Source organism: Aegilops tauschii, chromosome 4, assembly GCF_002575655.3.
Source record: "Aegilops tauschii subsp. strangulata cultivar AL8/78 chromosome 4, Aet v6.0, whole genome shotgun sequence".
Taxonomy (NCBI): domain Eukaryota; kingdom Viridiplantae; phylum Streptophyta; class Magnoliopsida; order Poales; family Poaceae; genus Aegilops; species Aegilops tauschii.
In genome coordinates, this window is record NC_053038.3 from 112,228,224 (window position 1) to 112,300,312 (window position 72,089).

The window sequence follows — 72,089 nt, forward strand, 5'->3', positions numbered from 1 at the left end:
GAATTATTCTAAAATGCTCAAGAGAAGGAACCCGCCTTGCGACGCCGAAGACAATCTGCGTGCCGAACACATCGTCATCGAAGACTGGTTCAGGGGCTACTGAGGGATTCCTGGATTAGGGGTCCTTGGGTGTCCGGACTATTGGATATGGGCCGGACTGATGGGCCGTGAAGATAAAAGCAGAGGAATTTTCCCCCGTGTCTGGGTAGGACTCCCATATGCGTGGAAGGCAAGCTTGGTGTCCGGATATGTTATTTCCTTCCTTTACAAACCGACTCTGTACAAACCTAGGCCTCTCCGGTGTGTATATAAACCGGAGAGGTTGATCCGTAGAGATCATCAGAATTCTCATAGGCTAGACAGCTAGGGTTTAGCCATTACGATCTCGAGGTAGATCAACTCTTGTAACCCCTATACTCATCGAATATAATCAAGCAGGAAGTAGGGTTTTACCTCCTTTAAGAGGGCCCGAACCTGGGTAAACATCGTGTCCCCTTTGTTCCCTGTTACCATTGATCCTCAGATGCACAGTTCGGGACCCCCTACCCGAGATCTGCCGGTTTTGACACCGACAGTGGCGTCTTGGTCAAAACCTACCGACAAGAAGCCTGGCGGGTTTTGATCTTGGTGGCCACGGCAACCCTGCTGGGGCAATCCGGACTTGTCCTCAGATGCGGCCTCGACCTGGCCATGCTCTCCTGCCCGACAAGGGAGGCCTTCCCAAGGTGATCTTCCGATAGCTGATCTTCTTGGGTCTCTGATGCGCCTGGCAAAGACAGCTTGCCCGCAAGTCTGTGCACTGGTTAGGGGGAAACAAATACCCCTGTTTATGTACACCGACATGGACGATGTCGAAGATTAACTCCTCACTTATGAATTCTTGGGCGAGCCAAAGACTACCTCCAGGGTGACCTTTCGATGCAGCGGGCTTTGATGCTTGGGATGACACCTTTAAAGGTGGTGGTGCTCGGCTTGATCCGGGATGATTCGATGCCCATCTTCCTAACTGTGTCCTCGTAAATGAGGTTGAGGCTGCTTCCTCCGTCCATAATGACGCGTGTCAGGTGGTAACCATGGACAATTGGGTCCAGGACGAGCGTCGCCGATCCATCATGCCCGATTCTAGTTTGGCCTCAATATTTGGGCCGCCGAGGTTCATCCTCGTCTTTGGTGCGGTTTTGGATTTTACTTGGACCCTCTGTCGCGACCTTGCCAGCTTGTTTAAAGACCAAGCAGTTCCTGTTAGTGTGGGTTGCGGGTTTGTCCTAGGTGCCATGGATTTGGCATGGCGGTCCAGGATCATGTCGAGCTGGCTAGGTTCGTCTTTGTTCCCTTTAAAGGGCTTATTTTTATGTCCAAATTTACGTCCGGTGAACCCCGCGTTGACCGCAAGGTCTTCGGTATCGCTTTCGTCGTTTTTATACATGCGCTTATTTTTTTTGCGCTTGGGTTTTCCGTTGGTGTCGCGTGTTTCCGAGGTGCCTGTCTCGCTGTTGTGAGAACCGCGGGCGAGCCAACTATCCTCTCCCCCACAGAAGCGATTCATCAGTGAGGTGAGGGCAGCCATAGTCCTCGGCTTATCCTGGCCGAGTTGACGGGCCAACTATTCATCTAAGATATTATCCTTGAATGCGGCGATGGCATCGGCTTCGGAGCAGTCTATGATTTTGTTCTTCTTGGTGAGGAACCTGTTCCAGAAATTCCGGGCTGATTGGCCTAGCTGTTGGGTAACACGGATGAGGTCATCGGCATCTGAAGGTCGGACGTACATGCCCTGGAAGTTTGCTCGAAAAGTGTCCTCCAAGGCCTCCCGGCTGCCAATAGAGTGAGGAGGCAGGCTGTTAAGCCAATGCCTCGCTGGCCCCTTTAGCCTGAGCGGTAGATATTTAATGGTGTGGAGATCATCTCAGTGGCCATGTGTATGTGGAGAAGGAAGTCCTCGATCCATACTGCCGGGTCGGTGGTGCCATCATATGATTCTATATTGATGGGCTTAAATCCTTCGGGGAATTGATGTTCCATCACCGTGTCTGTAAAGCAGATCGGGTGGGCCGGACCTCAGAACCGAGCAGCATCTCGTCGGAGGTCGAGAGAGAGCCTTGAATAGGCCTAGTCTCGGGCATGGCCATTCCTGTCCATCTAGGCATCGTAGCCGTCAAGCCCGGCGGGCGCGTGTCCTCTTGATCTGTAGATGGACCGAGGAGGTGCCCTGTTTACCTCAATGCAACATCGAACGTCGTGAGGATCTAGGTAGTCCACGGGGTCCTTGCCATAATGACATGTAGGTGGACGGTTGTTGAGGTTTTCCCGCATTGGCCTATCCCGGCCTTTAGAGGGACAGTCATGGTCGTCGGCGTGCTCCTCATCAAACTCCGGCAGGAGACGCCTGCATGGGTATGATTTTGACGTGCTACGGCGCCGATCTTCCATGTCTTGCTCAGTGAAGAGCACCTCGACCTACTTTTCATTCAGTGTGTCGGTGTTGGCCTGTAGCTGCCGCTGCTTACGTTTCATGGTCCGAGCCATCGCAATGAGGCACCATCGAAAGCGCTCTTGTTTGAAAGGGTCTTCGGGGACGACAAAGTCCTCGGTACTGAGGCTTTCTTCCTTCTCGGATTTCGGCATGTAGTTGTCATCGGCCCCTTCAAAGAGGTCGTCGGGATCTAAATCCTTGAGATGTCCTTCGGGTGTGCCGTTCCCCCTCGGGGAAGCTTGATGATCTCCCTCAGGGTTGTCATCATCACCGGCTTTGGCCTCGCCGCTATCGGCAGTTGCATTATTGCCGCTAGGTTCCCCATTGTTGTCTCTTTGCGTCTTTGCCGACGACTTGGAGGGGTATTGTGGGTGTCCACTATGTAGACATCATAAGTAGATGTAGCAGTCCACCTGCCGGTGTTTACCAAAGGCAAGGTGTCTTCTGCGGGGCCATCGACATCTTCATCCATGTCCGTGGCCTCACCATAGTCTAGTACGTTAGTTAAAGCATTGACAATGTTGGCTAGGTGGGTGGTGGGTGGGATAAATTTCCCGATCGTCGGCCTTAAGTCCGATCTGGTTGTAAGTTGAAGTCTTGCCGTCCTAGATGGACATACCTTGGATACGGTCAAGCAACTCATTGAGGGGAGACAGCCCTTTAGGATTCATCACTGGGTTGTAAGCGGGGCTGACTTGAAGTATGTCCGGCGTATAACTTGACATGTCTTCGGCGAGAAGGGGATCTGGGAGTGACTCCAGGTTCTACGCCGAGGTCAGTTCTAGTCCGGACATAATTCCTGAAGTGGGAGCCGGATCTACGTCCGGAGTAGAGATCAGAAGAGGACCAACCAGAGTAGTTACGTCGGGGGTCTCCGGTGATGCTGCGACGGAGATTGGTTTCGGAGTCGAGCCTCCGGAGCCATATGAGTTCTTGATTCGGCCTGGGACCCATCCCGACAGGACGAGCTCACCACGGGAATCCGACGTGTACTCGAGGCCGCCAAAGGTCACGATCTGACCTGGGGCATAGTTCTCGCCAAAGGCCATATGACCTATCGAGTCAACGCAAAATACCATGCTGCCGAACACAAAAGACTGGTCGGGGCGAAAATGCTCCCGAGGCCGTAGGAGCAGTTGATCTGTAGATGAGCCATCGATCCTTCTAGTGATCGCACAACGGAACTCTCAATAAACAGAGGATCAGTGTCAGTGTGAAAATCAACAGACCTTGGGGTAGGGGGTCCCGAGCTGTGGATCTCGGATCGAGGGTAACAGGAACAGAGGAGATGATGTTTACCCAAGTTCGGGCCCTCTTGATGGAGATAAAACCCTATGTTCTGCTCTTGTTTATATTGATGAAGATGTATCAAGTATAGAGTTGATCTACCTCGAGATCATAATGTGTGGTCTAACTCTAGGGCTAGGTGAATGATTTTGCGTTGATCTCCCCTCTATGGGCTAAGTCCTATGGCTTATATACACGCCAGGGAGGGTATCTAGGGTTACAAGGTTGGTAGCTAGGAGCTAGGCGGCTGCAGAGATCTTGGAGTATACGTCAAGTCTTCGGGGGAGACAGTCATGATCACGCCTCCTACGTACGGCCTCTGAAGTCCATCTTGACCATGAATGAGGGCCATTGGCCCAACCCGAGGAGAATGGGACGGTTACGTTAGGACCCCCCCCCCAATCCAGGACACCGTCACATGGGTTCGAGGAGGTCCAGCGGTGTTGATGGTGTGCATGGAGGTAGCCACCTCGAGGAGGAGGAATTGCCGCTTCCCGTGTATGATCCTAGCTTGCAGCCCGCCTATATGTTGGCTAGGATACACGAGAGTATGTGTTGAACAAGGTGGAGAGGCACATATCACTCATGGAGACTAACCTTGGCCGGAGAATCAACTCCCTTACCAAGGAACTCTATCGAGATAGGCTCACTGGATGGGGTTGATGCTGACAACTACCTGAACAGCAGGGCCAACGCCACCTTGAGGAGGGGCATGGAGAGCTTATCCACGTCTACTCCGGCGATGCCATAGCTACTACGCCGCACCACCTCGGTGTGCTCGCCACAACCAACAAGGTGCTACTTCGGCACCACCGTCTCCTCCACGAGATGGGCTTGCTGCACGGGGTCGACATCGACAACTCCCCATATAGTAGGACCACCACGGAGAGCATTGGAGTGACCACTCCAATGATGCTCGAAACTACTACGAGCCTCGACCATGACGTACTCATCACAATCATTGTGGAGAAGGCCATGAAGGCTTTGTCATGGAAAGAAGAGGTCATGGGTGCGCTCATCTTGACCATGAAGATGATGGGATTGTTAAATTCAAACTTACCATATATACCATCGTTCAATGGGAAAACTGAGCCCGATGGAGTGGGAGATGCGTATGGGTCGGATCTTTGATAGCCACCACTATGTTGAGGAGAAGAAGGTACGATATGCATCCATTGAGTTTACCGGATATGCTTTGATTTGGTGGTACCAATTGTGTCGTGCTGGAGGTCATCTTGAGACTTGGGTGCAAATGAAAAATCTGTTACGGAGGCATTTTTGTTCCTGAACATTTCACAAGAACCTTGTACAATCGGCTCCAATGGTTGTGCCAAGATAACTCTAATGTTGATGAGTACTATAAAGAGATGGAGATTTTGATGATTAGGACAGTGGTGAATGAGCTAGAGGAGGCCGCAATGTCAAAATTCTTTCATGGGATGAATGAAGATGTGCAAGAATAGAGATGGTTACATATCAATATGTGCAAGAACGTGTGCATCAAACTATCCGTGTAGAGCAGCAGCTGAAGCTCGCCAAAATCGCATCCAAACCTACACATCAAGCACTTGGAGAGGTTTAGTTCAGATAGAAGCAGATGGAAGCATTGCTGCCGATTTTCGCTCACACAACAAGATGACTCTAAAGGAAGCTAATGCATCAAAAGTTGTATCTTTTAATACTCATGTCACCCGCATTGGTAATATTCAGTGCCATACATGCAAGGGTAGAGGTCACTTCAAAAATTATTGTCCTAGTTTGAAGAAGTTGCTGCTCACAAATGATGGATATGTCACCGATGACTCAAGTAACAAATCTGAATCTGAGAAGACAGTTGTAAGATATTGTACTTTTCATACCGGAGCACCTCTGAGATCAGATGGAGGAGATGGTGTTAATCTCATGGTTCACAAAGTGGCTCATGATGATGCCCCTATTGTTGAGAAGGTGATGCGGAGCATCCTACGGTCATCTCCTTGTACACCTTCATAGCACCTCAAGCCCCAAGTGGACCAACCGGACTTAAGGTGAACCCGCTCCTCTTCGAGATTTACATGAATATCCATTGGACTTGGGTGCTACCTCACCATGGAACGTTGTGCATCATTAGGTACAAGGGCAACCACCACCAAGCAGCTAGGAAGCTTCCCGGAGGCCAAGGAGAAGGACCCCAAGACCCAAGAGCTGACCAGAGGTGTCAAGATGAAGAAAACGAAGCGTGCAGAAATTGCACTATCGGACAGTCCAGTCCCCACAGCGGACAGCCCGGTCGCACAGAAATTGCACTACCGGACAGTCCGGTCCCCACAGCGGACAGTCCAGTGGCACCCAAAAATGGATTTGTACTCACCGGACTGTCCGGTAGGCCCAGTTTCACTACGAATTGGGCTAAAAAAACCATGTAACCTCCGAGGCCCGTACCCCTTCGCCCCTAGACTATATATTCCGTGCTCCTCTCAGTTTTTAGGGTTAGCTAAGATTAGAACTAGACATTAGAGCTTAGCTCATGTATCTCCCCTTGTGGGTTTCCTCTTGAGGGAGAAGACTCCATTGGAGTTCAAGGCCTCCATTGGAGAAGATCCCTAGGGATTCAAGACCCCTTCTAGGGAAGGATCTATCTAGATCATCGAGACCTCATCTCCTTTGGATTTGGGATGAACTTTACCTTGTGTCTTTCTATTTGTTGTCCTTGTACCTTTGTGGATCTTGTGTGATTGTGAGTCTAGTGGATGTGTGATTGGACTTGTTCTAGAGTGTTTTCCTCTTGTGATTTCCCCTCTTGTTCTTCGTGTTCTTTGCGTTCTTCGTGGATTCCCCTCCAATTCGTGAAAGATCTCCACTTAGGGTCTCCACCCTACAACATCTTGGTATCATGAGCCACGGTGATCACGAATTTGGAGTCTCCCCCACCATTTTCTAGCCTTGATTTGCTTGATTTCGTCCTAAAATCCAAAAATCCCCACCAAAAATAGCCCCAATTTTTTTTGTGATTTGTTGGTTTAATGATGTTTTGTTGATTTTGATCCATGGATTCGTTGTGTTTAGAGTGGATCTAGCTTCCCCACAAGTTTCCCCACCTTCCATCCACGAAATCCCCTCAATTTTGACCCCAAAATCATCCATTTCCGCCCAAAAAATTCAATTTCGTGCCTTCCCGACCCGCACCGGACTGTCCGCACCCCCGTACCGGACTGTCCGCTCGCATCAGGAGCAAATCGCTCACAGACCGGACTGTCCGCTCGGCCATACCGGACTTTCCGCTCGAGTCAGAAGGTTTTCGGATGAAGACCGGACTGTCCGCTACACCGGGCCAGACTGTCCGCTAGTTCAAAAACTGCTTCAGCTAATTTCTTGTTTTGGCCATATCTTCCACATCCGGAGTCCGATTTTGACGTTCTTTAGCTCGTTGAGTAGCTATTGACATCCCCCATCCATCTAGATATGTTCCAACATCATTTGACTCCATAAAAATTTTGACATTTTGACACCTTTGCCTAGGCCCTCCACCATATCATCCGCAAAACCAACATAGCTTTCCGCATCCTAACCCACTTTGATCCATATAGCATTTGTGGTTGCTTGAGTGGTGACTTGAGTATCCTAAGGTATTTCGGCTACTTAGGGACGGTTGCTTCTTCGTCAACCACTACCACCACTTCCGCATTGTCAACTCCGGAACCACCATCGCATTCCGCTACCACCATTTGACATTTGACATTTGAGATTTTGAGTTTGCGGTTTTTCCGTTTCCTAAGGTGTTTCGGCTAATTAGGAACGGTTCTACATCGAGAACACTGCCACTCATCATTGCCATGAGGTCTTCATCGACATTGACCACTTCACCATTTTGACAACCTAACCGTAAGCAAGAACGGTAACCTCTTTATCATCTAGGTATCGTGGTATCCCATCATTGTACATTCATTCTTGCCATTGCTTTGTTAACCCCTAGCCATTTTGCGTCACTTGCCTATCGAGACTAGCCATTTGAGTATTGCCGGCAACATTACTTGTGCACATTAGTGATCATCGATCTACACGTTCCATTGCATACATACCATATCATATTGGTATCGTATCATCCCTTGTGTCACACGTTTGTTCCCGCATATACACAATTGCTATCTTGGTTTGTGCATTGTGGCCATATCAAAAAAAAGAGAATAAGCTTTTAAGCAAAGAGAAAACAAAGAGCTTGTAAGCAATAGCCATAGCATCGCCACATTGCATATCATACTACCATATTGATCATCTTGGATCATCGTGTGCGAAACACCGGGAACCATACATAATAGCATACTTGGGATAGAAAGTTTATCCATTTTGCATCTTATAGGTTGTGCACAAGTGTCGTATCCGCCTATTGAGCAATCGTGCTAGCGTCTCTCTTGAGTTGTGCAACACGAGCGTTTTCCGTGGATTCCACATTTTGTGCTCACTCCTTGGTTGCACGACCTCATTTATCTATTCGTGCGTGCGTTTCCGTGTGCCATTCATTGCTATTGGTCTACTTGTTTCACTTGCGCATTTGTGAATCTCTTTCAACATTATTGACTCTTGCTAACATTTTGCATCAAATTTTTGTGCCACTATCCTCACCGAGCTCCACCATAAGCTTTACTTGATAGGTGTGAGTGAACAAGTACGGTACCAATTCCACTATTCTTTCATTTCACATTGAGTGAAACGGGATACATCCTCAACTTTGGGAAAAGGTAACTTGGTATTGTTTATCTCATTTCCTACTCGCCTCTACTTGAGTCTTGTGATGGATAGGCAAGGCATTTCACTTTCGGTCTACAACAGCGACGAGTTCGATGCCACGAACAACAACTTGAACGCCAAGATGCAAGCTCAAATGGAGGAGATCAAAGCCCTCATCAAGTCCTACAAGAGATCTTCCTCATATTCGAGAAGACGCTCAAGAGCACATCCTTCCGAGCTACCATCTCCGGCAAGATCACATCGGCATCGACACCATCACCACCAAGAACGTGAAGGTCAAGAGCTCAACACCAACTACCGCTCAATGACTTCACCATCTCCCTTGGCATCTTCGCCAAGCAACTTCAAGGCATCTTTGCCTACGGACATACGGCATCTTCGCCAACAAGCACCCCAAGACTACGCTCAAGAGAAGCTCCCCAAGCTCAAGTCCGCGACTTCCACGAGCTACTACGACCTCGACACCGACCACAGGATTCCTTTCTATGGAACTCAAGAACCCAAGGAGTATCTCGAATGGGAGCGCCTAATGGACGACTACCTCAAGCTACATCAAGTTCCTCCCGAAGATCAAGTGAAGTTCACAACAAGAAACTTCCACGACTACGCATCAACATGGTGGCTTCACACACCTACAGAGAGCTACAACATGAGTTGGCCCAAGACGAAGAGAGCTTTGAGGCGAGAGTTCGTGCCTCCAACCTACATGGAACAACTTCAACGCCAATTGGAGAACACCACCCAAGGATCCAAGTCCATCGACGCGTACTTCAAGGAGATGAAGATTGCCTTGCGACGAGCCGACATGGCCGACCCCATTTGATGAAGTTCCACTTCATGATGGGATTGCACAACGACATCTCCAAGACTATCTTCCTCGAGAACTACAAGTCCCTCGACGACAACTACATTGGTGCTCTCAAGGCGGAACAAGAACTCATGAAGGCCAAGGCTTCTCCACCCCAAGGACACTTCGCGGCGACCAAGCTCTACGACAGGCATGAGGCTAGTACCACCATGATGTCCAAGCTCGACGAGCTCCAAGACGATGCTCCCAAGTTCGACTTCACCGCCATCCCTCTTTGTGGCATTGATGATGCCGAGTCTACCTCGACTCTTTTTCAAGATGGTGCGACGACAAGTACGACCACGGAGACCTTCAAGGACCAAGCTTTGGAGGCGAGCGACAAGGTGGCGAGCAAGGATGATGCTTCCATCTTAGGAGGCGAGAGTGATGATGTGCCATCTTCAGCCTTCATCCACGGCGACGGCGACGAGATGATCGCGCATGGGATTTTCCCTTCGGTCATGGAGGAGAGTGATGATGTGCCATCTTCGGCCTTCATCCACGGCGACGATGACGAGATGGTTGAGCATGGGATTTTCCCTTCAACCAAGAAGACGTATGATGACTTGAGTGACTTTTTCCACCATATTGAGAGTGAGAGTGACTTCACCACTAGCCCCATATACGAAGAGTTGCCACAATTCCCATGTGAGGAGAGCCACAATCCCCACCACTTGAGTGAGATGAGTGACTCCACCATATGTGAGATTGAGTGCACCTACTTTGATGGAGTCAGTGAACCACTACATAGAGAGAGTGAGATAGTTCATAGGTCTTGTGAGGCCAATTTCAACACTAACGACTTGACCTCTACCTCTATTATGTCTTCTCATTTGGTGCTATGTCCCATTTATGATGACACGCCGATCCTCGACGACTTCGTCCACCCTTTGGACAAGACAATGGTTTTGGGGAACGTAGTAATTTCAAAAAAAATCCTACGCACACGCAAGATCATGGTGATGCATAGCAACGAGAGGGGAGAGTGTTGTCCACGTACCCTCGTAGACCGACAGCGGAAGCGTTATCACAACGCGGTTGATGTAGTCGTACGTCTTCACGATCCGACCGATCAAATACCGAACGCACGGCACCTCCGAAGTTCTACACACGTTCAGCTCGATGATGTCCCTCGAACTCCGATCCAGCCGAGTGTTGAGGGAGAGTTTCGTCAGCACGACGGCGTGGTGACGATGATGATGTTCCACCGACGCAGGGCTTCGCCTAAGCTCCGCGACGGTATTATCGAGGTGTAATCTGGTGGAGGGGGGCACCGCACACGGCTAAAATATCGTATATCAAGTGTGTTCTTAGGTGCCCCCCTGCCCCCGTATATAAAGGAGCAAGGGGGAGGCCGGCTGCCCTAGGCGCGCCAAGGAGAGAGGGGGAGTCCTCCTCCTAGTAGGAGTAGGACTCCCCTTTCCTAGTCCTACTAGGAAAGAAGGGGGGAAGGAAAGAGAGGGAGAGGGAAAGGGGGCTGCACCCCCCTCTCCTAGTCCAACTAGGATTCCCCTTGGGAGGGGACGCGCCACCTCATGGCTGCTGCCCTCTCTCTCCCCTCAAGGCCCACCAAGGCCCAATACTTCCTCGGGGGGTTCCGGTAACCCTCCGGCACTCCGGTTTAATCTGAAACTTCTCCGGAACACTTCCGGTGTCCGAATATAGTCGTCCAATATATCAATCTTTACGTCTCGACCATTTCGAGACTCCTCGTCATGTCCGTGATCACATCCGGGACTCCGAACAACCTTCGGTACATCAAATCACATAAACTCATAATATAACTGTCATCGTAACTTTAAGCGTGCGGACCCTTTGGGTTCGAGAACTATGTAGACATGACCGAGACACCTCTCCGGTCAATAACCAATAGCGGGACCTGGATGCCCATATTGGCTCCCACATATTCTACGAAGATCTTTATCGGTCAGACCGCATAACAACATACGTTGTTCCCTTTGTCTTCGGTATGTTACTTTTCCGAGATTCGGTCGTCGGTATCTCGATACCTAGTTCAATCTCGTTACCGGCAAGTCTCTTTACTCGTTCCGTAATACATCATCCCGCAACTAACTCATTAGTCACAATGCTTGCAAGGCTTATAGTGATGTGCATTACCGAGTGGGCCCAGAGATACCTCTCCGACAATCGGAGTGACAAATCCTAATCTCGAAATACGCCAACCCAACAAGTACCTTTGGAGACACCTGTAGAGCACCTTTATAATCACCCAGTTACGTTGTGACGTTTGGTAGCACACAAAGTGTTCCTCCGGTAAACGGGAGTTGCATAATCTCATAGTCATAGGAACATGTATAAGTCATGAAGAAAGCAATAGCAACATACTAAACGATCGGGTGCTAAGCTAACGTAATGGGTCATGTCAATCACGTCATTCTCCTAATGAGGTGATCCCGTTTAATCAAATGACAACTCATGTCTATGGCTAGGAAACATAACCATCTTTGATTAACGAGCTAGTCTAGTAGAGGCATACTAGTGACACTCTGTTTGTCTATGTATTCACACATGTATTATGTTTCCGGTTAATACAATTCTAGCATGAATAATAAACATTTATCATGATATAAGGAAATATATAATACTTTATTATTGCCTCTAGGGCATATTTCCTTCAGTCTCCCAGTTGCACTAGAGTCAATAATCTAGATTACATAGTAATGATTCATACACCCATGGAGTTTTGGTGCTGATCATGTTTTGCTCGTGGAAGAGGCTTAGTCAATGGGTCTGCAACATTCAGATCCGTATGTATCTTGCAAACTTCTATGTCTCCCACCTGGACTAAATCCCGGATGGAATTGAAGCGTCTTCTGATGTGCATGGTTCTCTTGTGATATCTGGATTCCTTTGCTAAGGCAATTGCACCAGTATTATCACAAAAGATTTTCATTGGTCCCGATGTACTAGGTATGACACCTAGATCGGATATGAACTCCTTCATCCAGACTCCTTCATTCGCTGCTTCCGAAGCAGCTATGTATTCCGCTTCACACGTAGATCCCGCCACGACACTTTGCTTGGAACTGCACCAACTGACAGCTCCACCGTTCAATGTAAATACGTATCCGGTTTGCGATTTCGAATTGTCCGGATCAGTGTCAAAGTTTGCATCAACGTAACCCCTTACGATGAGCTCTTTGTCACCTCCATAAACAAGAAATATATCTTTAATCCTTTTTAGGTATTTCAGGATGTTCTTGACCGTTGTCCGGTGATCCACTCCTGGATTACTTTGGTACCTCCCTGCTAAACTTATAGCAAGGGACACATCAGGTCTGGTACACAGCATTGCATACATGATAGAGCCTATGGCTGAAGCATAGGGAACATCTTTCATTTTCTCTCTATCTTCTGCAGTGGTCGGGCATTGAGTCTTACTCAATCTCACACCTTGTAGTACAGGCAAGAACCCTTTCTTTGCTTGATCCATTTTGAACTTCTTCAAAACTTTGTCAAGGTATGTGCTTTGTGAAAGTCCAATTAAGCGTCTTGATCTATCTCTATAGATCTTAATGCCTAATATATATGCAGCTTCACCGAGGTCTTTCATTGAAAAACTCTTATTTAAGTATCCCTTTATGCTATCCAGAAATTCTATATCATTTCCGATCAGTAATATGTCATCCACATATAATATCAGAAATGCAATCGAGCTCCCACTCACTTTCTTGTAAATACAGGCTTCTCCAAAAGTCTGTATAAAACCAAATGCTTTGATCACACTATCAAAGCGTTTATTCCAACTCCGAGAGGCTTGCACCAGTCCATAAATGGATCGCTGGAGCTTGCACACTTTGTTAGCTCCCTTTGGATCGACAAAACCTTCCGGTTGCATCATATACAACTCTTCTTCCAGAAATCCATTCAGGAATGCAGTTTTGACATCCATTTGCCAAATTTCATAATCATAAAATGCGGCAACTGCTAACATAATTCGGACAGACTTAAGCATCGCTACGGGTGAGAAGGTCTCATCGTAGTCAATCCCTTGAACTTGTCGAAAACCTTTCGCAACAAGTCGAGCTTTATAGACAGTAATATTACCATCAGCGTCAGTCTTCTTCTTGAAGATCCATTTGTTTTCAATGGCTTGCTGACCATCGGGCAAGTCAACCAAAGTCCATACTTTGTTTTCATACATGGATCCCATCTCGGATTTCATGGCTTCAAGCCATTTTGCGGAATCTGGGCTCACCATCGCTTCTTCATAGTTCATAGGTTCGCCATGGTCTAGTAACATGACCTCCAGAACAGGATTACCGTACCACTCTGGTGCGGATCTTGATCTAGTTGACCTACGAAGTTCAGTAATAATTTGATCTGAAGTTTCATGATCATTATCATTAACTTCCTCACTATTTGGTGTAGGTGTCGCAGAAACTGATTTCTGTGATGATCTACTTTCCAATAAGGGAGCAGGTACAGTTACCTCATCAAGTTCTACTTTCCTCCCACTCACATCTTTCGAGAGAAACTCCTTCTCTAGAAAGGATCCATTCTTAGCAACGAATATCTTGCCTTCGGATCTGTGATAGAAGGTGTACCCTACAGTCTCCTTTGGGTATCCTATGAAGACACATTTCTCCGATTTAGGTTCGAGCTTATCAGGTTGAAGTTTCTTCACATAAGCATCGCAACCCCAAACTTTAAGATACGACAACTTTGGTTTCTTGCCAAACCATAGTTCAAAAGGCGTCGTCTCAACGGATTTCGATGGTGTCCTATTTAGAGTGAATGCAGCCGTCTCTAAAGCATAACCCCAAAACGATAGCGGTAAATCAGTAAGAGACATCATAGATCACACCATATCTAATAAAGTACGATTACGACGTTCGGACACACCATTACGCTGTGGTGTTCCGGGTGGCGTGAGTTGCGAAACTATTCCTCATTGTTTCAAATGTAGACCAAACTCGTAACTCAAATATTCTCCTCCACGATCAGATCGTAGGAATTTAATTTTCTTGTTACGATGATTTTCAACTTCACTCTGAAATTCTTTGAACTTTTCAAATGTTTCAGACTTATGTTTCATTAAGTAGATATACCCATATCTGCTTAAATCATCTGTGAAGGTGAGAAAATAACGATATCCACCACGAGCCTCAATATTCATCGGACCACATACATCTGTATGTATGATTTCCAACAAGTCTGTTGCTCTCTCCATAGTACCGGAGAACGGTGTTTTGGTCATCTTGCCCATAAGGCACGGTTCGTAAGTACCAAGTGATTCAAAATCAAGTAATTCCAAAATTCCATCAGTATGGAGTTTCTTCATGCGCTTTACACCGATATGACCCAAACGGCAGTGCCACAAATAAGTTGCACTGTCATTATTAACTCTGCATCTTTTGGCTTCAACATTATGAATATGTGTATCACTACTATCGAGATTCATTAAAAATAGACCACTCTTCAAGGGTGCATGACCATAAAAGATATTATTCATATAAATAGAACAACCATTATTCTCTGATTTAAATGAATAACCGTCTCGCATTAAACAAGATCCAGATATAATGTTCATGCTCAACGCTGTCACCAAATAACAATTATTTAGGTCTAATATTAATCCCAAAGGTAGATGTAGAGGTAGCGTGCCGACGGCGATCACATCGACTTTGGAACCATTTCCCACGCGCATCGTCACCTCGTCCTTAGCCAATCTTCGCTCAATCCGTAGCCCCTGTTTCGAGTTGCAAATATTAGCACCAGAACCAGTATCAAATACCCAGGTGCTACTACGAGCATTGGTAAGGTACACATCAATAACATGTATATCACATATACCTTTGTTAACCTTGCCATCCTTCTTTTCCGCCAAATACTTGGGGCAGTTCCGCTTCCAGTGACCAGTTTGCTTGCAGTAGAAGCACTCAGTTTCAGGCTTAGGTCCAGACTTGGGTTTCTTCTCCTGAACAACAACTTGCTTGCTATTCTTCTTGAAGTTCCGTTTCTTCTTCCCTTTGCCCTTTTTCTTGAAACTAGTGGTTTTACTGACCATCAACACTTGATGCTCCTTTTTGATTTCTACCTCCGCTGCCTTTAGCATTGCGAAGAGCTCGGGAATAGTCTTATTCATCCCTTGCATGTTATAGTTCATCACGAAGCTCTTGTAGCTTGGTGGCAGTGATTGAAGAATTCTGTCAATGACGCAATCATCCGGAAGTTGAACTCCCAGTTGAATCAAGTGATTATTATACCCAGACATTCTGAGTATATGCTCACTGACAGAACTATTCTCTTCCATCTTGCAGCTATAGAACTTATTAGAGACTTCATATCTCTCAATCCGGGCATTTGCTTGAAATATTAACTTCAACTCCTGGAACATCTCATATGCTCCATGACGTTCAAAACGTCGTTGAAGTCCCGGTTCTAAGCCGTAAAGCATGGCACACTGAACTATTGAGTAGTCATCAGCTTTGCTTTGCCAGACGTTCATAACTTCTGGCGTAGCTCTTGCAGGAGGCCTGGCACCTAGCGGTGCTTCCAGGATGTAATTCTTCTGTGCAGCAATGAGGATAATCCTCAAGTTACGGACCCAGTCCGTGTAATTGCTACCATCATCTTTCAACTTAGCTTTCTCAAGGAACGTATTAAAATTCAACGGAACAACAGCACAGGCCATTTATCTACAATTAACATAGACAAGCAAGATACTATCAGGTACTAAGTTCATGATAAATTTAAGTTCAATTAATCATATTACTTAAGAACTCCCACTTAGATAGACATCTCTCTAATCATCTAAGTGATTACGTGATCCAAAGCAACTAAACCATGTCCGATCATCACGTGAGATGGAGTAGTTTCAATGGTGAACATCACTATGTTGATCATATCTACTATATGATTCACGCTCGACCTTTCGGTCTCTGTGTTCCGAGGCCATATCTGTACATATGCTAGGCTCGTCAAGTTTAACCTGAGTATTCCGCGTGTGCAACTGTTTTGCACCCGTTGTATTTGAACGTAGAGCTTATCACACCCGATCATCACGTGGTGTCTCAGCACGAAGAACTTTTGCAACGGTGCATACTCAGGGAGAACACTTTTATCTTGAAATTTTAGTGAGAGATCATCTTATAATGCTACCGTCAATCAAAGCAAGATAAGATGCATAAAGGATTAACATCACATGCAATCAATATAAGTGATATGATATGGCCATCATCATCTTGTGCTTGTGATCTCCATCCCCGAAGCACCGTGCTCGTGATCTCCATCTCCGAAGCACCGTCATGATCACCATCGTCACCGGCGCGACACCTTGATCTCCATCGTAGTATCGTTGTCGTCTCGCCAAATAATTGCTTTTACGACTATCGCTACCGCTTAGTGATAAAGTAAAACTATTACATGGTGATAGCATCTCATACAATAAAGCGACAACCATATGGCTCCTGCCAGTTGCCGATAACTCGGTTACAAAACATGATCATCTCATACAACAAATTATATCACATCATGTCTTGACCATATCACATCACAACATGCCCTGCAAAAACAAGTTAGACGTCCTCTACTTTGTTGTTGCAAGTTTTACGTGGCTGCTACGGGCTTAGCAAGAACCGTTCTTACCTATGCATCAAAACCACAACGATAGTTTGTCAAGTTGGTGTTGTTTTAACCTTCGCAAGGACCGGGCGTAGCCACACTCGGTTCAACTAAAGTGAGAGAGACAGACACCCGCCGGTCACTTTTAAGCAACGAGTGCTCGCAACGGTGAAACCAGTCTCGCGTAAGCGTACGCGTAATGTCGGTCCGGGCCGCTTCATCTCACAATACCGCTGAACCAAAGTATGACATGCTGGTAAGCAGTATGACTTATATCGCCCACAACTCACTTGTGTTCTACTCGTGCATAGCATCAACGCATAAAACCAGGCTCGGATGCCACTGTTGGGGAACGTAGTAATTTCAAAAAAATTCCTACGCACACGCAAGATCATGGTGATGCATAGCAACGAGAGGGGAGAGTGTTGTCCACGTACCCTCGTAGACCGACAGCGGAAGCGTTATCACAACGCGGTTGATGTAGTCGTACGTCTTCACGATCCGACCGATCAAGTACCGAACGCACGGCACCTCCGAAGTTCTACACACGTTCAGCTCGATGACGTCCCTCGAACTCCGATCCAGCCGAGTGTTGAGGGAGAGTTTTGTCAGCACGACGGCGTGGTGACGATGATGATGTTCCACCGACGCAGGGCTTCTCTTAAGCTCCGCGACGGTATTATCGAGGTGTAATCTGGTGGAGGGGGCCACCGCACACGGCTAAAATATCGTATATCAAGTGTGTTCTTAGGTGCCCCCTGCCCCCGTATATAAAGGAGCGAGGGGGAGGCCGGCTGCCCTAGGCGCGCCAAGGAGAGAGGGGGAGTCCTCCTCCTAGTAGGAGTAGGACTCCCCTTTCCTAGTCCTACTAGGCAAGAAGGGGGGGAAGGAAAGAGAGGGAGAGGGAGAGGGAAAGGGAAAGGGGGCTGCGCCCCCCTCTCCTAGTCCAACTAGGATTCCCCTTGGGAGGGGGCGCGCCACCTCATGGCTGCTGCCCTCTCTCTCCCCTCAAGGCCCACCAAGGCCCAATACTTCCCCGGGGGGTTCCGGTAACCCTCCAGCACTCCGGTTTAATCCGAAACTTCTCCGGAACACTTCCGGTGTCCGAATATAGTCGTCCAATATATCAATCTTTACGTCTCGACCATTTCGAGACTCCTCGTCATGTCCGTGATCACATCCGGGACTCCGAACAACCTTCGGTACATCAAATCACATAAACTCATAATATAACTGTCATCGTAACTTTAAGCGTGCGGACCCTTTGGGTTCGAGAACTATGTAGACATGACCGAGACACCTCTCCGGTCAATAACCAATAGCGGGACCTGGATGCCCATATTGGCTCCCACATATTCTACGAAGATCTTTATTGGTCAGACCGCATAACAACATACGTTGTTCCCTTTGTCATCGGTATGTTACTTGCCCGAGATTCGATCGTCGGTATCTTGATACCTAGTTCAATCTCGTTACCGGCAAGTCTCTTTACTCATTCCGTAATACATCATCTCGCAACTAACTCATTAGTCACAATGCTTGCAAGGCTTATAGTGATGTGCATTACCGAGTGGGCCCAGAGATACCTCTCCGACAATCGAAGTGACAAATCCTAATCTCGAAATACGCCAACCCAACAAGTACCTTTGGAGACACCTGTAGAGCACCTTTATAATCACCCAGTTACGTTGTGACGTTTGGTAGCACACAAAGTGTTCCTCCGGTAAACGGGAGTTGCATAATCTCATAGTCATAGGAACATGTATAAGTCATGAAGAAAGCAATAGCAACATACTAAACGATCGGGTGCTAAGCTAACGTAATGGGTCATGTCAATCACGTCATTCTCCTAATGAGGTGATCCCGTTTAATCAAATGACAACTCATGTCTATGGCTAGGAAACATAACCATCTTTGATTAACGAGCTAGTCTAGTAGAGGCATACTAGTGACACTCTGTTTTTCTATGTATTCACACATGTATTATGTTTCCGGTTAATACAATTCTAGCTTGAATAATAAATATTTATCATGATATAAGGAAATATATAATACTTTATTATTGCCTCTAGGGCATATTTCCTTCAAATGGCCATGGTGGAATATGATGCACCCCCCACATGGTTCCATCAAGATGAACCAACATTTGGTCTTTCCCACCTCACCTACACCACTTGAGTGGAATGAGAATGGTAACATAGGTGAAGGTGATGCTCTAGTCCCACTAGTGGACATTCTTGACATTGATTGCTTGCATGATGTTGATCAACCTATTTCCATGCTTCATGCTAGTGCGACTTCCTCGTGTCTTGACTTACCAATTTATGATGACTATGATGATGAGCATGTTGAGTTGCCTAGTTGTGATGCCATGTTACATAGGATTTCTTGTGACAATTCCCTTGGTCACATCATGTTTGATAAGCCGCTTGACTTGTCATATGCTATGCATGAGATCAACCATATGTCTTATTTGCAATCTCTTCATAGTGACTATGCATATGCCATTAAAATAAACCCAATTTGTACATATGGCATAGATGACAAGCCCATGGTTATTGGCATTTGTTTTTCTTGTGATGATATTGATATGCTCCCTTTGCATCATTTATCTCATATGCCATGCCATGCCCACCTAGCTTCGGATATGCATTGTTTTGGATGTTGTCCATTTTCTCCATATGATGTTTCCAATGTTGTTCATGAGGAGACCCCCATAGTTTCCTCATACATGTTAGGAGATTTTGATCCATCCCATCCATTGCATGATCCCAATAATTATGTGCACCATATGTTTCCCATGAATGAAAATGCTATTGATGTGCCATATAATTGTATGCTCAATTTGCATCCCCATCGTGTTATACATAACAACTATTCTTTCATGATGGATGACATGTTCTTATACCATGCATAAAATTTCTTTGAGTGATGCTTATCTTGTGCTAATTCACACATGCACATACACATCATGATGGATGATCTGTACATTTACCACGCGCACAATTTCTTTGGTTTGTGTTTCTTTTGTGTAGGTACCCATGAATACTTGTCAACCTCGCAATCCCACGAGTTGACAAAACGAGCTTTAGAGAGCAATGATGACTTGGGATCACACGGATTGTTTTTCCAACCGCTCTCTTCGCGCCAAGACTTCGCGCATTTATTCTACATGGCTCACACATGGTTATGGCTTATTGTCCATTGTGTCTCATTTGCCCAAATTGCCATGTTTACTTTGCATGATATGATCATTCCCATTCCTTTTCCATGCACTTGTGACCCATGCTTTGCATTACACATGATGATTGATTCTAGTACTTGTGTGTGTATTTGAAAGCTTGGTGGAGATATTGCTTGTTATTGCCATGTTCCATTTGTGACCCATTCCTATGATGATACTATGATCTTGCTTTGTGTTCGTGCTTGTGACATGTCATGTGCATTGTCTATGCCTATTATTTGCTCACATGACATGATTGCCATGATTTACTCTAGTGTGTTGCATCTTCGCTCCACTAGTTTGCACGACTTGATTGAGATGCTTGCTTATGTTGCATCACCCATGATTCATACTTGCTCATTTCATGCGGTTGATGACAACCATCTATATGCTTTGCACATGATTCATATTGCTTCTTGTCATATATCTCCATGTGTTGCCTCTCTCATGCTAGATGACTTGCCATGTATTGAGTGAAACAATGCTTATAGTCTTGCTCATGAGATTGCCCCCATAGCATTCTCACATATGTTTCGAGATTTTGACATATTACTTGTGAAGCATGCTTGGCTTACTTCTTTGCACCATATACCTAGTGCCATGAATATCGCCATTGTTGCATCATATTATTCATGCACTTTTGCTTGTAATGGTTATGTGCAAGAGAAGAGAACCATCATGACGGATGATGTGTTTATCTACCATGCGCATACGTTCTTTGTTTTGTTGTGTGCATGTGTAGGATACTTGGACTTTGTGTCGGCTTCCACTTCACGTGAGTTGACCATTCGAGCTCTTGAGAGCGAGCCTCATACATTCTACCACGACTCGCTTCTACACCGCATTTGCTTCCACTTTGACGTTGTGAAGAATGCACAAGGACACGCCTTCAAGGTGACATCCTTCTTGAGCTTGGATATTGTGGATCATACTTCATGTGTTGCTTGCACCATTTGCACGCATGTTCGAGATATTGCTTTCACCCATGATTACCACATTTCCATGCTTCATGATATATATACCTTGTGTGTTGCATCCAATTCTTGGACTACTTGCTCCTATTATATGGTTGGTTGCACCAATATCATTTCTTCACATATGCCATGTCCCATTGCTTGTCACATGCTTGACTTGATTTCCTCACACATGATGAACAATTGCTCTTTCTATTGTGTTGAGTGCCACACTATATTCACTACACCCTATGCACGTTATGCTAGGATTGTCTTGCACTTGACCCATGTGTTTAGACATCCCATCTTCTTTGGTGTTGTGAATGATTCTTATGCCTACCGTAGACCTTTCGTCGAGCACTTTGTGAATGCTTGCTATGACCTTGAGGTAGATGCTTATTATCTTGTCACACATATTTGCATCACAACCTCACATTTACATGCTTGTCCCCATGATATCTTTGCTTATGCTCGATTGATAGGCTTACATGCCATGTCACAATCCTTTGTCACACCATATGCTTTGCATGATGACGACACTTGTTTGGTGAATCACCTCTTGAATGCTTGGTTTTGCCCTAACGCTAACCACATTTGTTTTCCAAGTGTTTGTTGTCTTTGTTCCTTTTGAAGGAATCACTAGACGGTGCGACATTGGAGGGTGCCCTTTCCGAGATTGAAGATGATAAGTACTTGGTGATCGTCCACTCCTACACGGCGAAGCCATCTCTTTCCCATGGTGATTTCGTTTTCGATCCGAGGTCGGATTTTTTCCAAGGGGGAGGGGATGATGCGGAGCATCCTACGGTCATCTCCTTGTACACCTTCATAGCACCTCAAGCCCCAAGTGGATCTACCGGACTTAAGGTGAACCCGCTCCTCTTCGAGATTTACATGAATATCCATTGGACTTGGGTGCTACCTCACCATGGAACGTTGTGCATCATTAGGTACAAGGGCAACCACCACCAAGCAGCTAGGAAGCTTCCCGGAGGCCAAGGAGAAGGACCCCAAGACCCAAAAGCTGACCAGAGGTGTCAAGATGAAGAAAACGAAGCGTGCAGAAATTGCACTACCGGACAGTCCAGTCCCCACAGCGGACAGTCCGGTCGCACAGAAATTGCACTACCGGACAGTCCGGTCCCCACAACGGACAGACCGGTGGCACCCGAAAATGGATCTGTACTCACCGGACTGTCCGGTCCTTACCACCGGACTGTCCGGTAGGCCCAGTTTCGCTAGGAATTGGGCTGAAAAGCCCATGTAACCTCCGAGGCCCATACCCCTTTGCCCCTAGACTATATATTCCGTGCTCCTCTCAGTTTTTAGGGTTAGCTAAGATTAGAACTAGACATTAGAGCTTAGCTCATGTATCTCCCCTTGTGGGTTTCCTCTTGAGGAAGAAGACTCCATTGGAGTTCAAGGCCTCCATTGGAGAAGATCCCTAGGGATTCAAGACCCCTTCTAGGGAAGGATCTATCTAGATCATCAAGACCTCATCTCCTTTGGATTTGGGATGAACTTACCTTGTGTCTTTCCCTTTGTTGTCCTTGTACCTTTGTGGATCTTGTGTGATTGTGAGTCTAGTGGATGTGTGATTGGACTTGTTCTAGAGTGTTTTCCTCTTGTGATTTCCCCTCTTGTTCTTCGTGTTCTTCGCGTTCTTCGTGGATTCCCCTCCAATTCATGAAAGATCTCCACTTAGGGTCTCCACCCTACAACAGAAGGGCCAATGACAAAATGTGTTCCTTTCCATTTGCAAGATCAAGGACAAAAACTACAAGGCAGTCAACGATGGAGGTAACTACAATAACATCATCAATAGTGATCTTGTGGATGCTCTTGGGATATCAACATGGAGGCAGCCCTAGCGATATTATGTTAAGTGGTTGAATTGTGTTGGTAAACTAAAGATTACACATTATGCTAGGGTGCAATTTTCAGTGGGAAGTTATGTGGACAAAATGGTATGTGATGTGGTGCCAATGCAAGCTTGTCATCTTCTTTTGGGAAGGCCGTGGCAGTTTGACCATGATGCTACTCACCATGGGAGGTCTAACAAGTATTCTATCATGCATCAAGGAGTGAACCATGTCTTGGAACCTATGGTGGATCAAACATTCAAGGCCATGAGACACACCATATAGCCATTGGTGTTAACGATAAACAGTAAAATAAGATTTCGAGTCTCACCTCTAAGACTGGCTCAAGTGTTGTTAGTGATCATGTTTTCCGGATCTTAGGATATCGTTAAGTTAACGATAGTCCTAAAACAACAATGAGAATATGATGTTAGAAGAACAATCATATTGAACCGACCCAAACTTGTTTGTTATACTTTGAGATGATATCGTCACAAGTCAATTGTTATAACACGGAGTGTTAGCATGTTTTTTAGTTCCTTAGACCATGAGAGTATCGTCTTCACTTATTACCGTACGATGAGCTTTGGGGTGGCTCAAACGTCATCCATAACACGGTGATCATAATGACAATTTACAGGTTCATCGGAAAGTTTGACAAGGGACTCAATAGCTCGAGAGTGGAATTTGCTCCTCCAAGGATGGAGATATATTCTTAGGGCCCTCTTGGTGTGACAACATCCATCATTGTCTGGCCAGACATAGGTGACTACGTCACGGGGATGCCGAACATGTCAATGAGAAAAGAAGAACAAAACCGATAACGAGGAGACCGGTATAGTGAGCATGTGTATGACTCAAGAGGATACCGACACATCTCACCTCGGGTTTCGTAAATTATCATGAAGCAAAGGGAACATCACATGATAACCAAAGGTTCACTCAAATGTCATTCATATAATCATAAGGATCGATATGAATGTCCACTTTTTCGCTATCAATCATTGAATGAAGGGATTTCGTTCATGTCTATGTTTTACGAACCTACAGGGTCCCAAATCTTAAGGCAATCATGACCTTCTAATTGTTAGTAGGACTAGAGCATCGAGAATTTATTTGTGGAATTGTTTCATTAATATTCGTAATAGTTTCAAGAGGAATTGGAAGCGTTTCGGGGTCACTGGAAGGGTTTCGGAGTTTATCAATACCGGGTATTACCGATAAATAATATGTAGGTGGAAAATGTTTTTGGCGATGTTAAATTAATAATAAAAGGCTCTAGTAATTGTGAGGAGGGTTTATATTTAATTTAATATCAACGGGCCTAAAAAGGCCAAGTGGTGGAAGGAGAATTGCGCCACAAGGGCCCATGTAAGGAAGGCGCCCCCTTTCCATGGAGGGGAGGCCAAATTAGACTAGGGGAGACCCCTTAAAAATTTGGACTAGGGGAGGGATTCCTCCCTCCCCCAGGTCGGCGCACCAAGGTGAGGCTCCTTCCCTTCCTGTGTAGCACCCCTCCCTGTCTCTCCAACCTATATATACTAGAGGCTTTTGCACTATTTGGACACACAAGTTTTGGAGCCTCCTCTAGTTCTCTAGTTCTAGTTCTAGATGGTCCTAATTGATCAATTAGAGATTGACCTAGATCCTCTAATCCTCATAATTAGAAGCCCAATGTGGTTCTAATCTCCTCCCTCTAATTCTCAGGCGAGGATTAGCTCTGGATGGCGAAGCACTACCGGATCGTGAAGACTGTACGCTTTCAACCAAGTAGAGAGGTTGTGATTTCGGTCTTCCGTTCGAGAGATCATTCATGGGTGGTTCGCGAGATCATTCATCTACGGTTCGAGGGACTCCAAGTACGATCTACGCCGACTCGCCTACTTCCGCTGCTACTCGGAGTCGGTAACGACCATTATCCTAAACGTTAATGCATCTTCATATTGTTTCTGGGTAATCGTAGGGCGATTTTTTTGTTTTCTACTACGTCCCCCAATAATCTTAAAGATCTGTTCAACCAAAAAGAACCGGCCCGGAGCTTAGTGGGGAAGGGGGAGGTGGTCATGCAAGTTTGCCGAGTGCAAAAAGGATGGTTGCAAGTGTGTTGTTTCAAATCAGACTACAAATGATAAAGAGCCAGACGAATCTACATTGGCTACAAGAGGCAAGGGGTTAAAGCATGTAACTTTCAAAGATCCAGTTACCGAGTTTGAACAAGCCCAGGGCCGGTCCTGAGAATTCAGGGGCCCGGGGCGAAACAATAATCTGGGGCCCTTCGGGGCCCTTAGTATAAATGTTTGATAGTAATTAACATATGTAGATATAAAACTGTATCAAAGAAAACAGTCAAGTCCATCCAAAATCAGTGTGCATATCGAATAAAATATTACATAATACCTTCAAAATTCTTTGTAATGTTCAAAGATGCAAATCGCTAATGATAGTGTCAATATCAATTTCATCAACCAATTCTTTCTGGATAGTTTCTGCCTAAGCCTGACATGATGGCACTGAAACTAAAAGGAACAGTTAGCTTTTAAAATTAGTGCAAAGCTATGTTAGATACAAGATCAATTATAGAAATCTAGGGCATAGTATAGTACCTTCTCTCTAATTTAATGTGGCTACAATTTTATTCTGTGCGATGTGCGCAATGATTCGAGTGCGAGCGCCGACAATGCGACTATGCGACAATTCCCAGTTCAATCAATCAAGATTCGAGAATTTATGATTATAAAAGAAACGGGAAGAATAGCAAAACAGTACAGGCGAAGGCATAGCGCGCTGGGCGCGACTGCGCAAGGAGACGTGCTCATACCTATCATAGCCGCGTAGCACTGCGTGCCCGCGTCGCCGCCGTTCTCAGGAGGAGAAGACCAGCAGAGTCGAACCAAGGCTCGAGCCGTCGAAGAAGACGAACACTCCAACAGGGAAACAAAAAGAAGGAAGGGACGGAACGATCGAATCAAGGTCGGGGTCTGATCGATCCCGTTATCCGAACAAACAGGGAAACAAGCGATTTGGTTTCCACGTTCGTCCCTGCCTTCATGCGAACATGGGCCAGGCCTTTTTCTTTTTTCCTTGCATGTATGCAGTACGTAAGGCTGGGTTTCAAAAAAATTGTTCTAAACATGGCCCCTAATACTACATATGCATACCTGGGAGGGGCCTGACATTTGGAGCCTGAGGCGGCCACCCCGTCCGCCCTGCCCCAAGGCCGGCCCTGAACAAGCCAAATCAAAAGTGCCCAAGGTCAAGGACGATTTGCCGATGTCTAAAACAAAATCACAGTCGGGATGCCCACTCGGCTTGCCACATTGGCAAAAGAGAAAGCTGAAGCAACTTAGTGGTGAAGAACTTGAAAAGAGGAACATGGCATGGATTCCCAAAGGAAGTACTCCAAATAAAAATAATGTGCAAGCTTCCTTTCCAAGAAGTGTAGCAAAGGTGAAGAAGGAAAACAGTGGAAACTATGAACAACCAAGTCGAAGGTGTGCACATCGAAATCTTCGGTCCACACATTATCCATATTCTTCAACTATGCCATTGATGCCTATGCTATGGGATCCATCCTCGGGTATGATTGATTACCCTCCATGGGCTTATTTTGATCCATAGATGCATTATAATTTCTTACATCATGAAAGGGTTTTACCAAATCACTAGTCATTCGAATAGCTGCAATTTTGTTGCTCTTCCAAATGACCGATATAGAATTATCGCCCTAAGCATAAACATGGCCGATATATAATTATCACCATAAGCATAAACATGGCCGATATATACTTATCGCCCTTAGCACATACAAACTGACCGATGGGGCGTTGACATCGTCCTTAGATCAAACTCGATACATGTTAATTTTTCGGCGCACAAGCTTAGCCGAAAACATGGGCCATGTGTTGACACCAGTTTTTGGCACGAATGAAAACTGGAACACCCATGATGCGGCTATATCTCCCACGTGTCGAGGCACGACTTAGAGGCATAACCGCATTGTGGTTTTGTCGCAAGAAGGGTCATCTTCACACAATCCCATGTAATGAACAAGAATGGGATAAAGAGTTGGCTTACAATCGCCACTTCACACAATACATTACTTAAACAGACATCAACCAGAGTACACACATAGGTCCGACTACGGAACCAAAAGAAAAGAAGACAACCCCAAATGCTAGATCCCCGATCGTCCCAACTGGGCTCCACTACTGATCATCAGGAAACGAAACATAGTAACGATCAAGGTCCTCATCGAACTCCCACTTGAGCTCGATTGCACCATCTGCATTGGTATCATCGGCACCTGCAACTGTTTTGGTAGAATCTGTGAGTCACGAGGACTCAGCAATCTCAAACCCGCGAGATCAAGACTATTTAAGCTTATGGGTAGGAGAAGGTAGGGAGGTGGAGCTGCAGCAAACACTAAGCATATATGGTGGCTAACATACGCAAATAAGAGCGAGAAGAGAAGCAACGGAACGGTCGTCAACTAGTAATGATCAAGAAGTGATCCTGAACTCCTACTTACGTCAAACATAACCCAAAAACCGTGTTCACTTCCCGGACTCCGCCGAAAAGAGACCATCACGGTTACACACGCGGTTGATGCGTTTTAATTAAGTTAAGTGTCAAGTTCTCTACAACCGGACATTAACAAATTCCCATCTGCCACATAACCGCGGGCACGGCTTTCGAAAGATAATACCCTGCAGGGGTGTCCCAACTTAGCCCATTATAAGCTCTCACGGTCAACGAAGGATATCCCTTCTCCCGGGAAGACCCGATCAGTCTCGGAATCCCGGTTTACAAGACATTTCGACAATGGTAAAACAAGACCAGCAAAGCCGCCCGATGTGCCGACAAATCCCGATAGGAGCTGCACATATCTCGTTCTCAGGGCACATCGAATGAGACATCCTACGAGTAAAACCAGCCCTCAAGTTTCCCCAAGGTGGCCCCGCAGTCTACTCGGTTCGGACCAACACTCGAAGGAGCACTGGCCCGGGGGGGTTAAATAAAGATGACCCTCGGGCTCCGGAAACCCAAGGGAAAAAGGCTTAGGTAGGCAAATGGTAAAACCAAGGTTGGGCCTTGCTGGGGGAGTTTTATTCAAAGCAAACTGTCAAGGGGGTCCCATAAATCACCCAACCGCATAAGGAACGCAAAATCAGGGAACATAACACCGGTATGACGGAAACTAGGGCGGCAAGAGTGGAACAAAACACCAGGCATAAGGCCGAGCCTTCCACCCTTTACCAAGTATATAGATGCATTAATTAAATAAGAGATATTGTGATATCCCAACATAAACATGATCCAACATGGAGCAAACTTCATCTTCACCTGCAACTAGCAACGCTATAAGAGGGGCTGAGCAAAAGCGGTAACATAGCCAAACAACGGTTTGCTAGGAAAGGTGGGTTAGAGGCTTGACATGGCAATATGGGAGGCATGATATAGCAAGTGGTAGGTAGCGCGGCATAGCAATAGAGCGAACAACTAGCAAGCAAAGATAGAAGTGATTTCGAGGGTATGGTCATCTTGCCTGAGATCCCGCAAGGAAGAAGAACGAGTCCATGAAGAAGACAAACGGACGAAGTCGAACGAATCCTCACAAACGCGACGTTATCGGAACTAACCCGAAGAAGCAACACCGGAAAGAAGCAAACAACATGGTAAACAACCATCACATGAACATGGCATGATGCACAATCAAGTATGATGCATGTCCGGTTTAATGATTCATGGCATGGCAAATGCAACAAACAACACTACAAATTAAGTGGAGCTCAATATGCAACGAGTTGCATATTAACGAAACACCACATCAAATATTTAGTTCTCTCTCGTTTATGTACCCAACAATATTAAATGTTGATTAACATGGCAAGAGGTGAAGCATAAGTAAACTAACTATTTAGGCAAGTTTAAATGAGGCCGGAACAACAAACAACAATTCCGGAAAATCCCCATATGCATATTTTGAATTTGCTACTGTTCTGTCCTAAAGCATATTTTATTGTTGTTAAACATGCAAGATAGGTGCACCATGTTAAACTAGGCATTTTTCTACCCCATTTACATATAAAGAACATTTAATTTGGAGCTATGGTTAATTAGTTATGAAATAATTCATTTTAACATGCTATTTATGCAAATTAATTCAAACAACACATTTAAACATCTTAAACATGGATGAAAGTGGTATATTATGAAACTAGATGAAATTCTAAGCATTTTGCATATATAAAACATTTTAAACCGATGCACAGTTGTGGAGTTATTAAATGCATGAACATGAGGGTGCAATCTGTAAACATGCAGTTCCCTGGTTACTTAGCAAAATCGCAGATCTGAAAAAAACGTACGCGGGCCGAATCTGGCTGGCCCGATAGTGTACAGGAAAGGGGCTGGAGGGGCTGCTCACCCATGGGCTCGGCCCAGTCGGTGGAAGAGGCGTTGGGCCTTCGTGCTGGACGCGACCCGGGCGCGGGTCAACGCGCGGCGGCAGCGTGCGCTCGTTCTCTGCTCGAACGAGGACGAGGCAGAAGACAGGGGGCGATGCAGGGGAAGCAGAGGCGCGGAACTTGGGGACGAGCGCTCCGGCGAGGGACTTGGCGAAGGCAGCTGCGAGGAGAAGGACTCCGGCGAGGACAGGCGCGAGCTCGGGCTACAGGTCGACGGGACTTGGGTCTCGGAGCAGCGGGGCGGCGGCCATCCATGGCGTCGGGCAGGGAGGCCCATGGGCGGCGAAGACGGTGAGTGGACAAGGCGCTGCTGCGCTGGCGCGACGCGCGAGGCTGAGGCCACAGGAAGGAACAGGTCAGGCGCTGCACGAAGCACCAAGGGGCGGCCATGGCGTGGAGCTCCTGGTTCCTGCGAGGCAGAGAGAAAAACTGAGAGAAAGAGAAGAAAGGGAGGAGAGGCGACGAGGCCTGCTGGGAGTGGTTGCCGGCGGCGAGCTTCGCCGGGGGCAGCAGGGTCGCGAGGAGGTCGGAGGCGACAAGGGCGTGGACGAAGGAGCTCGGGCTGCAGGAAAGTCCTGTTGGTGTTGCTGTTCGTCGCCGGCGGGGAGGCACGGCTGGCTATGCGAGAGCTCGAGGTCGGGGTTCGAACGATGGTTGGCTGGGTTTGCAAATCGAGGAGGTGGATGGAGGGTGGATCGACTGGATGGATGGATCGAGGGGATGGCTGGCTACGAGATGGATCTGGGAAGATCCCGAGGTGGAAGAGGAGTGGGTAGTTGGCTGGCGGCGACGGGAGGGATGGGACAACTCTCCTCAAATTTAGGGTTGGGTCATTATTTATAGTAGATGGATTTAGGTTAGGGCTACCTCGTCCCTCCGATCGCAATCGGACGGTCGAGAAATAAATAGGTAGGGAGTCCAAAAAGAAAACGGAGATATTTTATAGATGTTGGGGGATGATCCGGACCCATCGGTCAAGACTGCCCGGGTCGGGTTCGGAGAAGTTTCGGACGCGCACGCGAGGGGTTTGAGCACTGAGCAAGGAGATTAAGCGGCCAGACAAGAGGGACTCGAAAACCCGGTTGGTCTCGGAACGGACAACTGAGAGACGCGGCAACTACGAACGAACTAAGAGGTTTAAGAAAACATGCGGATGATGCGATGATGAATGCAACAAATAAATAAATACAGACAACGATAACGAAAAATATGAAAGCCGTCTAGAGCGTCGGTCTCGGGGCGTCACAAAAACGTAATCAAGATGGCCTAAACTGAAGCAGTGCCCAATATGAAAAATCTTTGTATGGTCAAAATGAGCAACTTTGATGTTTGGGTCATCGACATCCGATCTCATCTCGGGGGACGAAGATGTGCTCGGAGTGCTAAGATTTGGCATTTGGAGTACTGTTCGGCCAATTACGCCTCTAAGAAGACATCATACCAGAAAGTGTTCTACATGGCTTGGCTTTGTCTCGTTGAGGCAATCAATTTTTATATTTGAATCATCTCAATCTAAGATTGTATGCAAAAGTTACAGCCAAACCCGCGCGCCGCTGCAGTTGATGGCCGGATTGTCCAGGATGGAAACAGGATCATCCGGACGAAGGCCAAACGGAAGGCACGGACATTCGGGCTATTGTCCGGGTTGACAACAGAAGGTTCAAAATTGAAGCCGGGCAATCTTCTGGATTCGAGTCCGGATATCCGGGCAATACTCATTTTTTTCTCTCATGCAAAAGTTAAAAAACAAGCAATAACACCTTCAGGATGACCTCGAATCTAAAAACGTTCAGCACGTAAGTTGTCGTCTCATTGAAATGGATAAATTTGATTTTGGGCACATCTCCATCCAACGTCCTATATGAACTATAGAACCCGAAAATTCAAGTCCGGTTAATTTAATTTTGGAAAGATTTGGAGTCCGGAAGTCCAGTCGCCTCATAAATAACAATTAAACAACAAAACACACCAATCTATCACGTTTTATCTTTTTTTATTTTCTCCTTTACCTTCGTTCTTCTTCTTCCTCATTTGTTTTTCGTGCCGCTCGCTCTGACAGGGTCTGGGTTTTGGGTCTACGAAAGCACCCGTCGAATTGCTTGCGTAACACGCTTTCGATTGGGTTTTGCGTAACATTGCTTTCGACATCACTCGGTGTCGAGGGTACACGGTGACGTGTGGGTGCACCGCGAGGCTTGCATCTCTCAGCCTCGGTGGTTGCAGCTCCGCACAAACAAGATCGCAGCTTCTGCATTAGTGGATTTTCTGGGAAATAACAGTTGCGCAGGTTTCTTCCTTGTGATTTTCTAGGAAATAACAGTTGTGCAAATTTTAAGACCTCAGAGGGCAAGGTTCCAGGCCGCTCGGCCGGATAGAACCACTTCCCAATAAGAAGCGCATTGTGTACTGGACATGCAGCCATGTAGGGGATATAGAAATTGCCTCTGCACAAAATTACGAGCCCACCGTATAATCAACAAGTCAATGAAAATACAAAGACTACCCAAAATTATAAGCCCAATGTAACATCAAACACAAGGGCATAAATTCCCATATAAACGGCCAGAGAGTTTGGTTATGTTACTGTTTTATACTCAACTAAAAATACGTTTTAGAGATGAGTCCATTTCTAGACACTGGGATATCAGATTGGGCATTGAAATGCCCAAAAACTGGCAGCGGCGTAATACCAAGCTACAGAGAGACCCGAGCAAGTGGTGGACCTCAATCTAACCCAGATAGAAATGCTTGACTAAAAGCAACACCAAAAAACAATGGCGCATAAACATGTCGTGAATCGGCATCACAGGATAAATTCACAACATTAGTATCAATGATGATAGGCTGATAGCAACATGCAGGGTCTTCAACAATTACCAATAGCTGAAGGAGATGCTTAATCTTGGAAGTGGAAGTACACATAGATAAGGAACCATATTCTTAGAATCGGGTACGATCACAGCATCAGGCGTTGTTCACCTCCAACATGCAAAACATTTTGTGCAATACTTGCTACTAGAAATGATGGGCATATCATTCACAGATTCTAAATAAAACTGCACTTTACCTATTCAACTAAATATCAAATCGCAAACAGTTAAGCTCAAACAGAACATTCAGTTTCATCATTAACATAAGTTTATGATAACAAAACCCCTTCTTCAACTAGGCAGGATACTGCAGACAACTCACAGTTCTTAGAGATCATGTCCAATTCATTGGTCCAAAAGATGGCAAACTACTAGCGGTAAAAGGTAGATAGATGCAAGGAGTAGGCCACCGCCGCCATACCCAACAAGAGATCTCGCCGGAGCTCAACGGTACGACTTCTGGAAACGCGCGCGGGCACCGCGACCGCCAAACTTCTTGGGCTCGCAGCGGCGTGGATCGGCGACGAGGAGCGTCCGGTCGTAGCGGCCGAAGATCTCCTTCACCTCCTTCTTGGCCGCCTCGTCGACGTACTTCTGGTAGTAGGCGACGAGAGACTTGGCGATGGCCTGGCGTATGGAGTAGATCTGGCTCGTCTTCCCTCCGCCGCGGACGCGGATACGCATGTCGATGTCCTTGAAGCGGGACCTGCCGGCGAGCAGGATCGGCTCGAAGGCCTTCAGGCGGAGCATCTCGGGGCGGATGAGCTCGATCGGCGCGCCGTTGACCTTGATAAGGCCGCGCCCGGGCTTGCAGTAGGCCACGGCGACGGCGGTCTTCTTCCGGCCAAAGCACTGGACGGTGCCCGGCGTAGGGCGGGTGAGAACGGCTGCCATGGTGGCTGCGGCGGTGTGCTTGGCTGCTGTGAGCGCGGCGGTGTGCTTGGCTAGGGTTTTGGGTGGCGGCGCATAGAGGGGATCACGGCGGCGAGAGAATGATTATATAGCGTGGAGGCGTTAGGGTTTCGGCCGCGCTCGCGCAGCACTTTGTATGACATGCGGGACCAAGCTGGAAGGTGATGGGCCGGGCTGATCAGTTGGACTTTATGTGGGCCTCCAAGTGCTGGGCGTTCTGTGGCCTATGGGTGGGTTGTTGTCGTCGATAAGAGGGTGCCGGGGGAGGAGCAGGAAATTAGGGTTTCGACCCGAACACTACTTGATCTTATCCGAGCGAGCCGTCCGACGGCGCCGCGGCAGCCGGAGTTTTCTCTCCCATCGGCCGCGCCGCCACCGTGGTCCACCATGGGCTTGCGGGAAGGTGGCGCGCGACGTTTTGGTTGAGAGACGCGGCATCCGCGGGAGCTGCCGGCGGCGAGCGATGACGACTGCCCGCGGTCGGAGCGCGCGCGATGATGGCCGCGCGGGCTCACCCAACAAACAAAACAATCTCCATTACTTTCTTGCTTACTTGGAAGGGTTTTCATCTTTTTTTTGATCGATTTCTTTTTATTCGTTTTTCTTGTACTTGCTATTTGTATTCCTGAGTAAATTGTTCTCCGTTTCTTGGGTTCTAACCAAGTTTCTTCTAAGAAGATATTTTTAGTGGGTACAGTAGTATGTTTTTTGTCGAGTAGGATATTTTTCATGCGGAAGTGCATATCAAGTAGTATGGGTTTTTTTTTTTTGCGGATTCGTGTTTAATCTCTTGTCCAATACTACATATATCAACATCCATAATAGTAGAAAGTAATATGCTATTATGGATGTTGATTTGCTGAAATTTCACAGAATTCTGATTATTATTATTCTGCAGGTGTCTTTGATCCCTCTCTTCGAAGCGGGAAGGGTGCCAGTTTTCCTGTTTGAGACGAATACATGACCCGGAGACTGTGATAGTATAGTTTACCTATAATAAGGTGTCTAATTTCTTTAGGAGCTGCGCGCTGTAATCTTTCTCTGATTGGTTGACGGCTGCCATGCAGATTCAGCCTGTTAGTGGAGGATCCTGTTGTAATAGTATGAATTGTATTTGTATGAGACAAAGATTCAAAGAAATGCCGTTGTAATATGTTTTGCGAGCCCGTTGTATACTTGTGTCTCAGCTTAATACTGTGAAATATATGATAATATATCCTTTCGTTGACTCTTCAAATGTTATTTGAATGTTTTTTGATGATACGGGTAAACGTTTTCCAGTTATATGTGCTGAATCATGAAATCTGTGTCCTGTTGTTTCAAAGATATGCCTGCGGTTTTGGAGTGGTATAGCAGAGGTTACATGTAATGTTAAGGGCCTCTTTGATTTGCAGGATTCTAAAAATGCCGGAATAGGAAGAACATAAGATTGGATTCGAATGTCACGCTCATCGCAACGTACAGGAAGGATTTTGGGTTGTTTGATTGCAACATAGGAAAAATGAAGAATTTTTTGCAAAAAGGTTTTGAGTAAATGCTAAAAATTCAATGGGAAGTAGTATAAAAAATCCTTAGAAAAAGTTCATATACTACTCAATCTTATGAATCAAACAACCAACATAGGAAAATTTTGTAAGGATTCTAATCATCAACAATTCCTATGAAAATCCTTTGAATCGAAGGAGCCCAAACATTTTGATTTGCCTTTATGCTGGACCTTTCTGAATACACAACATAAATTCACATGAGATCAATCGCTTTGGTCACAACATCATCGGAAACAGCTAGCATGGATCCCACTTCTATAATTTACTTCAAAATAGTCCCTCCGTCTGAAAATATTTGTCGGAGAAATGAATGTATCAAATATTTGTTTGAAAAATAAATGTATCAAGACGTATTTTAGTCATCCATTTTTAGCCATTTCGGAGAAATGAGTGTATCAAGACATATTTTAGTTATCCATTTATGTGACAACTAATTCCAGACAGGGGGACTATTTTGAAGTAAATTATAGAAGTGGGATAAACTCCGAGCAAACATACATTCTGAGCTATCTGTCGGATGGAGTATATGTTACATTAACAATAAGCATTTGCCTTCCTAACATACATTCAACTGGACCAATAAAAGTCTGAGCTATCTGTTTTTGTTCCAAGGTATAACCAAACATTCAACCTGAATCTTCTAATTTACAATGTTCCTCAAAGGGAAAATGCAACTGATGTGCCAGTGTCAGTGAATGCTGTGTTAGATTAGCCTAGAAGCAAGATACATACACACTTTTTCCTGTTTATTTGGTTCCTCTTTCAGATCTTGAAAATCCTCTAAACATATGTGACTTCGTCCGAACCGAAGGCACCTTTCCTAGCCACTGCTTGCCCTATCATCTGGAGCACATCATCAATACATACACCTCCTTCCTGTTTATTTGCTTCCTCTTTCAGATCTTGAAGATCTTCTAAACCTATGTGCCTTCAGTCGGATCGACGGCACCTTCCTGGCCAATGCTTGCCAGATCATCTGAACCGCATCATCCTTATGAGATGGGAATTGGTACTCAAAATGTTTATCCACTTCTTTGAGCCTCTTCCACATCCTTGTCCATCGATGCTTGTTTATGCCTTTAATTAGCCTCATCAAGTAGCCCTTTTTAATAGCATCAGAGGAACGGACAAAGATGGAGAACTTTGAATAGTCTAGGATATCCTCGTAGGGGAGCTCGATGTCGTCACTTATGATAACAGGGACACAGTGGCTTACTATAGCGTCAAAGAGACGATTGGAAGACGGGGTATCCCCGGCAATGTTTAGGCAAAACTTTGATGAGTGCATTCCCTGGCTGGCTTTGCTGACACCATGATCCTGGACGCTTCCGAAGGAAAAGAAAACATCATTCTCGTCTTTGAGCATATTATATAGTTCCTGCCGAATGTTTCCTCCCTGGAAAAGAAAATATGATGTGATATATCATGGCACCAAACACTAGTTTTCTCACATACAGACATAATGGGGTTAAAATCTGCAACATGTATTAATATATACTACTCCCTCCATCCCACAACATAAGATGTTATTACAACCATTGGTTGTAATAACATCTTATATCATGGGACGGAGGGAGTATCTTTTAAATAAGAACTTATGCACAACATCTATCTACCAGCAATCAAGGAGATGCACAAATTGTGTTCCGAATTCATGCATAAGGCTGAAATTTTTCTGAGTATATTTAATTCATCTCAACCAAGGTGAGGGGAACCACCTTGATGGTTTTAAGTTTTAGATGGCGCCAAGCTATCCAATTTGCCTCATCGTGTATTCAGAAGCACTAGCTGGTGCATAATGTACACGGTTTAATACTAATAACATTTGCTACCATCAGCCACAACTCAAAATATGGCAGTTTGTAGTAGCACTATAGCAGTAACTTGTGCAGCTAAAACTGAAAACACATCAAAGCTGGAATTCTGAAATCTTAAGATCTTGCCTAAGAAATGCCTAATGATCGCTCCACCCATCATAGAGTCTCAGCCTAATGATTCGATTACGACAATTTACCAAATTCTGAATTATGTCACTCGATATAAATCTCACCAATTCTCTGCATCAGCTAAACCTACTTGGCAAATACCAGCAGGCTTCTGCGAGAATTAAGCAGTGCCACTATAGTATGTCATGATTGGCGTCTCATAGTCATAGGTTATACAGAATTTAGTTTGCAGTGTGCAGAACCAGATTAGTAAGCACAATTATTACCTCCTTCCTGTAAATGGCTCCCCGGAAGTATAACAATGTTGGCCGATCATCAAACCCGGCCGTGTCATTCACAAATGTCTTCGCCATATGTCGGTATGGCGCAATGAGATCCTTCTCCAAGCTGGCAACCCTGGGGTGGTACCTCCCGAAGTCAGACAGCACGAACACTGCTGGGAACAGCGCCGATCGGGCGTGGAGCAAGCTGTTGGGGTGGTGCGCAACGACGACATGGTCGGCACCGCCGGACCTCTTCCACTCCGGCTGCGCCACCAGATACCTGACGAGCTTCTCCTGTAGGGACATGTCTCTGCTTACCTTCTCCGGCGGCACGGCCTTGGAGTGGCGGTTGTAGCTGAGGGACGCGAAGAAGGGGACGAAGATCACGTCCGCATCACGAGAGTCGGCAACCCTCACCGCCGGACCGCACGGTGCTGCTGACGAGGATGCCAGGAGGTCCAGCGTGAGCCAGTACTCCACGCTGTGCTGCTGGTTAAGCCCACCGGGGTAGCGCGGGACTGTGCCGCCCCTGACGTCAGGCCAGACGCCGCCGCCGTTCCCGGGAGGTGGCGCCCAGCCGAGCAGCCCGAAGTGGAACTCCGGCGGCATGTCGTAAACGAACACCCTGACGGCAGCGTCGCGGGGGTCGCATCTCCCAGGTTCAGCAGCCGCCGCCGAGCCGGAGCTGGGGTCGTCGGGGCGGCCATTCTCATCAAGAAAGGAGAGCTCTTTACCCTTGGCGGCGGATGTTACACTCACACCGATAGGGACGGCCGAGAAGTCGGCGGGGGTGGCCGGGACGGGGAGGCCGGTGTCGGCGGGGCGCCAGCGGCTGGCGCCGGCGGCGGCGAAGAGGAAGATGGTGGAGGCGACTAGGACGGTGGCCGCCGCTAGCGGCAGGAGGAGGGCGCGAGCACGGGGCGGCGCCATGGAGCGCGAGGCTCATGGCCGGAGTGGTGCACGGGGGAGCATGGCGAATCGTCGATCTGGTGGATTGGAAGGAAGGGGAAGCAAAGGTTGGGTTTTCCGTGTGGTCGGAGTTTGGTTGGTTCTGGGTGGTGAGTTGGCTGGCGTGTGCTTTCCGGACTGGGCCTTGAAAGTGACGTGACCATTCACTGCTGGACTGGATTCTCCAAATAGGTGTAGCAGCAGCCAATTTTCCTTTCTCCCTTGCTATTTCTCATGTACTCCCTCCGTTCCTACCGCTCAAAAAAAAAAACTCCCGGCCTAAATACGAGTCCTGTTCGATAGAGATTCTAATATAGACTACATACAAAGCAAAATGAGTGAATTTACATTTTAAAGTATGTCTATATACATCGGGATCTTGTCACTATGAAAATATCTAAAAGGACTTATATTTAGAAACGGAGGGAGTACCTGAAAACGACTCTAAAAAATCAGTTTTGCTAAGCACATCTAGATGTGCCCTAAGTATTGCACATTAAAGTCTTATGTCATTGATTTTATATGGCTAAAAAATATCCCACATCGTCTCATAATATAAGACGTTTTTGTAAGCTAACATACATAGCTTGCTAGCTTGTAAAAATGTCTTATATTATGGGATGGAGGGAGTATTACCTAAAAAAGATTTTGCATCGGTTGAACTGGGCATTAGCGCCAAGGCAGCGCTAATCGCAGTGAGGCGCGGGAACGGCGGCTAGGCTCGGACGGGAACAACTACAAGTTGGCGACGATGCAGTAGTGGCGTCCCAGGCAAAGGGGGGAGGGCAAGGGTTGAAGATTCGGACGCGCGCGTGTGTGTGTGTGTGTGGTGAGGGTGGGGCGCGGGCTCGCCGGAGATAATCCGATGTCGTCAAGGTTTAGATGGATGGCCAAGGGGGCGGAAGGCGGCGAGGCTCGTGCAGGAGCACCTCTAGCCACATGGGGCCGTGAGTAGGCGGTCTGGTTGGTGGTATGTGGGAGGAGGGAGAAAGACGTGCGCGTCTGGAGGGGGAAGAGGAATAGCGGTGGTTATTTGAAGGAGGAAATGGATCGTGGGTCATTAGATTTTGATACAGGAGATCTGCAAGCCTCGACTACGTCATCAACACTGCGAGCGTAAAATCAGCTAAGTCGCTTTCATACTTAAAAGATTACAAATTTCAGTTTTTGTTTAGTTTGGTCATGCTTTATATGTGTTGAATAAATATGTTGTTCTCCTTGTTCGTTTTAATCGTTCTAAGTAATTTACCTAAGTCAAGGCAGAAAGGGGGTTGTTAAATCCTTCACTTTAATATGTGTCGTAACAGTCTAAGTATTTTCTTCTTAAGTCGTTCTGAAGCCTTTCCCTATTGTTCCTTTGTCGTCTCAAGTACTCGGCCAATAGCCGGATTGCCTTACTTCTTTTCCACTTAAATTTAGGCTCAAGTGCTTGGCTAATAGCTGGATTGCCTTACTTCTTTTGCCACTTAAATTTAAGGCAATCAGTCCAAGTCTTTGGGAAGTACAATAGCCGGATTCAATCCTCAGGGGCTCAAGTACTCGGGGGGCTCAAGCCGACAATAGCTAGGTTCAATCAGCCTTCGCGCCCAACTTGAGGCTCGGGGGCTACTGCACACCTCTTTTTTTAAAGTATGTTGCCAAGTGAGAATTCAATCCTCAGGGCGATTTTGTGAATCAACCTGAGTCTCGGGGGTTACTGGGATTAGTGGTTTTATTCTATCCTTCAGGTGCATATCAGATTTTAAGCCGACGCACACCTTTATGGATACTGGTTGTATATCTCGACAGAGAATAAATTGCACCAGTCCAAAAACATTCATGAAAAATCGGCTCGCGGAAGTCGGCTTGTCTGGACAACTTTTTCCCTGGGAGGCTGACCATCTACATCGACAACTCAAGATTGAGGTGGTGCACGCCACTTCGGAAATAGTCCAACATGGAGGTTGGCTGCGAGCGGCCGGCTGCGCGGGAGACTTTTTCGGTGTGCAGCTCGGTCCCACTGCTTCAACATTTTTAGAATACCGAGGTGTTCTACGTCATCTCGGATGTAGTCTGACATCAAAGCTCGGCTACAAGAAGATACGGGTCGGGGAAAGTTCTCGTAGGACCAGCTTCATGATCGGCGGTCGAAGATGACGAGTAGCTCGGATAAACCATGGTGCGACCAGAGTTGAAGACCGGTTCAGAGACTATTGACGGTGTCCTGTTTAGGGGGCTCTCACCATGTCAACTCTAGGCCTGGTGGGCCGGGCTGAGGACCCCTATGTCGGCTCCAGTCGAGACCACTTTGGGCGGCCCATGGAGATCTACAAGAAAAATCAAGAAGCCTTGTCGTTCAAGACAAGGACTCCGTATTTGTGTGATGGCTTTAGAATTTGTGACTTTTTATAAGGAGTTTTGACTTGGTTTTCATCAAGTTTTGATTATTTCCCGGTTATTTCTAACGTTAATCCTTCGAGAGAGAAGAAAACTCATTTTTCCATAGTTTGGCAAAAAAGCATATATAGAAGGAAATCAAGGAGTATTACTCCAAATCAAGCCAAATGGAACACTTTCCATGTTGGAGGATTCACCATCAGGCGCACCACAACGCAAGACGGCCAACCATAGAAGCGTGTGCGCTTGTATGGAGAGTCATATGAGGGGCCACGGGATCCCCATCATCTACAAGAACAACTTCCGTAAAGGAGAACACACCATTAGAGAGACCTAGCCACTACCACACCATCCAGAACACAGAGAGAAGAGGTCTAGAGAAGAAGAACCACCAGAGATCCTTCTAGTTTGTTCTTCCACCTTCATACTCATTTCGTTTCATCATCACCATTGTAAGAGGAATTCCAAGTTGTAAGATTAGGGTGTATAACAATATTCGTATTCATCTGGAGATGGAGGCTTGTTTAATCATTAATCTTATTGTGGATCTTCATTGTGACACCCCTACAATTAAGCTACAGTGATCTCTGACTAATGATGCCATGTCACCACTTTTTGTTAAGCTTAATTGCCGCTAGTTGAAAACCAAATTCAAATTCAAATTCAAATGCAAGTTGAATAATTAAAAATTCAAAAGGTAAAATAAAAATGTAGGTTGGGTTGCAAATATTCACTAACTAATTGTTATGAATGTACCAACATTTTTTGAAGTATTTAGATGCCGCTAAGCTATTTATAACTGACCCATACGCATTTTATTTAACCAATTTAATATAAATAAATACGTATACTATTCCGAATATTTTTGCAACTAATTGTACTAACTCCAAATATTGCATACTGTTTATGTGCTAAGTTTTAAGTTCAGAAAAAATCAAACACTGTATAAAAGAAATGCAAAACAAAAAATAAATAAAGAATAATAGAAAAAGAATATATAAGAGAATAAAAGTGGCTAAGCTAGAAGCCCTCCTAGGCGTTCTCAGTGCTGAGAGATGGTTGCTCTTCCCGCGACACGTGTACACATATAAAGCATTTGTTTTTCAGTTTTTTTATAGGCCTTGGGATTTGCCACTGAATGTCACATATATACTGTGTATTTTTTTAATACGGCACAGACCCTCATACATACGCACTGTCCATCTCTATAAATGAACGCATGCACACCCTATCTCTATGAGCACTTACAAGAGACTGAGCCGACACATTATCTTGAGATTCACGAAGTCACCATAGACGTCTTCGTACGACGGGAACACCTTTTCCCTCTGAACGCACATCTTCGGAAAGACTATAATAAGTCCCAAAAAATGTGAGCACCAGTGCAAGTCTAGGACTTAAACCCCGGTGGGTTGAAAATACCACTTTTCTCCTAACCATCCAACTACATGTTGGTTCACGTGTATGCTACGTATTTGGGTTCCGTGTTGCGTTTGGCTTCTGGCCACGTCTTCCATAGGTCTAATCATGGGCATAGTTACTTATTATCCTGAATATTTGTGGTTTTAACTGATTCAAGTTTTTCTCACCGCTTAATAATTACCTATTACCACATTTATTTGTGGTTTTGACTGACCCGGGGTTTTCTCACCGTTTAATGGTAACTTCCATGTCTTGCTTATTCTGCCTCCCTAAAATCTCTCTCTCTCTCTCCCAGTAAACAGCGACACCACATACACAATAGGCCGAGGCAGTAGATGTGTTCAGCGACATATCTCCTTTGACGTTTCCAGCAACACACAACCACGCCTTCACCCAGCCGCCATGTTGTGACCTGCAACCTGCACCTTCCTGGACCACGAACTTCAAGTGGCGTTGGACGACCTAATAGCCCTTATGTTGTCCCGGTCTTTCTCCTCTGCATTCTACCGCGTCGCCCTCGATTTGCCGGGCTACGCCCTCCCCTCGAACAAATCTTCACGACAGGCGAACTGCAGACTCTTTCGTTCGTTGGACGAGACTCACAATAGGCATTGTTTATCTCAACCCTGCTCTTCACGCTACTCGGCTTGATATCCAGGTGGGAGGCCACAACATTGGCGTTCGTGAATGAAACGCCATGGCCAAGGTTGTTGGCGTGCGACATCGGAGGCCACGAAAGCAAGTAGCGCACCGTTGTGTGTTATTCGGCTACATATGTAGTTTATTCTTTGAGGTGTCGTTCTTCTGATTCGTTTTCTATGCCCTAGGTGCTTCTGCCTCGAGTCGTATTTGGAGACCAAACCTGAATTCCTCTTTGCAAATGGGATAAGGTTGTTCCAGTTCATAATAGATGGCTGGAAGGTGGAGAAATTGGATGGGAATTCCTTATCCTTATGGACATGGTCATCCTTGGCTAAGTTTACTACAAGCTATTTACATATGCATAATTGTCGAGGTCTATTTTCTTCACATGATATTCATTGATCCTACAATTTTACTTGCTTCTTTAGGTTTATACTATATCTGAGATTTGTATTATATATTCATTCTTGGTTTCCTTTGGAAGTTCTGCAGTTGCTAGCAGTAGTCGACTTTTGCTTAAGTAAGTGCATTGTTGATGCAGATGTGGCCTCATTCCCCGTCCCAGTTTCGTGTTTAGTGATGTTTTACCTCTTCTTTGTCTCCCTTTCTTATTCTTCTTAGTTTTTTTTACTGGGGGCTAAATGGTAGTTTGATTGTGTAAAAAGATATGTGAGTTCCTTAGAGAAAGTTTTGGTGCTTGGAACATATGGAACGATTATTTTATTTGGCTATAAGACATTTCTGATGGACTATGAAACTTCTAAATTTGTGTGCATGTAGATTGGCAGTAAAAATTTCTAGGATCTCTTGCTAATCAAACTCTTCCCTTGCATGTATGAATGTACATGGTCATGTTATGTCCATAAACAAATAGAAACAAATATCAGTGGCTAAGAATATATGTATATATATATATATATAACAAGCACACTACCAAACTTCCAATGGCACAACCAACCATCTTCCTGTCCCAACTCCTTCCTGCTGGCGGTAGCAATGTTGTCCGGATCCTTGGCATAGTTAGCCATGACACCATGCTCTTTCATGTGGAAAATAACTTCCTTGCATGTTGATATGACTTTCCTAGCTTCTATAAATAAGAAAGTACAAGGACCAGCATCAACTCGCTAAATACCCATATACTTTCACGCCATCAGCCGGCTTTCAAATGCATTATTTTTGTTCCCCTCACTGAAATAAGCAACATAGGCGCACACATAGGCTTTCTGATGGGGGCGGCGTGCCGCCGCGCCTCTTCCCTCTAGTAAAGGTAAAAGGGGCCTAACGCTACTGTGCAATTGGGCCTAAGTGCCACAGTGCACTGAGGCCCAGCCCATACCCCTCCACATGTCTCCTTCCTCCTTCTACATGAGCCAGGGGAGGTCGTGGCGCCCATCCGCGGGCGATGGCCATGCATGGCGGCCATCCACGCCCCCCGGCGCCTACAAGACTCCCTTGACCCCTGGACGAACCCTAGTCCTCCCTCTTCCCGCCCCTCACGCTGCTTTGCTCTCCTCCACTAGCCACCCGACGCCATTGTCGTCGTACCGCCGTCGTTCACGCAGACACTGGTTGCCCCGCCTCGCACCACCATGTCCAGGAGCTCCATCGCCGTCTCCTTCGTCTTCCTCACCATCTGATCGGAGCTAGGAGCCCGCCTCCATGTCACCCGCACCGCCTTCCCAAGCTTTAGTCGCCCCGCCTCACTGTCGATCCCCTCGACTCCGACCACCCAGGCCTCCTCTAGCTCGCCAGCATGCTCCCGGTGAGCCCCCTCCTTCGGATCCCCCGCTTCCCCCTCTTCTCGCGCCGCTCGCCCGCTCCCGTGCCTGCCCAGCTGCTATCGTTGTTGCCACTGCTCTGCTTCTGCTGCTGATGCCTAGCTCCGCCTCTTGCTGCGGCCTGCTGCTGCTCGCCATCTTGCCGTCGCGCTCCGCCTGCCGCTGCCCGTAGCCGCTCGCTCTGCTCCGCTCGCGCCCTGTCGCCGCTCCCACGCCCCCTGCCCATGTGTGCCCGTGCTATGGCCGCCACTCCTGCCTTACGCCTCCGACCGCCGCTCCCCGCGCAGCCTCGCCCGCCGCTCACCCCGCTCGCCCGCCGCCCGCCGCTGCTCCGGCCGGCCGCGCCCATGGCCTGTGCCGCGCTCACGCACGTGCACGCCCACCCCCTTTGTGGCCTCTTGCCACTGCCTAATGGGGCCAAGCCCATTTTAATTAGAGGGGTAACCCTCAATTAGTTTCCAATTAAAGAAAAAGAAAAGGAAAGGAAAAGTCCTAGACTATGATAGGTGGGCCCCCTGGCCCTGTTGACCAGTCAACATTGACTGGTCAACTGCTGTTGACCCTGCTGACTGGACCACCAGGCCCCACTGTCAGCCACTAGTACAAACTGTTGAGTACACTTCTGTGTACCCATAGCAATTAAATATTAATTTAATTCCGAATTAAATTAAATCCAGAAAATTAGAAAATCATTTAAAACTTTGAAAAATCATATAAAATAAACCGTAACCCGGATTATAATAATTTATATATGAAAATTGATCAGAAAAATATAACGAATGTGTTTATGCTATCCACATACCTGCCACACCCCTCTAACATAGCGAACATCGACATTTTCCCCTGGACCAATATACTGTTTCCCTCTTCTTTTAAAATGCCTAGGGTTGCTTGCATTAGAGCATTTTATCATCACATAGTACCATGACATGCTTTGTGCTGCATTTGTCTGCTGCATTATTTATCTGTTTCCCCCTCTTCCCTATTCTTTCAGTAGACCCCGAGACTGCCGGTGACACCCGGTACGACTACATCGACGATGACCCGTCCTTTTCCGCAGAGCTTTCAGGCAAGCAAACCCCCCTTGATCATGTAGATACCGCCTATTCTTTCCCTCTACTGCTTGCATTGGAGTAGTATTACTGTTACTGCCTTATCAGTTGATCCTATACTGCTGCATAGCCTGTCCTTATTACTACTGTTGATACTTACCTATTATCCTACATGCTTAGTATAGGTATGCTAGTATTCATCAGTGGCCCTACATTCTTGTCCGTCTACCATGCTATACTATCGGATTGTGATCCCTTCGGGCGATGATCAAGGGTATATATATACATACTATACATGATACCTGATATGATTAAAGTCGGGTCGGCTCGTAGAGTACCCGCGAGTGATTCACGGACTGGGGGCTGAAAGGGCTTTTATCCCGATGGCCCCCTGAGTGATTCTTTGTGGCGGAGCGACATGGCAGGTTGAGATCACCTAGGAGAGAGGTGGGCCTGGTTCCTAGTCATTGTCCGTGGTTATTCCTGAATTACACGCTTAACGAGATTAGGTATTTGATCAGAGTTGGTCGCTGGCCTATACGCACTAACCGCCACGTGGCATAATGGTTTATGGGACCCTCAGCGTCGTACGTTCCTTCTGAAAGCAATCCAGATGTCACAGTTCAGAGACACGGCTAATTGTTGAGTGGTCCACGTAAGCACCTTCTTTGTATAAAGAGGTAGCCAGGTCTGGTCCCGGCCAGTCACGCAACATGTAGGAGTGCAAAGGGCGATGGGCCCAAGACCCCTGAGCACTTTGGATTTAGACCAACGTGTTGAATTCTCTGGAGAGCCTAGGTAGGACTACGGCGTGTTGATCATCCGAGGCCGGACATTACCCAGGAAAGTATGTCCGACCAGAGCTAATCGAGCGTATCGGTAATGTGGTGCACCCCTGCAGGGAAGTAATTTATTTGAATAGTCGTGTCCACGGTAACAGGACGACTTGGAGTTGTATTCCGACCTCTTACAACTAAAATTGGATACTTGATAAAACACACCTAGATAAGTGACAGATACAACCCGGTGATCGCTTTATCTCAGGGATACGAGGAAAGGATCTCTGGGTAGGATTATTGCTATATGATGATACTTGTTACCATTCCAGCTACTCTCTTCTATTGCTTCAAGATGGTGGCTGCCAGAAGACGTAGTCTTTGATAGGATGAGCTTCTTCCCCCTTATTCTGGCATTTCTGTAGTTTAGTCCACAGATACTACCCCTTTCATTTGATACTGATGCATATGTAGTGTAGATCTAATGTAAGTCTTGCGAGTACTTTGGATGAGTGCTCACGATTGCTTTGTTACCCCTTTTTCTTTCGACCTGGATATTCGCAACATATGATGGCGCCGCAGATGGAGGTCCCCCCAGTGGAGCGTACTACGTGGAGACCGACGACCAGGAGTAGTCCGGAGGTCCTAGGCAGTAGGCCTCGCCTTTCGATCTAGTGGCGTTGTTTTGCTCAGCCTTCTTAAGGCAAAACTTGTCTAACTATGTTTGTACTCAGATACTATTTGCTTGATGACTCATGTATTCGGGTCCTCGTGGCCCCTGGCATGTAATATAAAACTTAAGTTTATCCTTTGTGTTGTAGAGTTGTGTTTTGATATCTTCATGTGAGTCTATGATCTTGATTGTGCATGTTTGCGTGTATGATCAGTGCACGGTTGAATCGGGGGCGTCACAATTTGGTATCAGAGCCGACTACATGTAGGAAACCCTTCCACACTCCTTGATCGATGTTGAGTCTAGATTTGAAAGAAAAAACTATTTTACTAACTATGTTGTGTGGCTTATGGGCCCACATCACCTATGGGTGGGATTAGGATCTTTTATTCCGCTCCTTTACTCTGGGATTCTGATCACTCTTCTCTTTGGGTTAAATTTTTACTAACTCTAACTCTAGGATCACGCAACAACTTCATTCTGGATAGCCACTCATTACAAGTCATCCCTTGATATATGAAGACATTTCGAAGCACTCTTCGATGCTTTCGAGAGACTCTTGTGCCCACCACCTTTGCAATTCCCTGCCACCGGTAAATCCTTATGGATAACTTCATACACTTGTTCACAGTAGCTCTTGTTATTACAAGATACCCTGAGATACTCTCCGATATTCCAAAAATCCTTTGTGACAACTGCCTTGCAGCTCCTTTCCGTATGAATACACCACAAATAGTTCCTCACACTTACCGGTGATTTGTTCACCCCCAGTTGTTCATGTGTCTCACCAAATACTTCAAAATGCTATCCGATCTTCCAAGAATCCTTTGCAGCCTACTACTTTTGAGATTCTTCTTGCCTGACTGCTCTTGTGGTTAACTGCATATGTCTAACAATCTTCGTTGACATCCCTTATCATTACTATTTTGAGCCTAATGATTCAATATGTCTGCGAGTACTCGTAATCATCAATCAAACCTATAATTCATCTTTCCGACTCAGACGTCATTCCGGACATGAGCTGGTTCTCAGCAAATCAAACCTTGATTGATTGCCCATCTAAGTATTTATTCAACTTGCTCAGGTTTGATCAGAGCATTTGCTTCTTATCCCCTGACTTGGAAGTCATAATTCCTTTGCATTCAAGTTTTCGAATTATTCAGATGTTTCTATAATCTCATCTCTTTGCATTCTTTCTTCTTCTGGTTGAGTATTGATACTCACACTAGATTCTTTGTAGACCACCTGACCTTTTGGTGGATTACTATATATAGCTCCTTCGTGTTCTAAATTATGATGAAGTTCCCCTGATACAAATGCCTCTAGCAAATTGTATCACCTACTCAGTGTCGTCACCCCTCTGCTTTTGAGCCAATATCTGTTGCTTCTATAAATGTGTTGTATAGGTTCCTAAAATGCCCAGATGGGTTGGATCTATGCTTTTGCCAACTGTGTGAACCCGAAGGTTTTCACCGGTCATACTCTACTGGTGTTACGCCTGATAAAATTTCAACACTATAACTTCATCAAAAGCGAGAAGTAAATGTAAGGTTATGCATTGAGGAACTGGGAATCGACCTTGAACCTTTGCGTTCATGCCCATGGACACGATGTAGATCTTATCATGGAAGCTTCCCATAATAATAAGCATCCCCTTGGTATAATTCATCTTGTATCTATGTTTTGGTCCTTTGCAATCATGGTTTTGGCCATGATGTTCTCCTTTGATTCCCTTTGTCAGACAAGTTAGAGCACTTGTCTTCCGCAGGTCAATACACCGGTCCAACCTCTATTCTGGTCAACCTTCGAGTACTACCCTTTGGTATGTCGAGATATTACAGAAGTGCGTTGCTTCTTGTGAGTTCTTCGTCAAGTATTACTTATCACATATTTCAGTTTTCCATGGTTTCTGAGTTGTTTGTAACTCGAGAACACCAATAAGTGAATCAATTCCGCACTGCAATTCAATATTTCTTAATGATCTTCGTTGCTTATGAGTTTGTACTCAATGATGTCATTCTTATCTGATTGGCTACCTCATCATCGTCATGCTAATGCTTGACGGTGCTGGCTAATCCTTCATCCTGGGAACACAATTCTAACAATGCACTAAGCCGCGTCGAGCTTTCAACATCACATTGGTTGTCTTAAAAGGCAGCTCTGATTCTGAGCTTGCATCTTATCTGTGGTTCCAGTAACCTTTAGCTTCACCATTCCTTTGGCTTGATGTCGTCGCTGATCGATTGCATCTTCATGAAACCTCTCAACAAAAATGTGTCATGCTCATCGTCAACATTTGACTTCTTCCAAGATGTAAATTGAATTCATGATGAGAAATACCATCCTTGCCCCTCGATGATTTGTGTTATCATTGACAACACCCTTGCCTTCCCTCAACACAAACGTGTTCATGTTTTGATTGAACCTTGAGTTACTTGCTATCCAGCATCTGTTCTTCTTTGCCTTGGAGTATTGCCATATTTTCTGTCAAGAATGCCGTGAGATATGAGCCACCTCTTAAGAATTCTTGGTATAGTGGTACTTCTCGCCGTCACCATTCATTTCTTGGTCCCCGTGTTGTTTCTAACCGGAATGCCGACCAATGTACTGTGATGTGTAAATTCAAAACTTCCAGCAACCCTTTTGCTTGCAAGTTAATGAACGATAGTTTCATTCTTCGTGTGTTGGTTATTGCCTCATCATCCTGATACGTCTCCATCGTATATCTTTTCCAAACTCTTTTGCCCTTGTTTTAGACTCTAATTTGCATGATTTGAATGGAACTAACCCCAACTGACACTGTTTTTAGCAGAATTGCCATGGTGTTATTTTTGTGCAGAAATCATAGTTCTCGGATTGACCTGAAAAATTACGAGGAATTTTTATAGAATATATAAAAATACTGGCGGGAAAAGATATTAGAGGGGGGCCACCCAAGAGCCACAAGCTCTGGGGGCGCGCATACCCCCCAGGGCGCGCCTCCCAGCCTTGTGGGCCCCCTGGACCTTCGGCAACCCTAACTCCAACCCCATATACACCTATTCACGGAGAAAAAAATTAGAGAGAAGGATTCATCGCGTTTTACGATACGAAGCCGCCGCCACCTCCTCTTCTTCATCGGGAGGGCTGATCTGGCGTCCGTTCGAGGCTCCAGAGGGTGGAATCAATCGCCTTCGTCATCATCAACCTTCCTCCATCACCAATTTCATGATGCTCACTGCCGGGAGTGAGTAATTCCTTCGTAGGCTTGCTAGACGGTGATGGGTTGGGTGGGATTTATCATGTAATCGAGTTAGTTTTGTTAGGGTTTTATCCCTGGTATCCACTATGTTATGAGATTGATGTTGCTATGACTTTGCTATGCTTAATGCTTGTCACTAGGGCCCGAGTGCCATGATTTCAGATCTAAACCTATTATTTATTCATGAATATATTTGTGTTCTTGATCCTATCTTGCAAGTTGTAGGCACCTATTATGAGTTATGATCCGCATACCCCAAGGTGACAATAATTGGGATTCTTTCCGGTGATTACCGTGGTTTGAGGAGTTCATGTATTCACTAAATGCTAATGCTTTGTTCAGGTTCTCTATTAAAAGGAGGCCTTAATATCCCTTAGTTTCCTTATGGACCCCGCTGCCATGGGAGGGTAGGACAAAAGATGACATGCAAGCTCTTTTCCATAAGCACGTATGACTATATATGGAATACATGCATACATTACATTGATGAATTGGAGCTAGTTCTGTGTCGCCCTAAGTTATGACTGCTACATGATGAATATTATCCAACACAATTATCCATCGTTGATCCAATGCCTACGAGCTTTTCACATATTGATCTTTGCTATGTTACTTTCGCTGTTGCTACTATTACAATCACTACAAAACTCCTACTGCTACTATTGCTACTATTACTGTTACTATCATACTATTTTGCTACTAAATACTTTGCTGCAGATATTAAGTCTTTCAGGTGTGGTTGAATTGACAACTCAACTGCTAATACTCGCGAATATTCTTTGGCTCCACTTGTGTCGAATCAATAAATTTGGTTGAATACTCTACCCTCTAAAATTGTTGCGACCCCCTATACTTGTGGGTTATCAAGACCTTTTTCTGGCACCATTGCCGGGGAGCATAGCTCTATTTGTTGAGTCACTTGGGACTCATATCTGTTGATCACTATGAACAATCTGAAAGATACGAGAACCAAGATCGTTCCCTCTAGGACGTGGGGAGGTAAGGAACTGCCATCACACTCTGCACTTCATTCACCTTATGTTTTAAGTAAGCTTGCGACACCTACACATGCTATTAATCCTGTTATGTCGCAAGTAATTGATGATGCTACTTCTGCTATGAATGATACTTATAATAATGATGCTAGTACTTTGCTTGATAAGACTGTGACACTGGATGAATTTCTTGATGAACAACTTGCTAGAGCTAAAGAAAATGAGAATGCTAAAACAGATGAGATTACTAAAACTGATGAAATTATTGAAACTGGACACTTTGAAACACCTATTAGACCTGGCACTCCTAGATATGAATTGCCTGATATACCTGAGGGTTGATAACCCACAAGTATAGGGGACCACAACAGTTTTCGAGGGTAGAGCATTCAATCCAAATTTATTGATTCGACACAAGGGGAGCCAAAGAATATTCTCAAGTATTAGCAGTTGAGTTGTCAATTCAACCACACCTGGATAACTAAGTATCTGCAGCAAAGTATTTAGTAGCAAAGTAGTATGGAAGTGACGGTAACGGTAGCAAAAGTAACAGTGATGGTTTTGTAGTGATTGTAACAGTGGCAACGGTAAAGTAAATAAGCGAAGAACAATATGTGAAAAGCTCGTAGGCATTGGATCGGTGATGGAGTATTATGCCGGATGCGATTATTCATGCAACAGTTATAACATAGGGTGACACAGAACTAGCTCCAATTCATCAATGTAATGTAGGCATGTATTCTGAATATAGTCATACGTGCTTATGGAAAATAACTTGCATGACATCTTTTGTCCTACCCTCCCGTGGGAGCGGGGTCCTATTGGAAACTAAGGGATATTAAGGCCTCCTTTTAATAGAGTACCGGACCAAAGCATTAACACATAGTGAATACATGAACTCCTCAAACTACGGTCATCACCGGGAGTGGTCCCGATTATTGTCACTTCGGGGTTGCCCGATCATAACACATAGTAGGTGACTATAGACTTGCAAGATAGGATCAAGAACTCACATATATTCATGAAAACATAATAGGTTCAGATCTGAAATCATGGCACTCGGGCCCTAGTGACAAGCATTAAGCATAGCAAAGTCATAGCAACATCAATCTCAGAACATAGTGGATACTAGGGATCAAACCCTAACAAAACTAACTCGATTACATGATAAATCTCATCCAACCCATCACCGTCCAACTAGCCTACGATGGAATTACTCACGCACGGCGGTGAGCATCATGAAATTGGTGATGGAGGATGGTTGATGATGACGATGGCGACGGATTCCCCTCTCCGGAGCCCCGAACGGACTCCAGATCAGCCCCCCGAGAGAGATTAGGGCTTGGCGGCGGCTCCGTATCGTAAAACGCGATGAATCCTTCTCTCTGATTTTTTTCTCCCCGAACACAAATATATAGAGTTGGAGTTGAGGTCGGTGGAGCACCAGGGGGCCCACGAGGCAGGGTGTGGGCCCCCTGGCCTTGATTCTTTCGCCATTATTTTTTATTATTTTCAAAAATAATCTCCGTTGATTTTTAGGACATTCCGAGAACTTTTATTTCTGCACAAAAATAACACCATGGCAATTCTGCTGAAAACAGCGTCAGTCCGGGTTAGTTCCATTCAAATCATGCAAGTTAGAGTCCAAAACAAGGGCAAAAGTGTTTGGAAAAGTAGATACGACGGAGACGTATCAAGGGTTATGTTATGGATGGAGAGGTAGCTAGGGACTTTCTTGCTTGTAAGGATAGAGATGATCTTAAGAAGTTGCTAGTCAAGTTGAAAGAAAAATCTTTGAATGCTAGAATGAAATATGATCCTAAGTTTGCTACTTCACCCATCTTTGTTACTGATAAGGATTATAAATTCTCTATTGATCCCGAGTTAATTACTTTGGTTGAACTGATCCTTTCCACGGTTATGATTCTGAAACTGTTGTGGCACATCTTACTAAACTGAATGATATAGCCACCCTATTTGCTCATGAGGAAATTTTTTGCTATTGCTATATTCTTAAGTTGTTTCCTTTCTCATTAAAGGGTGATGCTAAGACATGGTATAATTCTCTTGCTCCTGGTTGTGTGCGTAGTCCCTAGGATATGATATATTACTTCTCTGAAAATATTTTCCTGCTCATAAGAAAGAAGCTGCTCTACAGGGAATATTTAACTTTGTGCAAACTAAAGAAGAGTCTCCCACAAGCTTGGGGAGGCTTCTCCAATTACTTAATGCTTTGCCTGATCATCCTCTCAAGAAAAATGAAATACTTGATATCTTTTATAATGGACTAATGCTACGTCGTCTCCAACGTATCTATAATTTTCGATTGTTCCATGTTGATATATTATCATTCTTGGATGTTTTACAATCATTTTATAGCAACTTTATATCATTTTTTGGACTAACCTATTGACATAGTGCCCAGTGCGGGTTGCTGTTTTTTGCTTGTTTTTTACTTCGCAGGAACTCAATACCAAATGCATCAAAACTTTTTGGTGATTTTTTTGGGCCAAAAGACACCAGATGGGCCAAAGAAGTACCAGAGGGGTGCCCCGAGGGGGGAACAACCCACCTGGGCGCGCCTGGGGGCCCAGGCGCGCCTGTTGGAAATATGCCCTAGAGGCAATAATAAATGGTTATTATTATATTTCTGTGTTCATGATAATAGTCTTTTATTCATGCTATAATTGTATTGTCCGGAAATCGTAATACATGTGTGAATACATAGACCACAACCTGTCCCTAGTAAGCCTCTAGTTGACTAGCTCGTTGATCAACAGATGGTCATGGTTTCCTGACTATGGACATAGGATGTCATTGATAACGGGATCACATCATTAGGAGAATGATGTGATGGACAAGACCCAACTTAAGCATAGCATAAAAGATCGTGTAGTTTCGTTTGCTAGAGCTTTTCCAATGTCAAGTATCTTTTCCTTAGACCATGAGGTCGTGCAACTCCCGGATACCGTAGGAGTGCTTTGGGTGTGCCAAACGTCACAACGTAACTGGGTGACTATAAAGGTGCATTACGGGTATCTCCGAAAGTGTCTGTTGGGTTGGCACGGATCGAGACTGGGATTTGTCACTCCGTGTAAACGGAGAGGTATCTCTGGGCCCACTCGGTAATGCATCATCATAATGAGCTCAATGTGACCAAGGCGTTGGTCACGGGATCATGCATTGCGGTACGAGTAAAGAGACTTGCCGGTAACGAGATTGAACAAGGTATTGGGATACCGACGATCGAATCTCGGGCAAGTAACATACCGATTGACAAAGGGAATTGCATACGGATTGATTGAATCCTCGACACCGTGGTTCACCCGATGATATCATCGTGGAACATGTGGGAGCCAACATGGGTATCCAGATCCCGCTGTTGGTTATTGACCGGAGAGGCGTCTCGGTCATGTCTGCATGTCTCCCGAACCCGTAGGGTCTACACACTTAAGGTCCGGTGACGCTAGGGTTGTAGAGATATATGTATGCGGAAACCCGAAAGTTGTTCGGAGTCCCGGATGAGATCCCGGACGTCACGAGAGGTTCCGGAATGGTCCGGAGGTGAAGAATTATATATAGGAAGTCCAGTTTTGGCCACCGGGAAAGTTTCGGGGGTTATCGGTATTGTACCGGGACCACCGGAAGGGTCCCGGGGGTCCACCGGGTGGGGCCACCTGTCCTGGAGGGCCCCGTGGGCTGAAAGTGGAGGGGAACCAGCCCCTAATGGGCTGGGGCGCCACTTTGGGCCTCCCCCCATGCGCCTAGGGTTGGGAACCCTAGGGGGGGAGTTCCCCCTTGCCTTGGGGGGCAAGGCAACCCCTTCCCCCCTTGGCCGCCGCCCCCCCCCTTGGAGATCCCATCTCCAAGGGCTGCGCACCCCCCTTGGGGGCCTATATAAAGGGGGGGGAGGGAGGGCAGCACACTACAGCCTTTGGCGCCTCCCTCCTCCCCTGCAACACCTCTCTCTCTCGCGCAGAAGCTCGGCGAAGCCCTGCCGGAGAGCCGCTACATCCACCACCACGCCGTCGTGCTGTTGGATCTCCATCAACCTCTCCTCCCCCCTTGCTGGATCAAGAAAGGAGGAGACGTCGCTGCACCGTACATGTGTTGAACGCGGAGGTGCCGTACGTTCGGCACTCGGTCATCGGTGATTTGGATCACGGCGAGTACGACTCCGTCATCCACGTTCATTGGAACGCTTCCGCTCGCGATCTACAACGGTATGTAGATGCACTCCCTTCCCTCGTTGCTAGTAGACTCCATAGATGCATCTTGGTGAGCGTAGGAAAATTTTAAAATTATGCTACGATTCCCAACAGTGGCATCATGAGCCAGGCCTATGCGTAGTTACTATGCACGAGTAGAACACAAAGAAGTTGTGGGCGTTGATGTTGCCAATTCTTCTTGCCGCTACTAGTCGTTTCTTGTTTCGGCGGCATTGTAGGATGAAGCGGCCCGGACCGACCTTACACGTACGCTTACGTGAGACAGGTTCCACCGACTGACATGCACTAGTTGCATAAGGTGGCTAGCGGGTGTCTGTCTCTCCTACTTTAGTCGGAACGGATTCGATGAAAAGGGTCCTTATGAAGGGTAAATAGAAATTGGCAAATCACGTTGTGGTCATACGTAGGTAAGAAATCGTTCTTGCTAGAAACCTACAAACCACGTAAAAACTTGCAACAACAATTAGAGGACGTCTAACTTGTTTTTGCAGCAAGTGATATATGTGATATGATATGGCCAGAAGATGTGATGAATGATATATGTGATGTATGAGATTGATCATATTCTTGTAATAGGAATCACGACTTGCATGTCGATGAGTATGACAACCGGCAGGAGCCATAGGAGTTGTCTTTATTATTTTGCATGACCTGCGTGTCATTGAATAACGCCATGTAATTTACTTTACTTTGTTGCTAAACGGTTAGCCATAGAAGTAGAAGTAATCGTTGGCGTGACAACTTCATGAAGACACAATGATGGAGATCATGATGATGGAGATCATGGTGTCATGCCGGTGACGAAGATGATCATGGTGCCCCGAAGATGGAGATCAAAGGAGCATGATGATATTGGCCATATCATGTCACTATTTGATTGCATGTGATGTTTATCATGTTTTTGCATCTTATTTGCTTAGAACGACGGTAGCAAGTAGGATGATCCCTTATAATAATTTCAAGAAAGTGTTCACCCTAACTGTGCACCGTTGCGAAGGTTCGTCGTTTCGAAGCACCACGTGATGATCGGGTGTGATAGATTCTTACGTTCGCATACAACGGGTGTTGACGAGCCTAGCATGTACAGACATGGCCTCGGAACACACGCAATACACTTAGGTTGACTTGACGAGCCTAGCATGTACAGACATGGCCTCGGAACACGGAGGACCGAAAGGTCGAGCATGAGTCGTATAGAAGATACGATCAACATGGAGATGTTCACCGATCTTGACTAGTCCGTCTCACGTGATGATCGGACACGGCCTAGTTGAGCTCGGATCATGTTTCACTTAGATGACTAGAGGGATGTCTGTCTGAGTGGGAGTTCATTAAATAATTTGATTATATGAACTTAATTATCATGAACTTAGTCTAAAAAATCTTTACACTATGTATTGTAGATCAAATGGCCCACGTTGTCCTCAATTTCAACGCGTTCCTAGAGAAAACCAAGCTGAAAGATGATGGCAGCAACTATACGGACTGGGTCCGGAACCTGAGGATCATCCTCATAGCAGCCAAGAAAGATTATGTCTTAGAAGCACCGCTAGGTGAAGCACCAATCCCTGAGAACCAAGACGTTATGAACGCTTGGCAGCAACGTGCTGATGATTACTCCCTCGTTCAGTGCGGCATGCTTTACAGCTTAGAACCGGGTCTCCAAAAGCGTTTTGAGAAACATGGAGCATATGAGATGTTCGAGGAGCTGAAACTGGTTTTTCAAGCTCATGCCCGGGTCGAGAGATATGATGTCTCCGACAAGTTCTTCAGCTGTAAAATGGAGGAGAACAGTTCTGTTAGTGAGCACATACTCAGAATGTCTGGGTTGCACAACCGCTTGTCTCAGCTGGGAGTTAATCTCCCGGATGACGCGGTCATTGACAGAATCCTCCAGTCGCTTCCACCAAGCTACAAGAGCTTTGTGATGAACTACAATATGCAGGGGATGGAAAAGACCATTCCCGAGGTATATTCAATGCTAAAATCAGCGGAAGGGGAGATCAGAAAAGAACATCAAGTGTTGATGGTGAATAAAACCACTAAGCTCAAGAAGGGCAAGGGTAAGAAGAACTTCAAGAAGGACGGCAAGGGAGTTGCCGCGCCCGGTAAACCAGTTACCGGGAAGAAGTCAAAGAATGGACCCAAGCCCGAGACTGAGTGCTTTTATTGCAAGGGAAGTGGTCACTGGAAGCGGAACTGCCCCAAATATTTAGCGGACAAGAAGAAGGCCGGCAACACCCAAGGTATATGTGATATACAAGTAATTGATGTGTACCTTACCAGTACTCGTAGTAGCTCCTGGGTATTTGATACCGGTGCGGTTGCTCATATTTGTAACTCAAATCAGGAACTACGGAATAAACGGAGACTGGCAAAAGACGAGGTGACGATGCGCGTCGGGAATGGTTCCAAGGTCGATGTGATCGCCGTCGGCACGCTACCTCTGCATCTACCCACGGGATTAGTTATAAACCTCAATAATTGTTATTTAGTGCCAGCTTTGAGCATGAACATTGTATCTGGATCTCGTTTAATTCGAGATGGCTACTCATTTAAATCTGAGAATAATGGTTGTTCTATTTATTTGAGAGATATGTTTTATGGTCATGCCCCGCTGGTCAATGGTTTATTTTTGATGAATCTCGAACGTGATGCTACACATGTTCATAGTGTGAATACCAAAAGATGTAAAGTTGATAACGATAGTCCCACATACTTGTGGCACTGCCGCCTTGGTCACATTGGTGTCAAGCGCATGAAGAAGCTCCATGCAGATGGACTTTTGGAGTCTCTTGATTACGAATCATTTGACACGTGCGAACCATGCCTCATGGGTAAGATGACCAAGACTCCGTTCTCCGGAACAATGGAGCGAGCAACCAACTTATTGGAAATCATACATACCGATGTGTGCGGTCCAATGAGTGTTGAGGCTCGCGGAGGATATCGTTATGTTCTCACTCTCACTGATGATTTAAGTAGATATGGGTATGTCTACCTAATGAAACACAAGTCTGAAACCTTTGAAAAGTTCAAGGAATTTCAAAGTGAAGTCGAGAATCAACGTGACAGGAAAATAAAATTCTTACGATCAGATCGTGGTGGAGAATATTTAAGTCACGAATTTGGTACACACTTAAGGAAATGTGGAATAGTTTCACAACTCACGCCGCCTGGAACACCTCAGAGAAATGGTGTGTCCGAACGTCGTAATCGCACTCTATTGGATATGGTGCGATCTATGATGTCTCTTACCGATTTACCGCTCTCATTTTGGGGTTATGCTTTAGAGACTGCCGCATTCACTTTAAATAGGGCACCGTCTAAATCCGTTGAGACGACACCGTATGAATTATGGTTTGGGAAGAAACCTAAGCTGTCGTTTCTAAAAGTTTGGGGATGCGATGCTTATGTCAAGAAACTTCAACCTGAAAAGCTCGAACCCAAATCGGAAAAATGCGTCTTCATAGGATACCCTAAGGAAACTATTGGGTATACCTTCTACCTCAGATCCGAAGGCAAGATCTTCGTTGCAAAGAACGGGTCCTTTCTAGAGAAGGAGTTTCTCTCGAAAGAATTGAGTGGGAGGAAAGTGGAACTTGATGAGGTGATAGTCACCCCTTCCGAACCGGAAAGTAGCGCAGCGCGGGAAAATGTTCCTGTGGTGCCTGCACCGACTAGGGAGGAAGTTAATGATGATGATCATGAAACTTCAGATCAAGTTACTGAACTTCGTAGGTCCACAAGGACACGTTCCGCACCAGAGTGGTACGGCAACCCTGTCCTGGAAATCATGTTGTTAGACAACGGTGAACCTTCGAACTATGAAGAAGCGATGGCGGGCCCGAATTCCGACAAATGGCTAGAAGCCATGAAATCCGAGATAGAATCCATGTATGAAAACAAAGTATGGACTTTGACTGACTTGCCCGATGAGCGGCGAGCCATAGAAAACAAATGGATCTTTAAGAAGAAGACGGACGCAGATGGTAATGTGACCATCTACAAAGCTCGACTTGTCGCTAAGGGTTATCGACAAGTTCAAGGGGTTGACTACGATGAGACTTTCTCACCCGTAGCGAAGCTGAAGTCCGTCCGAATCATGTTAGCAATTGCCGCATACTATGATTATGAGATATGGCAGATGGACGTCAAAACGGCATTCCTTAACGGCTTCCTTAAGGAAGAGTTGTATATGATGCAGCCGGAAGGTTTTGTCGATCCTAAGAATGCTAACAAAGTATGCAAGCTCCAGCGCTCAATCTATGGGCTGGTGCAAGCATCTCGGAGTTGGAACATTCGCTTTGATGAGATGATCAAAGCGTTTGGGTTTACACAGACTTATGGAGAAGCCTGTGTTTACAAGAAAGTGAGTGGGAGCTCTGTAGCATTTCTCATATTATATGTGGATGACATACTATTGATGGGAAATGATATAGAATTCTTGGAAAGTATAAAGGCCTATTTGAATAAGTGTTTTTCAATGAAGGACCTTGGAGAAGCTGCTTATATATTAGGCATCAAGAGCTATAGAGATAGATCAAGACGCCTCATTGGTCTTTCACAGAGTACATACCTTGACAAGATATTGAAGAAGTTCAGTATGGATCAGTCCAAGAAGGGGTTCTTGCCTGTATTGCAAGGTGTGCAATTGAGCACGGCTCAATGCCCGACCACGGCAGAAGATATAGAAGAGATGAGTGTCATCCCCTATGCCTCGGCCATAGGGTCTATTATGTATGCCATGCTGTGTACCAGACCTGATGTAAACCTTGCCGTAAGTTTGGTAGGAAGGTACCAAAGTAATCCCGGCAAGGAACACTGGACAGCGGTCAAGAATATCCTGAAGTACCTGAAAAGGACTAAGGATATGTTTCTCGTTTATGGAGGTGACGAAGAGCTCGTCGTAAAGGGTTACGTCGACGCTAGCTTCGACACAGATCTGGATGACTCGAAGTCACAGACCGGATACGTGTATATTTTGAATAGAGGAGCTGTAAGCTGGTGCAGTTGCAAGCAAAGCATCGTGGCGGGATCTACATGTGAAGCGGAATACATGGCAGCCTCAGAGGCAGCACAGGAAGCAGTCTGGATGAAGGAGTTCATTACCGACCTAGGGGTGATTCCCAGTGCGTCGGGCCCAATGACTCTCTTCTGTGACAACACTGGAGCTATTGCCCTTGCGAAGGAGCCCAGGTTTCACAGGAAGACCAGGCATATCAAGCGTCGCTTCAACTCCATTCGTGAAAGTGTTCAAAATGGAGACATAGATATTTGTAAAGTACACACGGACCTGAATGTAGCAGATCCGTTGACTAAACCTCTCCCTAGGGCAAAACATGATCAACACCAGGACGCAATGGGTGTTCGATTCATCACAATGTAACTAGATTATTGACTCTAGTGCAAGTGGGAGACTGTTGGAAATATGCCCTAGAGGCAATAATAAATGGTTATTATTATATTTCTGTGTTCATGATAATAGTCTTTTATTCATGCTATAATTGTATTGTCCGGAAATCGTAATACATGTGTGAATACATAGACCACAACCTGTCCCTAGTAAGCCTCTAGTTGACTAGCTCGTTGATCAACAGATGGTCATGGTTTCCTGACTATGGACATAGGATGTCATTGATAACGGGATCACATCATTAGGAGAATGATGTGATGGACAAGACCCAACTTAAGCATAGCATAAAAGATCGTGTAGTTTCGTTTGCTAGAGCTTTTCCAATGTCAAGTATCTTTTCCTTAGACCATGAGGTCGTGCAACTCCCGGATACCGTAGGAGTGCTTTGGGTGTGCCAAACGTCACAACGTAACTGGGTGACTATAAAGGTGCATTAGGGGTATCTCCGAAAGTGTCTGTTGGGTTGGCACGGATCGAGACTGGGATTTGTCACTCCGTGTAAACGGAGAGGTATCTCTGGGCCCACTCGGTAATGCATCATCATAATGAGCTCAATGTGACCAAGGCGTTGGTCACGGGATCATGCATTGCGGTACGAGTAAAGAGACTTGCCGGTAACGAGATTGAACAAGGTATTGGGATACCGACGATCGAATCTCGGGCAAGTAACATACCGATTGACAAAGGGAATTGCATACGGATTGATTGAATCCTCGACACCGTGGTTCACCCGATGATATCATCGTGGAACATTTGGGAGCCAACATGGGTATCCAGATCCCGCTGTTGGTTATTGACCGGAGAGGCGTCTCGGTCATGTCTGCATGTCTCCCGAACCCGTAGGGTCTACACACTTAAGGTCCGGTGACGCTAGGGTTGTAGAGATATATGTATGCGGAAACCCGAAAGTTGTTCGGAGTCCCGGATGAGATCCCAGACGTCACGAGAGGTTCCGGAATGGTCCGGAGGTGAAGAATTATATATAGGAAGTCCAGTTTTGGCCACCGGGAAAGTTTCGGGGGTTATCGGTATTGTACCGGGACCACCGGAAGGGTCCCGGGGGTCCACCGGGTGGGGCCACCTGTCCCGGAGGGCCCCGTGGGCTGAAAGTGGAGGGGAACCAGCCCCTAATGGGCTGGGGCGCCACTTTGGGCCTCCCCCCATGCGCCTAGGGTTGGGAACCCTAGGGGGGGGAGTTCCCCCTTGCCTTGGGGGGCAAGGCAACCCCTTCCCCCCTTGGCCGCCGCCCCCCCCCTTGGAGATCCCATCTCCAAGGGCTGCGCACCCCCCTTGGGGGCCTATATAAAGGGGGGGGGAGGGAGGGCAGCACACTACAGCCTTTGGCGCCTCCCTCCTCCCCTGCAACACCTCTCTCTCTCGCGCAGAAGCTCGGCGAAGCCCTGCCGGAGAGCCGCTACATCCACCACCACGCCGTTGTGCTGTTGGATCTCCATCAACCTCTCCTCCCCCCTTGCTGGATCAAGAAAGGAGGAGACGTCGCTGCACCGTACGTGTGTTGAACGCGGAGGTGCCGTACGTTCGGCACTCGGTCATCGGTGATTTGGATCACGGCGAGTACGACTCCGTCATCCACGTTCATTGGAACGCTTCCGCTCGCGATCTACAACGGTATGTAGATGCACTCCCTTCCCTCGTTGCTAGTAGACTCCATAGATGCATCTTGGTGAGCGTAGGAAAATTTTAAAATTATGCTACGATTCCCAACAGCGCCCTGGTGGGTTATGCCCACCTCGGTGGCCTCCCGCACCGCCTCTTTGCTCTATAAATACCCCAATATTCCAGAAACCCTAGGGGAGTCGACAAAAAATCAATTCCAGCCGCCGCAAGTTCCAGAAACCACAGATCCAATCTAGACACCATCACGGAGGGGTTCATCACCCTCATTGGTGCCTCTCCGATGATGCGTGAGTAGTTCATTGTAGACCTACGAGTCCGTAGTTAGTAGCTAGATGGCTTCCTCTCTCTCATTTGATTCTCAATACAATGGTCTCTTGGAGATCTATTTGATGTAACTCTTTTTGTGGTGTGTTTGTTGGGATCTGATGAACTTTGAGTTTATGATCAGATCTATGTTTTTATCCATGAAAGTTATTTAAGTCTTTTGATCTCTTATATGTATGATTACTTATAGCCTCATATTTCTTCTTTGAATCTTTGGTTTAGTTGGGCCAACTAGATCAATTTTTCTTGCCATGGGAAGAGGTGCTTTGTGATGGGTTCGATATTACGGTGCTTGATCCCGGTGACAGAAGGGGAACCGACGCGTATGTATCGTTTCTATTAAGGATAACAAGATGGGGTTTCTACATAAATAGATCTTGTCTACATCATGTCATCGTTCTTATTGCATTACTCCGTTTTCCATGAACTTAATACACTAGACGCATGCTGGATAGCGGTCGATGTGTGGAGTAATAGTAGTAGATGCAGGCAGGAGTCGGTCTACTAATCTTGGACGTGGTGCCTATATAATGATCATTGCCTGGATATCGTCATGATTATTTGAAGTTCTATCAATTGCCCAACAGTAATTTGTTTACCCACCGTAGGCTATTTTTCTCGAGAGAAGCCACTAGTGAAATCTACGGCCCTGGGGTCTCTTCTTTATTATATTTGCCTTAGAGATCTATTTTCATTTGCTTTTATTTTCAGATCTATTAATCCAAAAACACAAAAATACCTTGCTGCAATTTTTATTTATTTATTTTACCCTCGCGTTCCCGCGAGATCTTTTTATCCAATCTACCACAATTTTACCTATCTTTTTACTCGTGAGGGATTGACAACCCCTCTCCTACGTCGGGTTGCAAGTATTTGTTCTTTGTGTGCAGGAGTTGTTTATGTGGTGTTGCATGGTTCTCCTACTGGTTCGGTAACCTTGGTCTCATAACTGAGAGAAATACCTACCGTCGTTATGCTGCATCATCCCTTCCTCTTTGGGGAAATACCGACGTAGTTCAAGCCGTATCAAAAGGAATTTCTGGCGCCGTTGCCGGGGAGGATCAAGTCAAGATAGTCTCCCGGCCACGTGCCAATTTCTGGTGACGTTGCCAGGGAGACATCATCAACATATACCAGGTTCCTAATCACAAATCTCATCTCCTTGCAATTTACATTATTTGCCATTTGCCTCTCATTTTCCTCTCCCCCACTTCACAAAAATTTGTTGTTTTATTCACCCTCTTTTACGTTCGCCATTTTTTGTCAGATCTGTTTTTGAGTGCAATCTAGTTGCGTAGTCACAATGACTCAAGAGAACACCAAGTTGTGTGATTTCTCCAATACCAACAACAATGATTTTATTAGCACTCTGATTGCTCCTCCCGCCACTAGTGCGGAGTCTTATGATACTAATGCCACTTTGTTGAATCTTGTTATGAAAGATCAATTTTCCGGTACTCCTAGTGAGGATGTCGCATCCCATCTTAACACATTCATGGAATTATGCGATATGCAATGGACAATGATATTGTGAAGTTGAAATTATTCCCGTTTTCTTTGCGAGATCGTGCAAAAATTTGGTTTTCTTCATTGCCTCACAATAGTATCGATTCTTGGGATAAGTGCAAGGGTGCTTTTATTACTAAGCATTTTCTGCCGGCCAAAATTATTTCTCTTAGGACACAAATCATGAATTTTAAGCAACTTGAGCATGAACATGTTGCGCAATCTTGGGAAAGAATGAAATTGATGCTAAGAAATTGTCCTACTCGTGGTTTAAATCTTTGGATGATCATACAAATTTTTTATGCGGGATTGAATTTTGTTTCCAGAAATCTTTTAGATTCCGCCGCGGGTGGTACTTTTATGGAAATTACTTTGGGTGAAGCTACTAAATATCTAGACAATATTATGGCAAATTATACACAATGGCATACCGAAAGAGCTCCTACTAGTAAAAAAGTTAATTCGGTTGAAGAAATTTCTTCTTTGAGTGAAAATTTGATGCTCTTATGAAATTGGTTGCTAATAGAAGTGCTCCTATTGATTTTAATGATGTGCCTTTGTCTACCTTGATTGAGCAAAATAGTGATGCCGTAGATGTGAATTTTATCTCTCGAAACAAGTTCAATAACAATGCTTATAGAGGTAATTTTAATCCTAGGCCTTGTCCTAGTAATTCCTCTAATAATTATGGTAATTCATATGGTAATCCTTCTTATAATAATAATAGGAACACCTCTGATCTTGAGAATAATATTAAATTATTTATCAATACTTAAAAAGTTTTTAATGCTAGATAGAAGAAAAGTTGAATAAGATCGATGATATGTCTAGAAGTATTGATAGAATTTCTCATGATGTAGAAAATCTCAAGATGAAATTTTTTATGCCCAAGGTTGAGGAATCAAAAGCTTTATATGTTTCTATGGATGAAAGTAAGAAAAGAACCACCATGCTTAGAGCTAAAAGAGAATTTTTAGAAAAATCATTTTCTAGTGATTGTTTTCATAAAAGTGATGAAGATCTTAAAATGATTGGTGTTTCTTCAATTGATTCCTTGTTTAGTAAAATTAAAATTGATGATAAAGGGACTAGAGAATATTCAACTTTAGCTAGAATGCGTCCCAATAATTTGGAGGGTGAAAATCTTGTTGAGAAAATTGATAAAAGTGGGTTTGGAGAGGTCAAAACTTTAACTAATGATGTGGCCACTCTTTTGGATTATAAAGACTTTAATTATGATAATTGCTCTTTGATTTATTGTATTTCTTTGTTGCAATCCATGATAAATTCACCCCATGCTTATGAACAAAATAAAGCTTTTACTAAACATATCGTTGATGCTATGATGAAAGCTTTAGAAGAAAAGTTGGAACTAGAGGTTTCAATTCCTAGAAAATTACATGATGAATGGGAACCTAATATCAAAGTCAAGATTAAAAAATATGAGTGTTTTGCCTTATGTGATTTGGGTGCTAGTGTTTCTACAATTCCGAAATCTTTAAGTGATGTGCTTGGTCTTACCGATATTGAAGAATGTTCTTTAAATTTGCAATTGGCAGATTCTACTATTAAAAAGCCTATGGTAAGAATTAATGATGTTCTTATTCTTACAAATAGGAATTATGTGCCCATAGATTTTATTGATCTTGATATTGATTGCAATCCATCTTGTCCAATTATTCTTGGTAGACCATTTTTATGTACTATTGGTGCTGTGATTGATATGAAAGAAGGCAATATTAAATTTCAACTTCCACTAAGGGAAGGTATGGAACACTTCCCTAGAACTAGAATTAAGCCACCATATGAATCAATCATGAGGGCATCGTATGGATCTAGAACTTAGATCTATGCATTATGCCTAGCTAGGGGCATAAAACGATAGCGCTTGTTGGGAGGCAACCCAATGAATAAATTTTATTTTTGTCCTTTTCTTTTCATTCTTGAGTGTTTGCACAATTATGCTACTGTTATGATTGTGTTTTTTGTGTTTTAATTATTGTTTGTGCCAAGCTAAGTCTTTGAGATCATGTTGGGTGATAGTTGATTTGATCTTGTTGAAAAATAGAAACTTTTGCGCTCAGAAAAATAATTTTCATAAATCACAGAAACGTGCTTTTGCTCTGAATATTTTTACACAAGATTGATATACAAATTGCCCATGTTATCCTAATTTTTTAGAAATTTTGGAGTTACAGAAGTATACGAAGTTCCCTGATTACTACAGACTGTTCTGTTTTTGAGAGATTCTGTTTTCTTTGCGTTGTGTGCTTATTTCGATGAATCTATGGTTTGTATTGGAGGGTATAAGCTATAGTAAAGTTGGAATACAGTAGATATAATGTAAAAATTAAATATGAATGGGTTTGCAATAGTACTTATAGTAGTGATTTGCTTTGTTATACTAAAGGATCTCATGAAGGTTTTGTTGAGTTTTGTGTGATTGAACTTTTCAAGTTTTGCCTGAGATCACGATGGATGAAGGAATAAGGAGTAAGAAGAGCCTAAGCTTGGGGATTCCCCATGGCATCCCAAGCTATTATCTAAAAGATAAGCAAGCAACTAAGCTTGGGGATGCCCCGAGTGGCATCCCCTCTTTCTTCTAACGACCAAAGGTATTTTACTTGGAGCTATATTTTTATTCGTCACATATCATGAGTTTTGCTTGGAGCGTCTTGTATGATTTGAGTCTTTGCTTGTTTTGCCTTTTATTTTTAGTCATGAATCCTTGTTGGACACACCTATTTGAGAGAGCCAAAATTATGCTATGACTTGTTAGAATTGCTCTCTATGCTTCACTTAAATCTTTATGAGCTACGGAATTGCTCTAGTGATTCACTTATATCTTTTTGAGCATGGTGTGCCTTATTATTTTTTAAGAAATTCTCTCTTGCTTCACTTAAATTATTTTGAGAGAAGAAAATTTTATGCTCATGTTCTTCACTTAGATTTGTTTGAGCTATCAAAAACAACATATGAAATTAGTCCCAAAGTGATAGATATTCAAGAGGGATATAATAAAAACTTTCATGAAGATCATTGGACAAAATAAACTTGATTCCTTGTAATAGTTTTGTGATATGTTGATATAATATGTGAGTCATGTTGATGAGTAATTATTCTTTAGTAAGAATATTGGTGTTAAGGTTTGTGATTCCCTATGCAAGCACGAAAGTCAATAGTTATGCAATGAAATTATATCCTACTTGTGGTGCATTATACGGTGTTAGTTATGATTAATGATCGCTTATGAGATTTTTCGTTTCTTGGTTGGATGCTTCCCAATCTTTTGCTAGCCTTCATTTTCACTAAGTATGATCACTACTTGTGCATCCAAAATCCTTAAACCCAGTTTTGCCACATGAGTCCACTATACCTACCTATATGCGGTATTTTCATGCCGTTCTAAGCAAATTTGTATGTGCCATCTCTAATTTTCAAAATAAATTTCTCTTTTGTGTGCTCGTACCACTCATGAAACGGTAGGGGGTGGCTGATATTTTTCATGCTAGATGTGTTATTCTCAAGATGAGTGTGTATTCACTTGTCATTGCATGAGAGTACGACAAAGGTATTAGGGATGCCCAGTCCCGAACTGAAAAATGAATTTATTTTATGTTGTCAAATAATAAATTCCTTGGAAAGTGTTGGTATGGACGGCACCCGTGGATTCGGTTAGTCGTGGAATGTGAAAGTATGGTGGAAAAAGGAATAAACTTTATTTTCTGTTTGGGAACCGCCTATGATATATCTAGCATGGAAAGTATTGGGAACTACTCGATCGTTTTCGTTGACAGGAAAAGCATGCCACTGAAAATGTTTTATCTCTACCTTTTTCGCTTTGAGCTTTGGCACCTCTACAAATCCCTACTTCCCTCTGCGAAGGGCCTTTATTTTACTTTATGCAATTTTTATTTTTATTTGAGTCTCCATCTTCTCTTATAAAGCACCAACTAAGGGGCACTATCATCGTACTTGAGCATTGGGTGTAGCTAATATGCGAGTGTGTTTCATGAATGGATCAATGATTGAGCATAATGGGCTAGGGATAACTTGCTTTAGTGTTGATATTTTGAAAGACATGGTTGCTTGTTGATATGCTTGAGTATTGAAATCTTCATGTCAAAACTAGACTATTTCTTTGAATCATATAAAAGTCCAAATATCCATGCTATAAAGAAAAGAATATGTGATGAACATGTTAGGCAGCATTCCACATCAAAAATTATGTTTTTGTCATTTACCTACTTGAGGACAAGCAGGAATTAAGCTTGGGGATGCTGATACTTCTCCAACGTATCTATAATTTTTGATTGTTCCATGCTGTTATATTATCATTCTTGGATGTTTTACAATCATTTTATAGCAACTTTATATCATTTTTTGGGACTAACCTATTGACATAGTGCCGAGTGCCAGCTGCTGTTTTTTGCTTGTTTTTTACTTTGCAGGAAATCAATACCAAATGGAGTCCAAATGCAGTGAAACTTTTTGGTGATTTTTTCTGGGCCAGAAGACACCAAATGGGCCAAAGAAGTACCAGAGGGGTGCCCTGAGGGGGGCACAACCCACCTGGGCGCGCCTGGGGGCCCAGACGCGCCCTGGTGGGTTATGCCCACCTTGGTGGCCTCCCGCATCGCCTCTTTGCTCTATAAATACCCCAATATTCCAAAAACCCTAGGGGAGTCAACGGAAATCAATTCCAGCCGCCGCAAGTTCCATAAACCATAGATCCAATCTAGACACCATCACGGAGGGGTTCATCATCCTCATTGGTGCCTCTTCGATGATGCGTGAGTAGTTCATTGTAGACCTACGGGTCCGTAGTTAGTAGCTAGATGGCTTCCTCTCTCTCATTTGATTCTCAATACAATGGTCTCTTGGAGATCTATTTGATGTAACTCTTTTTGCGGTGTGTTTGTTGGGATCCGATGAACTTTGAGTTTATGATCAGATATATGTTTTTATCCATGAAAGTTAATTGAGTCTTTTGATCTCTTATATGCATGATTACTTATAGCCTCGTATTTCTTCTTCGAATCTTTGGTCTAGATCGATTTTTCTTGCCATGGGAAGAGGTGCTTTCTGATGGGTTCAATATTACGGTGCTTGATCCCAGTGACAGAGGGGGAACCGACACGTATGTATTGTTGCTATTAAGGATAACAAGATGGGGTCTATTTCTACATAAATATATCTTGTCTACATCATGTCATCGTTCTTATTGCATTACTCCGTTTTTCCATGAACTTAATACAGTAGATGCATGCTGGATAGCGGTTGATGTGTGGAGTAATAGTAGTAGATGCAGGCAGGAGTCGGTCTACTAATCTTGGACGTGATGCCTATATAATGATCATTGCCTGGATATCGTCATGATTATTTGAATTTCTATCAATTGCCCAACAGTAATTTGTTTACCCACCATATGTTATTTTTCTCGAGAGAAGCAACTAGTGAAATCTACGGCCCCCGGGTCTCTTCTTTATTATATTTGCCTTAGATATCTATTTTCATTTGCTTTTATTTTTAGATCTATTAATCCAAAAACACAAAAAATACCTTGCTGCAATTTTTATTTATTTATTTTATCTCGCATTCCCGCGAGATCTATTTATCCAATCTACTACAATTTTACCTATCTTTTTACCCGTGAGGGATTGACAACCCCTCTCTTACGTCGTGTTGCAAGTATTTGGTCTTTGTGTGCAGGAGCTGTTTACGTGGTGTTGCGTGGTTCTCCTACTGGTTCGATAACCTTGGTCTCACCACTGAGGGAAATACCTACCGTAGCTATGCTGCATCATCCCTTCCTCTTTGGGGAAATACCGACGTAGTTCAAGCCGTATCAACTAACTGATGCTTCTAGGGACCACCTAGATAGTTGTGCTGGTTGTGTTTTCAGGGAACGAACTGTTGAACAAGCTGAAGAATGATTTAATAGTATATTGAGTAATGATAATGATTGGACTCTTCCCGAACCATCGTCCAAGCCAACTCCGAAGAAGAGGGTATTCTATTTCTCAGTCAAGAAGATATGTAAGAGGCAAATAAATCTATGAAAGAAAAAGGTATTAAAGCTGAAGATGTTAAGATTTTACCACCTATCAAAGAAATACATGGTATTAATACCCCGACACAGGTAGTAGAGGTAAATTCTCTCCATAGATTTGATGAAGGTGATATTCCTTATACTAAATCTGCTAGTCAATGCTTGGATGAATTTGATAACTGTATTGTTGAACAAGAAAACTTCAATGCATATGTTAGTAGACAATTGAAACGAAATGCTTATATGATTGAACGCTTGAGTGACTATATGTCTAGAACTGTTAATGATCTCAAAGTTGTGAGTAAACATGCTTCCATGATAAAAACTCAAGTAGAACAAGTTCTCAAGGCACAAAATGATTTGCTTAATGAGATGAACAATAAGATGACTGATCATGCTGTTAGAGTTGTGACTAGGGGTGGGAAAATGACTCAGGAACCTTTGTATCCTGAAGGCCACCCTAAGAGAATTGAACAAGATTCTCAAAGAATTAATATTGATGGACCTAGTCCATCTAAAAAGAAAAAGAAAGATGATAGGACTTTGCATGCATCCAGTGAACCTACTGTAGACACACCTGAGAATCCTAATGATATTTCTGTTTCTGATGCTGAAACACAATCTGGTGATGAACATGAACCTAGTAACAATGATAATGATGATGTTCATGTTGATGCTCAACCTAGTAATGATAATGATGTGGAGATAGAACCTGCCTTTGATCTTGATAACCCACAACCTAATATTAAAAGATATTATAAGAGAGACTTCATTGCTAGGAAACATGGTAAAGAAAGAGAACCATGGGTTCAGAAACCCATGCCTTTTCCTCCTAAAGCTTCAAAGAATGATGAAGAATTTGAGCGCTTTGTTGAAATGCTTAGACCTGTCTTTTTGCGCTTATGTTTGCCTGATATTTTGAAAATGTCTCCTTATGCCAAGTATATGAAAGATATTGTTACAAATAAAAGAAAGATACCGTAAGCTAAAATTTCCACCGTGCTTGCAATTTATACATTCAAGGGTGGAATACCAAAAAACTAGGAGACCCGAGAATACCAACTATACAATGCTCCGTTAAAAGAAACTATGTTAAATCTACTTTATGTGATTTAGGAGCCGGTGTTAGTGTTATGCCCTTCTCTTTATATCGAAGACTTGATTTGAATAAGTTGACACCAACTGAAATCTCTTTGCAAATGGCCGATAAATCAACTGCTATACCCATCAGTATTTGCGAGGAAGTGCCTATCGTAGTTGCAAATGTTACTACCTTAACGGACTTTGTTATTCTTAATATACCTGAGGACGACAGTATGTCGATCATCCTTGGTAGACCCTTTTTGAATACAGCAGGGGCTGTTATTGATTGCAACAAAGGCAATGTCACTTTTCATGTCAATGCGAGCATACGACACACTTTCCGAAGAAACAACCCCAAGTGAATAGTATCCATTCTATTGGAAAAATTTCAACGATTACTATTGGAGGTTTTCAATTCCCTCTTCCTATTGTCAAAAAGAAATATGAAATTCTTATTGTTGGGGACATGCATTTCCTCGTTGAGGTAACCTAGTGCTATACGAAGATTCTCCGGTTTCATGTAATTCGGAAGAAGTTTGTTAATAAGACTTGATCAATCTTATTAATGGATTCCTTTTGACGGGCATGTGGTCGATGAATTTAGTAAACACAACCTTCTGTACCCACTTTTTTTACTTTCTATTATTTAGAATCAATAGAGTAGAGATGCTATGACTGTGCTGTTTTCTGAACTTTCCGTGCAATAAAAAAAATGACCAGAAAATAAAAGTTCTCCAAATGCCCTCAAAATTTAATATGATTTTTTCTGCAATATTTGAATTTTTTGGCACTAAACACACCCCAGGGGGTGCACATGTGAGCCACAAGCTCACGGGCACGCCCACCCCCTAGACGCGCCATGCAAGATTGTTGGGCCCACGTAGGCCCCCTCACTTATTCCAGCCAGCCATCCACTTCTTCTTCCTCCAGAAAAAATCACCCTCTTGCTCAAACCCGTGTTCTTGCTCATTTT

The 72,089-nt window shown here is 44.8% G+C and overlaps 2 protein-coding genes across 2 annotated transcripts; both read right to left on the reverse strand.

The window, feature by feature from the left end:
- Nucleotides 1–32,521: 32,521 nt before the first annotated feature.
- Nucleotides 32,522–33,276, reverse strand: LOC109773626 (small ribosomal subunit protein uS9). Its single transcript, XM_020332329.4, has one exon. The coding sequence runs from the start codon at nt 33,186–33,188 to the stop codon at nt 32,739–32,741; it is 450 nt and encodes a 149-aa protein (XP_020187918.1). The 5' UTR covers nt 33,189–33,276; the 3' UTR covers nt 32,522–32,738.
- Nucleotides 33,277–35,260: 1,984 nt separating this feature from the next.
- Nucleotides 35,261–38,068, reverse strand: LOC109773625 (probable arabinosyltransferase ARAD1). The gene is made up of 2 exons (XM_020332328.4): nt 36,966–38,068; nt 35,261–36,149 (listed from the first exon to the last, which is right to left on the reverse strand). Exons 1-2 carry the CDS (start codon nt 37,890–37,892, stop codon nt 35,634–35,636), a joined length of 1,443 nt encoding a protein of 480 aa, XP_020187917.1. The 5' UTR covers nt 37,893–38,068; the 3' UTR covers nt 35,261–35,633.
- Between the last annotated feature and the right edge of the window lie 34,021 nt (nt 38,069–72,089).

Bases quoted from the DNA above. Each gene is read 5' to 3' on its own strand.
- LOC109773625 (XM_020332328.4), bottom strand. From the start codon at position 37,892: ATGGCGCCGCCCCGTGCTCGCGCCCTCCTCCTGCCGCTAGCGGCGGCC. The intron at 36,150-36,965 runs GTAATAATTGTG...TTTCTTTTCCAG, and splicing joins GAGCCATTTACAGGAAGGAG to GGAGGAAACATTCGGCAGGA.
- LOC109773626 (XM_020332329.4), bottom strand. From the start codon at position 33,188: ATGGCAGCCGTTCTCACCCGCCCTACGCCGGGCACCGTCCAGTGCTTT.